The sequence below is a fragment of the Diadema antillarum genome, unplaced genomic scaffold, assembly GCF_040938485.1.
Source record: "Diadema antillarum isolate AM-2024a unplaced genomic scaffold, OU_Dant_1.0 scf00000005, whole genome shotgun sequence".
Lineage (NCBI taxonomy): Eukaryota > Metazoa > Echinodermata > Echinoidea > Diadematoida > Diadematidae > Diadema > Diadema antillarum.
The window spans coordinates 1,204,771-1,276,859 of NW_027270894.1; positions in this window are offsets into that span (position 1 = coordinate 1,204,771).

Sequence of the window (72,089 nt, forward strand, 5' to 3'; positions counted from 1 at the left end):
GCAGAACGTGATGTGTGGGGTTACAATTTTATTAGGTTGGATACTTTATTGGCTGGGACGTGATGGTTTATGTAACATGGGTTACAGAGGATAACGCATAAAGTCAAGCTAGTTACGCCAGATAAGAACCAATGATCCTGGAATCATTGTGGAGCGTAGTTTGTCGGTTTAAGAGCATGAACAATTACATCGACCCAATACAACTCTACGGAGTATAAATGTAGTTTTTATTGATAGGGAAATATCTAGTATTATTATTTCAGGTGGGAATAAAATGACTAAAGTATAGAAAGTGTAGGGAAGATTTAACTTATAACAGATAGGGTTATTATAGAGATTATAAGGTATCCTGTAGTTATTATAAGGTGTACACTGACATGGCTCTTAAGTCTCATATTCTTGACATGGCTCTTATATTCTCGACATGGCTCTATCTCAAAATGTATATTGTGTAAAATGAATTCATTATTGATGATTGTTTATTGGAGGATGTTGAGATTGCCTCCAGAATTAAAGTTCCGTTGAACTTTACCCAAATTCTCAGACAATGATTTATTTCCCTTGTCCGATACACACGTGAATGTGAAGTTGTTGAGTTTGTGATGTGATGTGAAGTGCTTGTAAAGTCAAGTTTTAATAGATATGATATCTGTGTGTCTACAGTAGTAAGGAGTTGTTGGCAGAATGAATGGTGATGTAGAATGGTGCAGATTAGTATGGTACAGGAAATTAGTTGTTGGTTATAAACATGCAAGAAACCAAACCACCCTCGTAGACTTCGAGAAAACGAACAGTCATCGATTGAACAACTCGTGCTACATCTACATAACAATTCAACATCTACAGTTGATAGTTACCTAATTATGTAGAAACGCTACTAGGAGACCTATCGTTTGTAGGAAGATGTATGGATGTACAGTGATAAGAGAGTGAGGTCGTGTTTGTCATGTGTGCATTGAAATGTGGATTCCGTGTTAGTACACTGTTCTAGATCTTGAGCCTGCGTCAAAGGACAACTTGTATGACGTGAGTGCAATGTATGATGTAGACTCTACGTGCAGTGCAGTGTCAGTGAGTGATTGACGATAGCTACAAGAACACCAGTATCAGTACGTAAATTCCTTAATTTATAGAGAATGAATTGAATCCATAGCTTACCATAGTCTAGAAATGATCATTCACAAATAGGCATACAAATATCACAGTCTACTTACCATACTGAGGAAATAACACGATTCTTTGACATTCACAGTCAGTGGTGATCCACACTCCACAGTTCTGCACATATGCGTAGCTAGCTCACATGTGATGTACGAATCAGGTAGTTCGCGCGTTTTGAGATCACGTGATCATGGTGTTGTAGCAGGTACTCAAAACACTCGGTTCCAACGAACATGCTCAGTGACAATGACATTACCAACGACACGATCAGATAACGGCCAAACTCTCGTTAGTGTAACAGTGTTGTGATAACATTGAGAACTGGAGTAGTATAACACTCCTGAATAAGGTTTGTTAATTCCTTTCAAAGATTAACTGGTGGCAGCAATTTAGTATGATTACAGGTCTCCGACTCCCCATGTCACATTTTTATTAGTGGCAGCCAGAAGGATTCATTTCTTTCTTTCTTCTTCCCCCCCCCCCCCTCTCGCGTGACAGTACATTTATGTCCTTTGAAAAGCAAAAGGGTGTTGTAGTAAATGTGAAGTTCGACCATTACAGATATTCAATGCATGGAACTATGATATCCTTGATAAACGTTATGAAAGCGAGTACATTACTGTATATGAAGTAGTAGCTGCACTTCCAGCCAATACTCAACAGGGGGCATGTCTTAATTGCCGCTGAAGGTATGTTTGTACATCACCAATGAAGCACTATAAGAGGTTTAGTGAGTATTCATCTTGTATTGTTGATATCTGGGTTCTGACCCATTTCAGAAGAGGTTTCAAAGATGTAAGAATTCTGTTTTTTAACAGGTAAATACACAAGGTCTGTCACCAAAAGGAATTGAACGGTCAAGAAGGGATAAGGAAAATGAAGATTCTGACACAGCAGTTAGACAGATGATAATACATTACATGTGCAAATGTGTACAAAAAGTTTCCACCAAATCTGCCTGTATGTTCGCATGAACGAACTTGTTCTTATCAGTTATGTAGGCCAATTAATACTCCACAAGTCGAGTGTTGTTACTGGTAACGGGGTCAAATATCATTCACTTATTCATAAGGTCCATGAAAAAATGACACACATTCATTGTGTACATGTATACATGTATTTTAAATGTGTCTGATACTGCTTGTCCACATGTACTGATACTGTAAAAGTGGATATATATTTTTTAGCGACATATTGTTCGCATTTGGCCGGATAAGAAGAGCTTCACGTGTTTTTAAATCTGTGGAATCAGGACATCAGGCACAGAAACATATGGCAAGCAAAAATATTTGCATGCTTTTATTTTCGCGCTAGTTTCTGGTTGCGCGGAAAGCGTGTACATTTCGAACCACAAAATTTTCACTTTAACAGTACATGTGTATTCAGTTAATACAGATGTTTGGACGATTAGATTGCCTATGGACATTTCAGATAAGATTGTGTACAGTATAATGGTAAAGTTGGGATGAAAGATCTCTTCACATAAATATTTTGCCAGGTGCTACACGTATAAGGGTCACTTGTACTGAAATTTTTCTCCTTTGATTTCTAGTAATTATCGATGTTTTGAAGTGTATTCAAAGTTATATCCGTTTTGTTTCCAATAAGCATGCTTCATATTACAGACAACACCTTCAAAAATTCTTTGCTGTTTGGACTGTTGATGAAGTTCATATTTTTTGAACATGTTTTATTTTTTTTACAGTAAATACACTTCATATGTAGTCATGCACATCTTCAAATTTCTTTTGCAGCTGTTGGTTTATGTGACCCTCTATTTGATGTATATGTGTAACCTTGGGGGTGTGAATACACTGTACTAGTAGATACACATACCTGCCTTCAGAGTACTCAAGGGCATTTTTACCCCCTCAAACCTTTATGCAGTTTGGACTGTTATTGAAGTTATCTCTGTCTCAATTAAGTAAAACCTTGCCAAAAGTGCAGATGGCATGTACAATGTTGTAATTTACATGGTATTGCCTCAAAAGCATTTGTGATATTCTAGCTTTATTTTTCACTTACAAATATTCAAGCAATATTCAGAATCCTGTTTGTGTAACATGATATAGTGTAGTTTATTGCCAGTGTGAAAACTTGATGGCAAATTATTTGCATAGATCTGCTTGACACAGTGTAGCTCTGCAATTGTTCAAACTAGCTGGTACATGCCTTTGCCTTTTACATGAGCTGCACCAGACGAATATATACACGGTGTATATATATATATAAATATATATATATATATATATATATATATTTTTTTTTTTTTTTTTTTTTTATGTTCACTGTACATCACTGTCGTAGTCGAGACAGACTGTTCCTACTCGCATTCCTACTCACAAGATCGCCGACAGTTGTACCTTAATTGCATAAGGGTCTTACATGTGACTTAGCTGGAGACTGAGACCAAGGCCACCACCAAAAAATTAATCAACAAAAATAAATGAATGAATAAATACATAGATGAGTAAATCAATTAATGAATAAAATAGTATAAACCACATTTGACTATGCTGCTAAAGAGTAAGAAAAACTGCTTATACAGCTCTTACTTTTGGTAACATACTATACATATTTTTGTTATGTGTACTGGTATGATACATTGCCATGAAGATTGATGGATACCTTGAAACTTTACTACAATGTACAATGGTGTAGTTCTTTCAACACCTACATGTAATAAATATATGGATACACGTGTATGTATATACATTTATAAAGGAAAACAACTCGTCGATTGTGCTCCTTTCTCTGTTATTAATAATAATAATGAAAAAGAATGTACTGGTATTTTACTAAATAATGATAAAGGTATGTGTAATGATGTATCAAAGGTTCTTTGCCTAGTTTCATATGTAGGCCTACTAATGTAGTGAGAATAGATACAATGGCCTCCCATAGTACCAGTCCTTGGGATCAGCAGTTTTCTTTTGCTACGTCAAAATGTTGTTTTCACCGAGAAAAAACAAACAAAACAAAAAACAATAACAGAGTGGATAATGTAAGCGGAATTTCGATATACGGGTAATGTAACTGTGTTCACGGAAGTGAACGGTATAACTAGTAGTTATAGTATACTGGTAATTGAGTGTATGCCTAGGATGCTTTGAATTGAGAGAGGGTGGACTGAATGATTGGTGGCATTATTTTCAGTGGGAATTCAATTGGATTTTCACCGTGGAGAAAGAAACTGAGAATCAGACAGCACTTCCAGTCGAAGAAATCATCAGGATTGACAAAAACAAACCAAATAAACATACAATGTATTATGAATTACAAGATCAAGGGAAGACAAACAATCGAAGAAAGAGAGAGAGAGAGAAAGAGAGAGAGAGAGGCCAAGAAAGAGGCAGTAGGCTACTTGTACATAATGCCCAACCACAGACACAAGTACAGTATATCACAGCTAGTAGACGCTTATAACTGACCATGTCAGTTACGCTGGGGTCGCTCATAACACACAAACAAGGGCATCCAGAAAACGTCAATTTCTATATGTGGGACAGTACGATATTTTCGCGATTTCGTGCAGAGTAAAGGCATGATATCCCGATATCCCTATGATTTCAGCTGGCTGTTGACCCATCTAATCATCACGCACGTCACACCTTGTAGGTATCATCTTACATAATCTTCCGTTTACATGTTACTATATACGTTCGTTGGTGCCCTACGATGAAAAAGAAGACTTGTGGGAGAATTTTAGACGAGTACGAGAACCCATAATTTCCGGTGCCGTACATCGGTAATGAATACAATGTAATTGCCATGCTCGAAGTTGATGGTCTTTCATGTCGTTCGTGGAAAATTTGAACAGTATTGCATTCAGGTTCTAACCGTAACCTGTCAAATCAAAAAAAAAAAAAAAAAAATCATGTGAAAACGTAATTCACTGATCATCTTCTGCGGGGTCAACTCGTGGTCACGCGTGCGAGAACTTGGATATTCTAGACGGGGTTTTCGGCTTGCCAACTGACTGGCAATGCGCAAATAACAACCCTTGTACGCACATATTGTCGGGAATCGTCTCATTTCATAATTATGCCGACCGAGGGGAATGGCGCATGGACTCGCACGCGGTACACGCCTGATAACACACACGTACTGTACATGTACCATGTAAGCACTGCGCGGGAACCAGGGAGGTTGGGATGGGATCATGCGGGAACCAAGCACTGGCGGCACGGGGCCGTGCGAAATCGCACCCCAAAGCCGCACGGGTCCGTGCGGCAGAGCTGCACGGGTCCGTGCGCCACACTCGCACGGGCCCGTGCGAGGGAGTATGGATCCGCACGCGGGCGTACAGATTCGCACGCAGGCGTGCGGATCTGCACGGGGGCGTGCAGATCCGCACGGAGGTGCACGACTACGCACGGGCGCGTACAGGGGCGCACGGAGCCATACGCTCCCGTGCGAGATCGCACGAACCTGCACGCAGCCGCACGAAGCAGCCCCGTGCGCACTGCGTGCGGGAGTAACATAACATAATGGTCTGACTGTATGATTGAGCGGAAATTGGTAATGAATTGAAAATTTTACTGGTGGAGTATGAGAAAGAAAGATCTTCGTTATCTGTTTTGGGCTTGGGAAAGTGTCGTTTTAGGATATGATATTGATGTCACGTCGAAATACGAGTCTACAAAGGTTAGGTGCTGCTATAATATAGGCCTAACATTTATTGCTTTACAGGCCAATATACGGTTCTGACGTTATAACGCTCTGTAAACGAAAGAACTGCCATAAGAAACTTTTCAATAGCAAATTGAAAAGTTGTTTGTATCATTTGAGACATTATTATGACCAATCCCGAATTGGCTTTTAATACTTTGTAAATCTCCTGCTACTCGATGTTCTAAAGTGTTGATGTCCTTTGACGCATAGCGCCCTCTCTAGCGAGAGCTGCATTTACTGAGGTCAATTGCTGCAATTAAGTTCTGCGCCTTGGTCGGCTGCCACTTGCCTGAAAATGGCGGACCATTCAGAGAAACATTGGTGAAATCAACGTTCCCTTTAACATATTAATGTACGAAACATAAAAAGGGGCACTCCTATAAATATGCCAAAACGTCTACTTCTTAACTTTATTACTAAACTATTCAGCAGCTATCGAACATTTATTAAGTAATCACCAGATGACGAAGACCTCCCTTCTTCGTAACCACACCTCGTGCATTTTACACCTGAAAAGATGGTGAGGAAGGAAAAGGACGACAAGACATATGTACTTGGTCGACAAAAAATGCAGGATTGGTTATCTGCCCTTCTTTTGAAGTGGTGATAGGAAATCATAGCGTGCGCTCTTACACACACACAAAAAAAGAAACACTTAATTTCATGTTGATTCGACGTAGTTATTGATATGTAGTTACTGGAGCTTAATAATGAAGCGAACAGACTTGAGTTCAACATTTAAGTACGTTGTTGTTCTGATAGTAGTATACGAAGTGGGGGAGGTTGGAGGAGAGGTTCTCTGCCCTCAGACAATGATTTTATTTTCTTGCATTTTTGTGTTGTTTATGGTGCGATTTGGTGCATGTTTTGGCATTTCATTTTTCAAATTGAAATAATCCCTCCATAAGATAACTGTTAAGGTTATGGTAGAAGATTGGTTTAGACTACACTTTAACAATATGCCTACAAGGATATCATTACATATGAAGAGCTTGCTACCAAAAGGCGCTAAATCCATTGAAAAAGGATGAATTTAGCGCCTTTTGGAAACAGACTCTTCATTTATTTTAAGTATTTATTCTTATCATGAATATCAGGCCCCAGGCCAGTTAGACAATCATAGAGAAGAAAACAAAACAAAACAAAACAAGAACACGACTTCCCACTGGTGGCGGTCTTGTGTAAAAGGGGGGCTGTAAGGCGAAATAATTAAACCCAAGCCCTCATTATCCATCTGTTTGTTTTGCCTGACGTCGTAATATCAACATTTCAATACATGGACTCCTTGACGGATCTTGAGTTGCCTCAACTTTTCGAGAAATTTTCAAAATTTACAAACTGTTCTTCTCTTGTGAATCTCTCTTTTCCATAGAGTTACAAAATAAAGTTGTATTGCTTACTTGTTTATTTGTCTGAAACCAAAATTACTAACATTATAATCGTATTCATGTTTTGTTGAAAATTAAGTTATTCAAAGTTCCTTAAAACATAATGTACTAACATAAGCGTTATGTGTATTGCTTTGTTATACTTGTACGGAAATGAAATCACTTGAATTGAAGGAAAACATTAACCGAAGAAGTATAATACTCCCTGGCAGCGAGCTAGGACTGTGTGTGTGTGTGGGGGGGGGGGGGGGGGGGGGGGGGGCACAAGGGTGAAAAAGCACGTTTCGTTAGAAACTGATAGCAAATCTGTTGTCAAACTTTTCTTTTTAGCCTAAGTTACTTTGAATGCAGGAAGGAACGGTCTGAAAGGCAGAGAAAAGGAAAAGATTCATGGAAGGACATGATAGTAAGTATACATTGTATGCCCATCCATATGTGCATGCATTTATCAATTTTTTTCCTTCTCCCCTTAAAAACATGAAAGCAATTGATACATAGGGTCCACTGAATCTGTGTTCAGATAATTGCAATCGTCTGCCGTGCGTCGATCCGTTTTAATGACGTGGGAGAGAGGGAAGGGGGTGGGATGTATTGTGCGAGGGAACGGAGAGACTGAGCCGGGGGATATTGTAGGAGGAGCGTGTTCCTTCTCCCACACGATTATGATTTTTCATTTTCAGACCTGAAATTCAGTGATATGGTGCAGACCCCCCCCCCCACCAATTAACTCAATTTAAATCAAATGTTATTGTCAATATCTTTTTTTTTTTGTCGATACAAGTTGAAGGAAAACAAAACGTACGATTAATTATTACAACAACGGAATTATTGTGTAAACATACAAACCGCCATAGCTTCTGATCATTCGAGCATTTACAATTAAGACGAGCACTGTACTGGGGCTTTCTATACCTCAGTCGGTAGAGCGGTCTCGTTTGCTCTTCGTTCACTTTCCCACCAATACATGATAAAAATTCCTACATGCCACTGTTGATGAAACACTTTGAATATTTTGTTGTTCATAGAAAGAAAGGAAATAAATAGGGCCTACTCAGGGAAATGTTAATAGATAAATCGCGGAATCTCAATACTTATTGCGGCTGTTGTAATTGGGTATAAGGTCTATTGAGGCTGGGTCGGAGCGTGTGGGAGCATAATAACCCCTTCTAAACGAGGGCAACTTGTGTATTTTGAAAATTGAATTACCTCGTATGAGTCGGATAAAATTTTATCAGACCCTGAAAAATACAATGTTGTTTTGTTGTTTATGCTGTTGTTGATTCGCATTCTATAATAAAAGTGTATGCCAGTAAATTCGCATTAGTTGCCACCAAGGCAACCTTGGGTATTCTTGTTTCTATGTAGAATGGTTCAGTATACAAATTTAAAGGTTCGGGGTTTTTTTTCAAGGAAAATGATCATCCATTTGATATAAAACTTCCTCGTTGTTGTTGTTGTTGATGTTGTTGTGGAGGCGGTGATGGTGACAAAAGTGAGATTGAATGAAACGAGGCGGAACCACAAAGAGACACGTGGGACAAGTAGGCCTAAATGAGTGATGCCTTTCCGGATACGTGCTGTTGTTCAGTTGGTCTGACAAAGGATTCCATTTATTTGGATTCAGTTAATGAGAAAATCAGCCATCTGCGAATGAATCGTGTCCTTAATATGGCAAGCCAAAGGGGAATATATTCGTCATTTGTATTTATATTCATCTCTGAGAAAATATATTCATCTCCATGGGCGTCACCAGGGGGGGGGTGCGTTGGGTGCGAACGCACCCCCCTTCAGATCAAAAAAAAAAAAAAAAAATTAGTCTGCGAGTGACCTCAACGGCGGACGCTAAATAATTACTCTTCTAATTTTGTTTATATTTTGCACCAGGGACACACACACACACACACACACACACACACACACACAAAATCAATTCGCACCCCTGTTTCTGGCAGCACTGATTTTGTACATATCTATTACTATCCTACAGTGTTTACTATTTATCGACCGTACTATAAATCCGTACGATACGGAGCACTTATACACGTTTGCCCCATCCCACATAATCATAATATCCGCGATGAAAAGATTTTCTTGCTTTTTTTTAGAATTCAAGAAATCTGTCCAATTCTTTCACCCAAAAGCAGTGGCGTAACTACGGAGCGGGAGGGGGGGGGGGGGGGGAGGTGGGTGCGCCCCCTCCCAGTCCGCTGGTTTAAAAAAAAAAAAAAAAAGACTTACCGAAATAGTATTCTTCAAGTGTTAGTAAACTGCTTTTGAATGAAAGGGTGATCAAGAAATAAGATATTTTTCTATGATTTCTTTTAACCATAATTAGATAGGTATATAGTGTGAAACATTGTTCAAAAAGCCCGGACCCGACAAAAGATTGTGATTCAGCGTGATTCCTGGTTGGCATTCTGCATATAAGCAGGATGTGTGCAGTGTACTCAGTACATCCGAACGAAGAGTCGCTACAATGTTGCGCAATGTGATGTAGAATGTACACTTTTGTACCTTACGCTTCGTTATATCAAAGCTAGATCATTGATTTTGCAGTGTTGCTTTACATACTAGTCTATGTAAAAATGTCTTGCATTGCCAATAAAAAGACTTGACCTGGGCTAATTCCTAACTTTTCCATGTACATTACAAGACACACACACAAACAAACACGCACAATTAGTTTAGGGGATGCTCTAAAGTGCAGATTTTGGACATCCTTTCCCCGCTTGGTCACTTCGACGCCACCTCGCTGGTCATACCTCCCCCAGTCATGAACATAAACCCACACCCTTGACTACCAGTGGCGGATCCAGGGAGATGGGCGCACCGGGCGCACCGGGCGTCTCCCCCCCCCCCCCTCCCCCCTCCCCCTTTAATTTCCAAAGCGAAATATATATATATATAGCTTCAAACGGCAGTTTTTAGACAGTAAAATGTCAAAATTTTCAAGCTCGCTGGCTCCTCTCGCTCGCATTTAGTCGTAATGTCATTCTCCTGAAGTTGCTGCCAGTAATTGCCGGCAGTTGCGCCTGGTGCGCCCCCCCCCCTTAATTTCCAAAGCAAAAAAAATAAATAAATAAAAAAAATAGCTACAAACGGCAATTTGAGGACTGTAAAATGTCAAAATTTTCAAGCTCGCTCGCTCCGTTCGCTCGCATTTAATCTTTATGCCATTCTTCTGATGTTGCTGCCAGTAATTGCCTGCAGTTGCGCCCGGTGCGCCCCCCTTAATTTCCAAAGCGAAAAAATATGGCTAAGAACGGCAGTTTTTGGACTGTAAAATGTAAAATTTTCAAGCTCGCTCTCTTCGCCGCTCGCTCGCATTTAATCGTTATGCAATTCACCTGATGTTGCTGCCAGTAATTGCCAGCAGTTCCGCCCGGTGCCCCTCCCCCCTTAATTTCCAAAGCGAAAAACATATGGCTAAGAAAAGAACGGCAGTTTTTGGACTGTAAAATGTGATATTTTCAAGTTCGCTCGTTCCGCTCGCTCGAATGTAATCATTATGCTCTCCTGATATTGCTGTCAGTATTTGCCAGCAGTTGCGCCCGATGAGCCCCCTTAAATTCTAAAGCAAAGAAATATAGCTACAAACGGCAGTTTGTTTGTTTTTTACCGTAAAATGTCAAAATTTTCAAGCTCGCTCGCTCGCTCGCTCGCATTTAATTGTTATACGCAATTCTCCTGATGTTCCTGCCAGTAATTGCCGGCAGTTGCGCCCGGTGCGCCCCCCCCCCCCACCTCCTTTATTTCCAAAGCGAAAAAGTATGGCTCCAAATTGCAGTTTTGGGACTGTAAGATGTCACAATTTTCAAGCTCGCTCTCTTCGCTCGCTCGCATTTAATTGTTATGCCATTCACCTGATGTTGCTGCCAGTAATTGCCAGCAGTAAGATGCGCCCGGTGCGCCCCCCTTAATTTCCAAAGCAAAAAAAAATACGGCTACAAAAGGCAGTTTTGGGACTGTAAAATGTCAAAATTTTCAAGCTCGCTCGCTCGCTCGCTCGCATTTAATTGTTATGCAATTCTCCTGATGTTGCTGCCAGTAATTACCGGCAGTTGCACCCGTTGCGCCCCACCCCTCCTTTATTTCCAAAGCGAAAATATATGGCTACAAACGGCAGTTTGTGGACTGTAAAATGTCAAAATTTCCAAGCTCGCTCTCTTTGCTCGCTCGCATTTGATTATTATGCCATTCACCTGATGTTGCTGCCAGTAATTGCCAGCAGTTGCGCCCGGTGCGCCCCCCTTAATTTACAAAGCAAAAAAATATGGCTACAAACGGCAGTTTTGGACTGTAAAATGTCGAAATTTTCAAGCTCGCTCGTTCGCTCGCTCGCATTTAATTGTTATGCAATTCTCCTGATGTTGCTGCCAGTAATTACCGGCAGTTGCGCCCGTTGCGCCCCACCCCTCCTTTATTTCCAAAGCGAAAAAATATGGCTACAAACGGCAGTTTTTGGACTGTATAATGTCAAAATTTCCAAGCTCGCTCTCTTTGCTCGCTCGCATTTGATTATTATGCCATTCACCTGATGTTGCTGCCAGTAATTTCCAGTAGTTGCGCCCGATGCGCCCCCCTTAATCTAAAAAGCAAAAAAAAAAAAAAAAAAAAAATGGCTACAAACGGCAGCTTTTTGGACTGTAACATGTCACAATTTTCAAGCTCGCTCGCTCCGCTCGCTCGCATGTAGTCGTGATGCCCCTGATATCGCTGCGAGCAATTTGTCGTTTCACACCGTCATTCCATAATCCATTTATAAGGGGTACAACCCTCTCCGGCACTTCCACACCGTCCCCCCACCCTTGCTCGCTCCCTCGCATACTACCCCCCCACCCCCCCCCCCCCCCCCAAGATGAAATCCTAGCTACCGGCGCGCCGGTGCCCTTTCCCCGCTTGGTTTCCCTCAAAAAACAGTAAAAGTCTAGGGATTGAGAGCTTCCTATATTCCAAATGTCTGTCCAAAAAATCTCGTAAACATTTAGTGTCAAAACGCACCCCCCTTGAAAAAAAGCTGGTGACGCCCCTGATCTCTGAAGAAATATATTCATCTTCGGAATGCAGTCTACATCTTCAACACATATATTTATCTTCTAATAACGTTTGTCATTCTAAGATATCCAACTTTTCTATATTATGTTCGTCTTTGAATTTATTCATCATTGTTTATGTTCATCTTATCACTATATTCATCTCTTTAATTTATTCATCTTTCTAATGTAGTCATCTATGGAATATATTCATCTTTTTAATATTTTGTCCTTTAATTCATTTATCTTTCAATATTTTTTAATTTTTATTTATATTCATCTTTTTTATTTATTCATCTTTTCATAACTGAAGACCTGAATATAAGAACGACCCAAGTCGAATGTTTGGCCAAATTCAGTTTGACATGGGAAATTGTAGCTTATGCATGGACTCATCTTGTGTATAAAGTATAGATCCTAATTACCACCGGAAGTGCCTGAAATGAATGAGTTAAATCTTATATCAATGTAAGAATGAAGGACTTGGTTCATTCTTACATTCATATTATAGCGCCCTATCTCGTCCTTCTCTCATCTCTATAGCAGAATATTATGTATATGAATCAAAGGATGACCCAAGTCCATATGATTAAAAGAACAACCCAAGTTCATCACACAAAATAGCCTCTCCACAATTAATGTAAAAGTTTCCCTGAATTTCCTTGTCATAGTTTGTGTTTCAGGTTAAAGTACCTTTCATATAACTAACACTGTGAGACTTACTCGCCCCAAAGTGCTCTCATGTCTTAGTAATCATGCAATAAAGGTTTCGTATTGTACGAAACCATTATTGCATGATAACTGCGACCAGCAGCGTGCAGCCCCACACGCATACTGAGTAGCTAACTGCGACCAGCAGCCCCATACGCATAGCAAAATGGGGCTTCGCATTGTAGCTTACAGGATCATGACAGATTTAGTATCGCGGGTAAATATCAACTTAAAATCCAAAAAATTCTTCAATTTGAAGACTTACCAGTTAAGTTGAAGTATTGAAAACAGGCTTCGGGCAACGTTTGGTTTTGCCAATAGTCCCTTTCTGTTCGAATTGATGACGGAATGTGACTCGGTCGAGAGGACCTTGGGAGAGCTACACTGAATTGACGGCCAGCGCATGCGCGCACACAAACATCTTATCCGTTCATGGATTTGAAATTTGTTCGCAGGTGATGTGTGCGTATGCGCTGGCCGTAGTAATCAGTGTATGTAGCTCTCCCAAGGTCCTCTCGACAGAGTCACATTCAGTCATCAATTCGAACAGTAAGGGACTATTGACAGAACCAAACGTTGCCCGAAGCCTGTTTTCAAGACTTCAACTTAATTGGTAAGTCTTCAATTGAAGAATTTTATGGATTTTAAGTTGATATTTACCCGCGATACTAAATCTGTCATGATCCTAAATGCTACAATGCGAAGCCCCATTACGCTATTCGTATGGGGCTGCTGGTTGCTTCAAAGGCTCTTTTTTTTTCAGTTCACACTTTTCCTGAGTTTGTGCTTTCTTTCCAATATTTAGATAGGTTAGGCGAGTCCATTTGATTTGAGTTATACATCATTTTAAAGCTTAAGGTCTGCTCTTTCAGAATGGTCTCAACTAAAAATTCATGTCTGGCGACTTTTTGTTTGTTTTGTGGTGTAGGGTCACATATTGTCTACAGAACATCACATGCTCTTCATCAACAGTACAATCAAAACAGTTTAAAACATACAAAGCGACTCCACCACCAGAGCGAACAGGTCTATTATTCGCAAAAACATTATACCCTTCAAGCGCAAAAGATTGTTTTGGACATGAGGATAACCACGTTTCAGTGAGTCCTATCACTGAAAATAAAGATTTGTTTGGATTGTCTTACAATAACTGTAATTCTTCAAAATGCTTATTAATACTTCTTATATTTTACCAAGAAAAAAAGATGTATCTTTCATTAACTCTTTATGTGCCACGTTCGCACGTCCGGCTCAGTCGACGACGTGCCAACTTCGCATATTCTGCTCAACAAACAAAGCCGCCAAAACCGATCGATAAATCGCTAATCCCGCGGTACAATCAAAGCGTTTATCGCGCTTTTGTTCCTCTCACATACAGCTTGCATTCTAAGTGGTGATTGACTATCAAGCGGTGTTCCAAACTAGATTTGCGTTTACATTCTAAGTTTCTGTCACTATTTTATGTGCAAAAATCATGCCTTTATAGTGATGTAGCAACTGGTAATTCAAAAGAAAAATTGAAAATAGAATTGTTATACATTGTACATGGAAGCAAAGTTTGGCATTCCTCTTTAACTTTGCTCACTATAAAGAGTTAAACCCTTATTAATATCTTGAAATTGATTCAAAGTGACATAATTACACAATGGATCTTGAGTCAAATCATTAAAATCATACTGTATTTCTTCCGCTGCTGAATTAATGTTGTCAGCGACTAAGTCCTCATAAAAAAATGCACGTTTGTTAGAAACTTCTCTTTCTAAGGGATCAGATTGAGGCGTAGTTGGTCTAAAAAAAAATCAAAGAACTCATCGTCCAACATAGAGTAAAAAGGTACATCTATTCCGTCATTCATTCTGGATTGAGACATTACTGACTAGGTATATTATCCGCGCAATTAATGGTAAAAGGCAATCGTGATCAACATTGGCACAACAGAGAAATTGGCACGACCGAAACCAAACGGGATACTGCGGAATAGAAGCAAATGAAGAGTTTGTTCGCAAAAACCGATAAGTCCATATTTGCCAAATGGAGATATTTGCAATTAAATTAAAGGTCAAGAAAAATAAAGAGAATAATAAGAAAAGTTTTGCTTCTTTTGACCATAACTTCAAAAATGTACCTTTACATGTAGCGACCAATATATCATTTAAAAGGTATCATTTTGTACTTTATGATAGAGACCGTACTTATCTTCAAAAATGGACTTATCGGTTTTTGCAAACAAACTCTTCAAATGCAAAGTAAAATAGAGGGCAGCGATCATGCGTGACTGTGAAAGGTACGGGCTCTTTGTATGCATACGAACTATATAACAAGGCTATTTGGTTGTTAACGAGAAATGAAGTGCTGATAGTGTCAGAGAAAATGAAAAGATATAAGAAAAAATGAATAGACAACGTGTAGAACGTGGCTAATGTCTCAGTAGGCTCTCCCCCCTATAGAATGCACAATGAGAGACCTTGCTGAGCCCAAGTGGTCGGAGTTCACAAAGGCAGGTGAAATCAAAGTCATGTCCTAACAAATCAGTTATATTTACCTAAACCAAAAACAGACAATCAAAAAAAAAAAAAAGACGTTCCTTCTGATACTCCGCCTGTAAAATGTTCAATTCATTATCCATTTCCGTTCAATCATACCCTTCATTTCAAAATTTTCAAGAAACGCCTCCGGCTTCACCAGTCTATCTTTTGATTTTGTTATTATTTCGTATGACCACCACTTGTATTGTATCGTATTATATTTTCATATGTTTTTGTTGTATTTTCCATTTGCCCTGATTATGTTACTCGATATTATTTGTAATTCGTATTTGATTTTGTAACGTTTGTATTTGACGCAGGGCTCCCTTGCAAAGCACGCCATTGGGGCCTGAACGGGACAACTCTGCTTTTAAAGAAATCATGAATGAATGAATGAATGAATGAATAATTCATAAATAAATACATAAATACATAACTAGATAAATGAATAGATAAATACATAAATAGTGAAGATTTCATGCAACAAGCTCGAATCGGACCACGTTACGCATGCGCATGTCAGACTGCACTCATTATTGAATGCCAGTTTTCTTGGTCTGTATACACAATTACACTCGTATAACTGATGGGCAAGATTCGATATGAATTTGTGTGTGCGTTCGTGTGTGTGTGTGTGTGCGTGTGTGTGTGTGTGTGTGTGTGTGTGTGTAAATTCTATAAGATACTGAACCCTTTGAAAACACAGACAAACTGCCTCATGATTGTTGTGCGTAAAACAGCCGCCTCTGTAGTTATTAGGGAGTTTTTGCTACACGACGGGAAGACCGACAATCAATGACGGCACAGTCGAACTCGGACTCCCGTCCCCTTGATCTAAGCAGTTTCGCTTTCCTGTGAGGACGGAGGCATGGAGACAAGATTGCTGATTGGCTGGCTGGCTGGCCAGCTTAATCCTTACAGCATCGGGACCGAACGTTATTTTGGCCGAGTACCGTACTCGTTTTCCCCGAGACGGGACGTTTCACGCAATTGATCATGCGCAGAAGCAAATTTTCCACACGGCACGCTCAACTGCCGGCCGTGTCGTGCTTGCAAAAGCTCGCTAATGTAATCGAAGGACGAGTTGTGTGAACACGAACAACAACGACAACGAAAGTCATTATTTCTAGACGCGCATTAAAACATTAATATCTACCTTACAATGCATGATGGAGGTAACAGCCAAAAAGTGCATGACACTTTTGTGGAAGAATGGTCTATTTTGAGTATTAGTCTATAAATCTATTATAGACCTTGCTGTTATAACTTCAAAACCGTTTAAGTCGGCTTGTGTCAATGACCCGAATTCACGAAGGTGGTACAAAAGAAACCATGGTTTAAACCATGGACAAAAAGCATGGAGCGCCAAGCGTCGCATGGAATATTTCGCTACGACATCAGTCATTTTGTTGATGAAATGATTATTTTGTAACGAAATGACAACATTTTGTAACTAAATGAACATTTCGTCCACGAAATGATAATTTCGTTAACGAAACGGTCATTTTGTCGACGAACTGACCAATTTCGTAACGAAATATTCCGTGCGACACTTGGCGCTCCATGGTTTTTGTCCATGGTTTAAACCATGGTTTCATATATACCACCTTCGTGAATTCGGGCCAATGAGTCTCAATGTGCTTAAATTTCCCACACCCCTTGATTATGGTGAGAAAATACATGTGGCACACAAAGGGTTAATAGACGTTATCGTAATAACAATGCATATCGTCAACACATGCAGCTCAATGAAAGCGTTTTTTTTTTTTTTTTTGCGATTCCATCCCTCTCGTATTAAAATAACTTGCATTTTATGTGGTGATTGACTAGCAAGCGGTGGTCTCCACTCTATTTCCCGTACAAATTACAAGTTCCTGTAAATGTTTTGTGTGCAAAAGTCATGCCTTTACAGTAATGTAGCTACTGGTGATTTGAAAGAAAAAGACTCATATATTTGGCATACAATTTACATCAAAGCGACGTTTCGCATTTTCTCTACAACTTCGGTCACTATTTGATGTCCAATGTAACAAAAATCTGCTAAGTTACATAGACTTGAAAAACACAATGTTTTCTCAAAGCACGGCTACGTTGGTGTCTCAGAATAATGTGGCACACAGGAGGTTCCACCATGGCACATAAAGAGTTAAAGTTTTGGTGTTAGAACCGTTATTTCATCCTCACGCACAGACTTACACACACCACCGTTCACGCTAGCGCACAAACATTTTGAAACACATAGATATTCGCTTTCATTCAATTTAAACAATAATGTATTTGCCTCTGTGCAGCATTATCAGTCCATGTGCATTGATAGTCATTTTATTGTAATCAGAACATGTATGCCATTATTTTGTAAACGTAGGCTTTTACGGCGTCTTCCCTTTTCCTGAAGGTATCTAAGTTTAGGTTTTTATACCAGTGGACATACGGCATTGTTATACGCAATATCACTTGAACTTATCTCTGAAAAGACAGTATATGAGTGACATTTGAATCATCTCACGCGTATAATAACAGTCTGGACATTAAATTTCATACTCTTCGCACTGTTATGAACAACTAATTCCATTACTCTAAGCATTGCATTTTTGCATTTGCATTTTTTTCACACTATAATATGATATGTCGATTACATTGTGCACTTAATGTTATGCCCCAGCTATCGCATTGTCTCCATTTATTATCCACATACTATAGTGTACTTATTATAATATGCACGTTACATCTCTAAATTGCATTGCTGAGGATGAAAATAATTTGTTTGCAATCAGTAGACCCTGTATGTAATTTATATCCAAAATATATCCCCCCCCCAAAAAAAAAAAGAAAAAAGAAAAGAAGAAATGATCCTAATGAATAGAAGGATCCATCTTTTATTTGGGATCGCTTTGTTTTCCTGTATTTCTAATATCTCAGCCATTTTAAAACCAATTTTCATCAAAAGACAAACAAACAAAATTCGACTTCCTCTTCAAATATGCTCTTTAACATTATTCATAGATGGGTTTTAAAGTATCTCGAAATAAGTTAAAAGCTTAATCCTCACTTCATCCAATACTGTACGATCCTTTTAAGCTCTATTACATTAAAAAAAAAACAAATGCAATGATGTCCAATATGGTCCGAAATTATTTTGTCAAAAAACAGTGATATATGAGTAACAATAAGACAACCCCGCACAATAGAATATAAGCGCAAGTTACATATAATTATGTACAATATGGCTGTACTATATAATATACATCGTTCGCATTAAACACAACGTTCAGCACAATTTTGTGCACATCGCTTTACGTCCATTGCATTATTCACACAACATTACGCACATTGCAACACACACATTATAATTATTATAGATCTGTGTTTTCTATTTTACGCATTACGAATAGGATGACATATATAGTATCGGTCTTACCTGCCATTCGTTAGCTAAAACAACAACAGCAACAACAACAGCAACACAACACAACAACAGCCGTATTATCATGTTCGATATCATAAAGCGTCAACGTTTCCAATAGCAGTACATATATTTGATTTGATGGAAATTTGATGAAATATTAACGAAAATAATAAGACATGTGAATTCAAACTATTGAACGCGGCCGTGGTTAAGATTTGTTTGAAGGTTTGTGGATGGAGTCTGAGGAGGAGGCAAGACAGTCACGTGTACATTTAAATGAATATATTTATTTTGAGAGGAACTATCATATGTGACCGTGCATCACAAAACGAAACACAAAGTCGCCCCCCTTGATTTTACGTGAGGACTCAAAACAGGTGAAATGGGTCAGCTAAGTTAATCTTGAGTTTTTCATGTTTTCAGTAAGAGCTATCTTTCTTCTACAGTTTTCTGTAGTCTGGGATCATAACACAAATGGAAAAGTGTGTTTTTTGCAGTTTTTCTACAACCCCTTTCCGGGGGAGAGTAGAATTATCAGATATGTAAAAGAGGCCCCTTCTCATTTCTTGAGATCCTTTGTACACTCCTCATTTTCAAGTCTAATAACTTTTGAAAGGATAATGCTACTGCTTTGAAAGTTGGCATTAATCATGGACAGAATGTGCTTATAGAAGATGCGCAATTTCAGCTAAATTTGATAATCCCTTCATTGTTGCTGCTCTGGTGATTGCCGTCCTGTGTTTTGTCCCTTCAATCGCACAGCTAGCGCGGCTTGGTGAAAGCGCTTGAATAGACCTTGTACTTCACAGCCTCTTTTTTCTCAGTTCACACTATTCCAGAGTTTGTTCTTCTTTTTTTCCAGTATTTATAGGTTAGGGGAGTCCATTTGAATTTAGTTTTACATTATCTTAAAGCTTAGAGTCTGCTCTATCAGAATCTGCCCTTAACTAAAAATCCATGTACGGCGACTTTTTGTTGGTTTTGTGAAGCATCGTCACATAATATACACACCAACGTTTCGAATTTTACTTGGTAAAACGTTCACTGTTTAATCACGCAGTAAAATATATATTATGGCACTCTATAACATGACAGGAACTTTCAGTAGTTGTTTCCTCTCTCTCTCTCTCTCTCCGAATGCTTTTCTAGTTGTTTTAACTCATTTGCTGATAAGCAAGCTTCAGGAATCTCTGAAAAGACGAACACACTTTCATATTGAAATTGTTTTTGCTTAAAAAGATGGAGAAAACAAAGATATGATATTGACTTAGTTCAGAATTTTTCAAGTAATAAAGTAATTTTGGAGAATGTGTTCTAAATTATCATCAGAAAAATATGAAATATTAATAATTTCACATGTCTTTTCTTCTTTTTTTGCTATCGTTTTTTTTTAAATCAATTTGTCTATTCTCATGTGCTTCTTATCATCTGAAAGAGTCTAAAACATGTTCAAAAATTCTGCTATATCTATTCCGGGCATTTACGAAGTCATATGAGATTTATGGACATGTAGTGTGCCCATGCAAAGGGAAAAGTGTATATGGCTATACCCGACGAGTAAAGAGCTCGCGGACAATTAGTCAAAGGGGACTGAATCTGACTTGACATCACCGGGGATCCTGGGGGTTCCCCGACATGGAGAGCGCCATCAGTCCTCGTCGACACATACAAATCCTCTTTCCTCACTACCAGAAGCAATGAATTCCACATCTTCGCCAGAGGCAGCGCTGCTCTTCACAGCTAGGATGCTCCTCTTTGTAACCTTTTTGAGATGATCTGCGAGAGCACAACACGATGAAAAATGAAATAGGGATTTGTGTCAACTTTGTAGACTTCGGAGAAATTAACAAAAATCTTTAGAGATGGGAGACACAGTCAAACTTCAACCAAAATTGGAATATTCATATAGATGAGCTTTAGTTCGATTCGACTTTTCAACGATCACATCAACGAAATGCGATTTGATAAGTCGTGGAAATGCAAATGGTTCGCGATCAGCAAATTTGATATAAGATCCTGATAATAATGACATTTATTTATTTATTCATTTATTTTTTTATAGAATGCCTTAAGCAAAGGCAATGTATATTAATCTACAAATTTCCGTGAATGTTGAGCTTTATAGTCAAGAGAGTATTATGTTATTTAATGATAACCTGGAATTTCGTCCTTGTAGACTGAAGTTAGAAGACTACTTTTTGACGCGTCAGATTTAGAGCACACCCAGTCCCCAGTGGTAGTCCGATTATTCCAGTCCCACGATGTCCCATTCGTTTGCCAGCAGCAGTGACAATCCAGCCATAATTCGTCCAAACCACAAGTGCAGTTGATATAGGCGAGCAGATCGAGAAGGTAGGTTTTGTTTCGAGGCAATGGTATACTTCCTCCAGGGAGAGACCTGCAGTATTTACCGGCTTCGTTTCGGATCTTGTTTTTGCAGGGACTAAAAGGGAATGCTACGAAGGGGGTGGAATTAGGGATGATAAAAACACCGTGTAGAAAGTCGGGAATTACAAAATGCAAAACTCCTGTTTAATTTGAAGAAGGCTTCTGGAAATTGCTCCATTATCATCATCACACTAGAAATTCTAAACACACACACACACACACACACACATACATACATATTGCTTTGTTCAAACTTACAACATAGCCTTTTTTACGGAGCAATAACAATTTTTATAAACTAGCTGTGACTTGTAGCGAACTCCTACACTTATGTTGTGGTCACCGCTGTGAAGATCAATCTAATCTCTTTTTCTCGTTTTTTTTTTTTCTTTCTATCTGATTATTTGAAATTAATGAGCATAAGCTACTACACCATTATACTCACCTTCACTCAACATACTGATTTGGAATTTCTCTTTTTAAGTGTACTTTCTTTAAAGGCCATCAACATTTCAAGCTTCTGCTTACGTTGGCGGCCTTCTGCATCGTTCTTTCCTTTATCCCTCTGCAAATAGGGAAACATAAGTTCCTCCTTACAGCTGATTTGTTTTAATGCCTTTGACCAGGTAAATCTTCATGATATTGCTTGATCGATAAAAAGAAATACAGAAATGAAATGAATCGAATCATAATCATTGAACCGATTAACAAAATGTTGAAACTTTACTTTATTTAGCATTCCAGATGTCATAGCACCGAATAATTTTCATTACTGACCAACTGAAAGACGGCAATTCGAGGAACAACTATCTTACATTTGCAATACGTAAGTCTACTTTATCAGTGAAGTCCCATGTACACAATTCTATGACAGCAGCTAGCGTATCAGCCTCGGCGTCAGCTTCAATTTGAAAACATCGGGAAATTAATTTTGAGCAAAAACACGGTGATTTGATTGTTTGTTTGTCTGTTTCCGGGGTTTTTTTCTGTATAGATCGAAAGGAATTAGCATGGGTTAAGAGGTTCTTAGATTTCTATGTATGAGGGAGAAATTACTGCGCAGCTTCTTTTTTTTTTTAACCACTGGATAAATGCAAGCGGAAAGCTGATATAAAGAAATGATATGGTCATCTTAGGCCGTAAAATATACTTAATTTGGTTTTGCACACTATCTTGCAAGGCAGCTGGTCGCGGGACCTATAGCTGAAATACATGCAATAATAAAAAAAAAAAATGTACACACTCCCAATTTCTTTGCTCATATCATTTCTGGCCAAAAAAAAAGAGGAAAAGAACAAAAATAGTTTCCCTCAACTAACGCGATTAGTTAAATGTCAAGTTTTTTTTTAGATGTAAAACATTCGTATACTTATGTAGGCCTACACGTGTTGCCCGTAACGGCCGGTGAAGCGCAGAGACATTGGTACCCGTCCAGAGTTTCTCTACACGTCTGTCCGTAACGACAAGGGTTGGACTTGCAAGCTGTTGGAGAGAGAATAATGGGACGGACATAAATGACTATTTGACCCCCGCCCCCACCACCACCACACCCACACGCACACACATCAATCACACGTTCAAAGCACACGCTCAATCTCTCCAGCGATTCCAACACCATAACCTCAAAAATTCATAAATATGCATCGATTGTCCGATTTCCTCAAACTTTCACTGATGTGTTCTACTATTAATGTTGCTGCTTTCTCTTAATTCACATTTGGTCTGTGGGTTTTGGTTTTCCTTTAAACCTTTGCTGTCTAAATTTCAGTATTGCCAGAAGTAAGCATCGCGTGTTAGTGAATCTCCGTCTCCTGATCAACAGGTGAAGATTGCAAATGAGAAATAGAAAGTCATCATCACATGCCAATATGGTATACCGACTAAGAACAAAAACAACAATACCCGGGTAAGCGCAATAGAAGTTCTCTGTTCCTCTGACTTTCTGTGGAACCGATACGTCATAGAGGAGATGATCACGTGACACGTATTTAGGAGTGAGTTTGACATATTCGCCGTTCGCTCCAACGGTGATGTTAGGGCACATGTTTTCTAACTGTTGCTTGATGTTTGGACACATGTGACCTTTTGCACAATAGGTATCTAAGGAATCAAAAGAAAAAAAATGAACAATCAAACCAACTGTAAGATAAGAATGTGTCAAGAGACTCAACAGCTATCCTTAAAAATGTCTTTGAAGCTAAACAGAAAAGCACAAAGTATTCATATCAATAGAGGTTTTCCTCTTCCTAAACCAAAATTAGGCCAGCCCCTAAAATGATTGTTCTTATTTGCTTGGAGACTTCGGGGGCAACCTGTTGGCAACTAGAGTATTGCTGGTTACGTCACGTGGTGGTCGTAGAGACGTCTCCACGATGTCCTTTGCAGGGTAATGTACTTGATCCTGCTGAATGAACGTAGCAATCAATGCCTTTCATCTCTTATTTTTATTCAATGAAATGAATGCAGGAAAGAATGTGCTCAACAGAGATTGCAGCGATGTGAAAAAGAAACCTTACAAATCAAGAAGCTGGAAAAAAGTAGGTTTCGTACAATTCACCTCAGATGGACAATAACTCAGCGATCTGCAAGAATAGTGACATAGGCAAGGTGTTAACGCTAAGCTACTTTGTTTTTGAATAAACATTTCATGGAATAAACCATGTATTCTTGACCTAGCCGACCTTTGAACACCATGTACACTTCAGTCCCTCAAATACAGTATAAAATTATCGTAATTCAGTCATATCGCCATGTAATCTTTTCTTCTGTATGGTTCAATATTATGATAATATGAAGGGTTTGTTTGCAAAAAGCGATAAGTCCATTTTTGAAGATTTTGAAGTACGATCTCTGTCATAAAGTACAAAATAATATCGTTTAAATGATATATTGGTCACTACATACATAAAGGTATATTTTTGAAGTTATGGTCAAAAGAAGCCAAATTTTCTTATTATTCTCTTTATTTTTCTTGACCTTTAATCGCAAACATGAGGCAAATCTCTCGTTTGAAGAAGCTACACCCCCGTAGACAATGCCAGTGTATATCTTGGTAATCAAGGACTTAAAAACCAAAGATATAAAACACCTGTTTCTTGACCCTGGCCTAATCTAAGCATCAGTCACCGCCAGGGGGGGGGGGGGGGGGCACCCGCGAGAGGAGGAGATTGTTTTGGTTTTGGCATGGGCTATGTAGCTCCATGGTGCGTGTGTGTGTCGACAAATTTCTACAATGCTCTCCTTCTTATTCCTGTATTTTCGTTATTTATCGGTCAATTTTTTTCGTTCGAAATTAAAAACGGATGACTATAGAATTTCTCAATAGAATATCAAATCTAAAACTTGAGAAAGAATAGAGACTAGAAATGTCGCTATGGCGACTGATGCCTCCGCCATAATGCATGATTCTCCCAATAGGTGTATAGTACAATGTCTTCACAATGTGTGATGACAGTTTCACATAACTGTCAAAATATCGAAATGACAGGTTTGCCAGAAATATCTTTATTTTTCTTCTTTTTTTTCTTTGACATTTCTGTGTTCTTAGAACAGTTTATTAACATGTCTTGCTTGTGATAAAAACATATCATAACATGTTGTTTAATATGTGAACAAAGTAGTACGAACACCAGTTATTCATAATAGCGTCTCTGTCTTTTTACAATTACAATCTTACATTATCTGACATGTTTTCACTTGACTGGACAGTTAAATCAAGGGTGAACACCTTGAGGAAACAAAAAGGGAAAGAAACCATGACAACAAATATATAGGTAGTACAAAACTTATTCACAAAGTCTCATCGCAACTGTGAGATTTTGTTACTTCAAATAATATTTTTGTGTTCTCATTATGATTACACATCAATACAATGTATCAGTTCAAATGGACACTGACATCATTAAATAAAATAAAATGTTTACATGTGACATGAAGAAGGTAAAGATATATGTTACATTATCTTTCACTAAATGCAAACTACACTGGTCAATTAATATCCCACGTTTAATTTGCACCACTAGCTACTGTGTAATGCATTACAAAGCAGAGTTATTATGTACAAACTTGTACATTTTTCATGTATGAATTAATTTGTTGTTACTTCTATGAGCTTAAAAGACACAATTACAGTACATGCGACTGGTCATTGATTTCTTTACTTCTGTATAATTATCTAACCTGTTTTGTTGTTTTCATCTTATTTAGCCACGATTGCAGTGGCGAGTAACAAAATGATAATGTTCTTTCTTGTTTACTTTGGAAGCAGAAGGGGCACCCCTTTTCTGGGGTATTACTATTAATATCACTACAAATTGTTCCCACCCACCTCCCTGGTACCAGCGCTCTGTCACAGTCTTTAAAGGCAGTCTCAACAAAATTTGAAATGTGACACGAAATCTATAAGTGATTGGATACACCCAACTCTGTTCCTCTCAAAATTTCATGAAGCTGTCCTAAAGGCAACTAGACAATAAGACAACAAAACCTAGATAAAGGTAAGATCCAAGTTCAAAAGGCCTCTCATTTAATGATAAATCAAAACTTTGGCAGAAGAACAGGAAGATTGACATCACATTGTACTTGGTTGGACACAAGGAAACATCATTTCTGGACTTTGAACTTCTTAAACCCGCTAGGAGCCAAGGACAGGTACTGTATGCCCAGTACATTGTGCCCCCCCCCCCCGCCCCCATTACACACATACATTGTTCATATACATTGTAGTATGCAATACAATTTGGACACTTTTTTTCTGACAAATTTTGGAGTGGACCTACAATGTACATGTACATGTAATTGTGAGGAAGTCGGAAAATTTTTTTAGTAGAGTAACTCTTTTTTTTTTAATCAAAAGCGTATATGCATTAAAAAAATCACATGCAAAACTTTCAGAACGCAAAACAAAATTCTGTTATGCACTTGAATGCTATTACCATAAGTACAATAAATGTTGTAACACATATCAGAATGTACCTCACTTTGCATATGACCAATAATAACTTAACTACAAGCATGTGTTTGCAAAACCTAATGCTATAAATCGAACCCTTCAGAGTCTTTCCACACAAAACAGGCATGATGGAGGACATGCAGAAAGGGGGAGAAAAAAAATCAACAGTACACGTGTCAACAGTGAGCGTGCCTTTCGGGCGTAATGCTTGGACAACGTACATGCTGAGAATGACTCACATCAATCTAGTTTGCGTATGTGATACATCACTTTCCTCAACTCGGTGTGCTTACCCCTCCCCCCCCCCCCCCCTTCCTACACGTATAGTCATTGCTTTCACAGAAAGCAATCTTAAATACATGTATTTGAGTGCTTGGTATCAACTTGCATAGTGAGGATGAGGAACTTGCACAAATGTAATATTCCCAAACATTCCCCACTCCCCTCATCAACCCCCCCCCCCAACAAAAATATTGAAGTTATTCAAAGTTGCTTTTTTTATTGACATGTGTGTCTTAGTTTTTACCAGCACATACCATCCGAGGTATCAGCAGAGTCCCATACAAGTGCGTATTCATTGTTTGAGCATGTGATCAGTAGACAAGCTGCATTGTATTTTTTCCCCATTTACTCCCATTAAACTACAATGAACAATGTGTGGGAATTGTGGCGTTTTTAAAAATGGGTAATCGGAAGAAGTGGTGGTGGGGGGGGGGGGGGGGACTGCTCAGGAAGATCATTATTGTTAAAGGTGCTGTCGTACACCTGTGAATGTATAACAAGTAACATGGATCAATGGGAAATCACATAGGCAATTAGTTAATTTTTGAACGCCCTTTTTTTCCCCAATATGTCAGAAATATCTTTAAAGTTCACTTTCCATGATCTGGGTTTGCTATAATTGTCTATTAAAGAGTGCAGGTACACATATTTGGGGAACTGAAAATTTTTACTTGACTTCTGACCGACCTTATTATAAGTTTATGCATTGAGTATAATTTCCAAGGTATGAAGAAAGAGTGTAATTACAGTACAAAATATATCTTTTTTTTTCATTTAAACCTGACCTTTGACCCTTAACCTTTGACCTTTGACCTTCTGGCAGGAAATTTCCAAGAGAATCTCCATTAAGTACATGTACATATATTGAATTTTAAAACTAATAATGCAATCATTGCATAAACTAGTATATGAGGGAAATAGTAACATTTTGAGGAGTTGACCTTGACCTTTGACCCCCCTGACTATTGACCCATGACCCCTAAATTCCCGAGATAATCCCTGCCAGTCAGTACATGCATATTTACCAAGTTCCATGAAGATACATTGAACCACTTGCGAGAAAAGTGATATTGCAACATTTTCACCTAACCTTTGACCTTTTGACCTTTGACCTTATGACATGAAACTCTCTCTGGAGAATCTTTACGCAGTAGTACATGTCTACACTAAGTTTCAAGAAAATAACTGCGGGCATTGCATAGATATGGGGGAAATAGCAACGTCTTTAGCATTTGACCTTGACCATATGACCTTTGACCTCTTGCCAATGTCACTAAAATCTACTCAACTAATTGTCCCATCATACATCATCCTTGGACCAAGTTTGGTGAAAGCTGCTTCATCCAGTTTTGAGTTATCACGCAAACAGATAAATTTTAGGATTTGACCTTGATCTTTGACCTTTGACCTCTGTCCGATTTCACTGAAAAACTAATCAAGTAATTGTCCTATCATACATCATCCTCCAACAAAGTTTGGTGAAATTTGCTCCATCCAGTCTTGAGTTATCGCGTAAACGGATGCAATTTCATGATTTGATCGTGACCTTTCACCTTTGACCTTTAGCCGATTTCACCCAAAATCTAATCAAATCATTGCCCCATCATACTTCATACTTGGACCAAGTTTGGTAAAATTCCAGTAAATATTACTCAAGTTATCGCGTAAACGAAAGCGGACGGACGTACGGACGTACGGACGAACGTACGGACGTACGTACGGACATACGTAGACACGTACGGACGGACGGACAACCCGAAAACATACCCCGCGTTCACATTGGTCCCCGCGACGCGGGGAAAGTCCCGAGCTGTGGGACTTTCTCCTCCAAAACCATAATGTGAACGCTCACTGGGACTTGTCCCCCCGTCCCCGCCAAGCAAGTCGGGTACGGGGACAAGATTTGGAGGGGAGAGTGACCTTGGGGCGAAATTGATAGCGTCCAGCTGTGGTCATCAAATGTGCGCATGCGCTATGCCTGGCAGAGCTCGCCCCAAGTCCCAATTGCCCCCACAGCTCGGGGACAGATGAGATACCAATGTGAACGGTCAGTCGTAAAAAAGATAAGATCTCTTGTGGCTGTCCCCGCGTCGCGGGGACCAATGTGAACGCGGGGATAATGCCTCCGGCACCACTTCGTGGCGGAGGCATAAAAATTGAGTGCACTTTGAATGGTCTGCCACAGGCAGATATCCTTATCATGCTCTTACGTAATATGACAGCTGTTGCAGTCATTAAACCCTGGGTTGGCCTCCAGGTTTGCCACGCCTGAGTAGAAAGTTATTTTTCAGTGGGCAAATACATCTACTCCAACTTCTCAAACTAGGAATCGTTAGAGTGGTATAGCACCCCATCAGCTTCGTTTGGCGATGGTGTCTCGCCTCAAACGGGGGTTTGACGGCATGAATATCTCCATTTGGCAAATATGGACTTATCGGTTTTTGCAAACAAACTCTTCATATGGATCCATTGTGTTTGTTGTACATGTAACAGTATTTATCTTTGTGTAAAGCCGATTGGACCTTTTATTGCTTTTAAAAAATTATAACAGAATTGAGGTGGTTTATTTCTTTTGAAATATGTCCCAATTCTAATTTGAATTCAATTCAAAATCCAATTTGAAATTCCTTAAATCTTTTCTATCCTTCTCTACGACATTCATATGACGAGTTTAATTGCAAAATAAGATTTAATAGAATAAGCTTTAATATTTAAAAAATAACCATTTATAAATATTTCGAAGTCTTTAATTCCATCATCAGATAGAGCAAAATCAAACCTTTGCAGTAATACCTCACTTGTGACAAAACACGGAATATTTTCGAATGTGTTATTAAAAACATCTGGTATTTCTGAATATTTTTTTTGATATTTTATCAGCTTTAATCACAAATATCTCAACTAAACAGTAATGGAGTTATCTCGTTTTGCGATAAAACTCGTCAAATCTTAGTTCCAGGAAGGCCTATACAGCGGGCCTACAGCAAATTACAGCTGACCAAAATAAAGTCAACGCACCTATATGTTGGTTGATTTCCCTTTATTTCATAGAAAGAGTTGCTCGCGTAGTACTTAAGGAGCATCCAGTTGAAACTAGAAACATTATCGAGTAGACCTGTCTCTATAATGCGTATGTAATATATCTATCAAGGCTCTATACTACCTAGTGTTGTAATGGAAAATCAAGTTTATGCGTCTACTTTAAATGAGCCGGTTTGACTGAATCTGTTAATAAGCTATAGTGTATATTGAAGCCCGCTATCAAACCTGAAATGTTCATATAAATGCCATAGTTTATAACAGTTTTGATATTTTATGAATATACTTATTGTCCATGGTTTTGGTTTTTTGTGTGTTTTTGTTTTGCTTTGATTTGCTGTCTGTTGGTTTTTTTTTTTTGTATTCTTGTTTGTTTTTGATTTAGGGAGGAAGAATTAGGGTTGAGCGTTGTATGTGACCGTGCACCACAAAACGAACAAAAAGTCGACAGATCTGTATTTTTACTTAAGACCATATTCTGAAAGAGCAGACATTAAGCTTTAAAATGATGTAAACTGTATAACTCAAATCAAATGGACCTAAATATTGGAAAGAAAGCGCAAAATCGGGAAAAGTGTGAACTGAGAAAAGAGGCTCTGAAGTACAGTGTCTATTCAAGCGCTTAATCTTTACCAAACCGTGCTGGCTGTGCAATGAATGGGACAAAAAACAGGAAGTGCATCACCAGAGTAACAACAATGAAGAGATTATCAAATTAAACTGAAAGTAAGCATGCCTCATTAGCACATTCTGTCCATAATTAATGCCAACTTTCAAAGCAGTAGCACAATCCTTTCAAAGGTTATTAGAGTTGGAAGTGAGAGTGTGTACAAGGTTTTAAACTGCTATCATGCCGTCAATCCCTCGTTTGAGGCGAGACCCCAAATTCCACCTCAGAAAGTGGGGTGCTGTACCGCTTTCATTATTTTTCGTTTGGGAGTTGGGAGTCAAAGTATTTGTCCATTGCAAATAAACTTTCTGCTCAGGCGTGACAAACCTGGAGGCCAAGCCAGGGTTTGATGACTCCAGCAGCTGTCGTATTACGTAAGAGCATGATAAGGATATCTGCCTGTGGCAGACCATTCAAAGTGAACTCAATTTTCTCTACCCTTTCTAAAGTTTTCAATTTTATGTTCTATTGAGAAATTCTATGGTCATCCATTTTACATTTCGAACGGAAAAAAATGACCCGTAAATAACGAAAATACAGGAATAAGAAGGAGAGCATTGCCAGTTTGCCGGTGCTGACAATGTGCTATTTGGCAGTGAGTTACAACAGGAAGGTGAGACTACCTCCCTGGTTACAATCAGCCTGCTGACTGGATCATTGAGAAAGAGAGAGAGAGAGAGAGAGAGAGAGAGAGAGAGAGAGAGAGAGAGGGGGGGGGGGGGAGAGATGGGGGAGGGAGAAGGGGAGAGACAAAATGGAATGACAATAGTTCCGGTCACTGCAGTACAGGCATGCTCTGTCTGCATACGCTGAATGTCTACACTCACACACACACACACGTACACACACACACGCACCATGGAGCTACATAGCCCATGCCAAAACCAAAACAATCTCCTCCTCTCGCGGTGCCCCCCCCCCCCTCCTGTGGTGCTGTGGCGATGACTGATGCTTAGATTAGGCCAGGGTCAAGAAACAGGTGTTTTATATCTTTGATTTTAAGTCATTGATTGCCAAGATATACACTGGCATTATTTACGGGGGTGTAGCCTCTTCAAACGAGAGATTTGCGTCATGTAAAACACACTTTCCCGCCCGTTTTATGATACCAAATTTTAGCATAATGAAAAAAGAAGACCATTGATTTTGCGTGAGGACTGAAAATAAGTGAAATGGGTCAAACTAGCCGAACTGGAATTTTTCATAATTTCTGAAAAAGTGGGTCTCCTTTTACGTCATGCTGAAATTTGGTATCATAAAACGGGCAGGAAAGTGTGTTTCTTAAGCAGATTATCTCGAACATTTTTGGTAGAATAGTCTGATTAGATGTGTCTTTAGAATCCCTTTTTCATTTCTGAAAAAACCTTGTCCACACTATTCACTTTCAACTCTAATAACTTTTGAAAGGATAGTGCTACTGCTTTGAAAGTTGGCATTAATTATGGACAAAATGTGTTAAAGAGGCACCTTTAATTTCAGTTTAATCTAATAATCCCTTCATTGTTGTTACTCTGGTGGTTTCCTTCCTTTTTTTTTTTGTCCCATTCATCGCACAGCCAGCACGGTTTGGTAAAGATTAAGCGCTTGAATAGACACTGTACTTCAGAGCCTCTTTTCTCAGTTCACACTTTTCCTGAGTCTGTGCTTTCTTTCCAATATTTAGATATGTTAGAAGAGTCCATTTGATTTGAGTTATACATTATTTTAAAGCTTAAAGTCTTAACTAACTAGAAATGTCGCTATGGCGACTGGTATGCCTCCGCCATAATGCATGATTCTCCTAATAGGTCTAGATAGTACATGTGGACAATGTGTGATTACATTTTCACAAAACTGGCAAAATACTGAAATGACAAGTTTGTCACAAATGTGTTGAATGTTCTCCTTCCTTGACCTTGGTTTAATTTGATGAATAGGAGAGCATGTATTTGGGGATTTAAGGACTTTAACTTGACTTTGACCCATTCATACATTTATGCATTGAGTAATTTTCATGGTACCGGTATGGAAAAAAAGTGCAATTTCTGTACTGAATAGTAAATTGTTACCATGTTCATCTGGCCTTTGACCCTAAAATTCATAAGATAATCACTTTCAGGTAGAACATGCATAAATATGCAGTAAGTTCCACGATAAATTGAGCCACTTCCGAGATATGGAGGAAAAAGTTAGTTCAGCACTTTCACTTGATCTTTGACCTTTTGACCTTTGAGGCAAAAAAAAAAGAAAAGAAAAACTCTCCAGAGAATTTCTATTAGGTTACACATGCATACACCAAGTGTAAAAAAAAATAAAAATAATAATCCTGCTGGCATTGCATGAACATGAGGGAAATAGTAAAATTTTGAAGTGTTGCACTTGACCTTTGACCCCTGACCTTTGACCCCATGAACCCTACATTCTCTAGATAATCACTGCCAGTCAGTACATGTATATACTATGTTCCATGAAGATACCTTGAACAATTCTCCAATTTACAGAAAAAAAAGAAGTTTTAATACTTTTACTCGACCTTTTGACCTTTGACCTTTGACCTCATGACCCAAACTTTCACCAGAGAATCTAAATTGGGTAATACATGTATGCACTAAGTTCCAAGAAAATATCTTCAGGCATTGCACAGATATGGTGGAAATAGTGAAATTTTATGTATTTGACCTTGACCTTTTGACCTTTGACCTTGAGCACGTGCACCCAAAAGTTGATAGGCACAACTTCACCCCCTAATACACATACATGCCAAGTTTCATAAGGATACCTCAACAGCTTTTGATAGTTACCTTGTCCACAAAATTCATTACGGACGGACGGAAAGACGGACGGACGGACGGAAGGACGGACGGACAGACGGACGGACGGAAGGACGGACGGACGGACAACCCGAAAACATAATGCCTCCGGCACCACTTCGTGGTGGAGGCATAAAAATTCATGTCTTGCGACTTTTTGTTTGTTTTGAGGTGCAGGGTCATACTATATTATATCCATTGTGCACGCACATAGACATTAACATAAATAAGCATGATGTATTTATATTTGTTGCACAAAATTAATGTCCAACGAAACACGTGTTATTATGACTGGAAGTAGTATTTTTAGTCATTACATTCAGACATCCCACTGCATGCAACACATATGATGTTCGTGGAAATCATCACTGTTGTCTGAATTGTAGTCAATGTCAAATACCAATGTTAAACTTCAATTTATGTCTGTCAAAATCTTCAAAAATGGACTTATCGGTTTTTGCGAACAAACTCTTCAATTGCAATCTTTGTGTGTGTATGCGTGTGTATGCGTGTGTGCGTGCGTGTGTGTGTGTGTGTGTGTGTGTGTGTGTGTGTAACTAATAGCCGAATTGTAATCAATATGGAATATCAATACCATTGTTTGCCATCACCAATAATACCCATACCAATTTGTGTTCATATCTTACATTATTATTATCATGTTTATAATTGTTTTTACCTTTACGGTCAATCAATAATAGAAGTAACAGCCAGTAACCTTGGAAAGCCTGCATGTACAAAAATATTAGAACCGTGAAAAAATAACGAGTAGTATGTACAAATCTATTCAGTAAATAGTAATATCAGCTAAAATAGCCGCATTTGTTCTAATGCACTGTTAAATTATGTTACCAGTTTAACTCTTTATGTGCCACGTTCGCACGTCCTACTCAGTCGACGGCGTGCCAACTTCGCATATTCTGCTCAAACGCACTAATCCGCTTAAACCGATCGATAAATCGCCTAATCCCGCGGTACAATCAAAGCTTTTCTCGCGCTTTTGTTCCGTTCATATACAGCTTGCATTCTATGTGGTAATTGACTAGCAAACGGTGTTTCCAACTAAATTTACATGTAAATTCTAAGTTTCTCTCATGGTTTCATATGCAAAAGTCATGTCTTTTCAGTAGTGTAGCAACTGGTCATTAAGAAAATTAAAAGAAATAGATTTGTCATACAATATTTATACCAAAGCAAAGCTTGGCATTCCTCTTCAACCTTGCTCACTATTATGTCCAGCTTAACAGAAATTTGTAGAAGTTATATAGATGGGAAAAACATATTCTTTCTCAAAGCATGACTACCTTCGTGTCGCAGAATAACGTGGCACACAGGGGGTTTCCATCATGGCACATAAAGAGTTAACGGTCTCTATTGCTACAGTCACACAGGGCCGGATTTCGAATCGGGTCCTTGAGGAATTAAAACCGTATCAACCCGGAGCGAGCCGTAGAGACCCGCATTGACCCGCATCGCAACCCGTGTCAATTCCTGATGGATTCCAGGGGCTACGATACGGCGGTGAAAAAAAAAAAAAAATTGGTCATGTTCAAAATTTTCTCACGGATTTAAATTCCGTATTGATATCCGAATTGACCCGGTTCGAACCGCATTGACTGGCATCGCCCCGCTGCAACCCGCAGCGTAAAACCGTATGGACCCTTGCCGTATACGCATTGCCTTCATGCAACGGATGATGACAAGATTTACATCCGGGTCGGTAGGGTACCTACGGGTCGAAGCGGGTTGACATGCCCGGTCGATAGGGGTCGAAAAATATTTAAAGCGGATTTTTATACGGTTCGATACGGGCCAATATGGATTTCTACGGCTCGAGCCGGGTCGATAAGGTTTTGATGCCTTATGGACCCGGTTCGAAATCCGGCCGTGTGTGACTGTCCAGTAGCATAAACCCTCCATTCCGGGTTTAATCCGCCTCATTTTCACCCGGACCAATTTCATTTTGTGACCCGGCCGTGTGTGACTGTAGCATTTAGACAATGTATCGTGGCTGATGAGGTTTATTATTAAACACCTGGATGATTTTCACATTTGTACATTTGAACAAATATAAAATAGTAATACTTAGGAGGCCTACAGAGTTTCAGAATTTGTAGTGATTTGGATGGGGAATAAACAATAAACAATAAACTTATTACAAATTGCAATTAACAAGTACTTAGGATGATGAAATGGCAGCCTAGCCATAAGAATGCGTGAGTTGGGGCTTGTCTAAATAATGAACAGTTCAGCTAATACCACTTAGTGGAATGTTTTTTTCATTCTGTGAATACAACCACACGCGTGTGGCTGTATTCAATGAAAAACAAAGCAGATCTTTACATGACCGTGTATCACAAAACTAACAATAAGTCGCACCACTTAATTTTACGTGAGAACTCAAAAAAAAAAATTCCAGGTTAACCAAGTCAATCCTTAGTCGTCCATACTATCTGAAAGAGATCTTCTTACTCAGCATTTTGTATTCTTTAAGTTTGGATAATAAAATAAAGGGGAAAAATTTGTGTAAACCCTCTTTTTGTAGAATAGTGTGATACTATGCCTTTTACATGACAGATTCCCCTTTTATTCCTGGAAAGTTAAATTCTTCGCTTTCAACTCTAAGAACTTTGAAAAGACGATGCTACTGCGTAAAAGTTAGCAGTGATTATTCATATGATTGTTTTAATAAAGCTTGCTCAATTTCAGATTAATCTGATAATTCTTTTTTTCTTATTGCTAAGGTGGTTTCCATCCTGTTATTTGTCCCGATTCGTCACACAACTTGCACGACGTGGTACTAAAGTGCTTGAATAGACTCTATATTTCAGGGCCTCTTTTTTCAGACCACATTTTTCAAGAGTGTGACCGTTCTTTCCGTTATTAAGGAGAGGAAAGTCCATTTTAGTTGAGTTACAGCTTAGAGTCTGCTCTTTCGGAATCGGTACTTTACTGAGAATTCAAGTGTGGCGACTTTTTATTGGTTTAGTAATGCAAGGTCCCATATAATCACAATGCACAAACGATGTAGGAAAATATCTCACCTACCTTAAACATTTTGTACTTCCGCCAGACGTTTTCTAGTCTCCACAGCCTCAAATGACGCGTCAACTAAGTTTATTACCTGAGAGATCTTCACACATCCAAAACTTACAGAGAAAGCGAGTGAACGCAAGGCTCTCAACAGACCCAAGAATCTCAGCTGATGTGTCAACCAAGTGGTCAAAGAGATACCTACAGCACTACAGTGGACTCCCGTTATAACGAAATCCTCGGGACCGACAGTATTCTTTCGTGATATCGAAAGTTTGTTATAACCAAACAAAATCAACAATAGAAATACATAGATGATGCGGCCTGAATTTTTACTTCGTTGTAACCGAATTTCGAAATTATAACCATGGTCGTTATAATGGGAGTGCATACACATCAAAGGCACTCTTCTTCTTCGCTAGGTCAACGTTTGTTAATGTTTGTTCCTTTCTCAGATCGTTCCTGAGAGATTTTCACACACAACAAAATTGGAGAACGCTAGTGAACATCCAGCTAAAACTAGTATCATGTCCTATGATCGCTATAAAGAGCAAAAAACGAATGGTCACGGATGGGACCGTACAAGATTTTTAGAAGACACGAAAGATGACACGCTCTATCCAACGAGGTCAGCAGGTGACTGAATGGAAGGGAGCGTTCTGAGCTTCGCTCTAGGCAAAGCTGTTACACGGGCTTACGCCGCAAATGGTAAAACTTGCTATGGTACTTTTCAGCTACAGTCATGTGATGCGCATGTCACACATACACACACACACACACACACACACACACACACACACACACACACACACACAGACACAAACAAAAATAATGTTGCCATGGCAACACCATAAACGACCTTCACGCTTGCAACAGAATACTACTACAACCTACATTATTGTATCGTGTCAGATCACTGTACTTTTCCATTTTTCCAGGTGTATGCCGAAAAAAAAAAATTAATCAGAGGAAAATATCCCCCTGGCAAATTCACACTTACATGATTGTATTTGTAACATTCCCATACTTTGCGAGATTAAGTTCGTTCCGAGGGACAGAGAATCCAGCAAAACCTGTCATCATCGAACACATCAAAAATTCATGCCTCCAAACTCTACCTCCGCCTAATTGACAGGGAGTAAAAGACAACTACTGAAAGATTACTGACTCCCTTAATACTATACTATAAATAACGAAAACCAACCCATCAAACAAAACAAAACAAAACAAAAAAACGTTCAACCTGTTTAAACAATTATGTCGACATAACGTTTTTCCTCGAAATCTCTCTCTCTCTCTCTCTCTCTCTCTCTCTCTCTCACTAAAAAAAGAAAGGAATATAAACAAAACATAAAGACCCAGAGAAATGACTCTACACCCTTTACAACTTTTGCGTAGGTACCTACACTACTCTGAAGCACGGAGAAAATACAAAGAGAGAGAGAGAGAGGGAGAGAGAGAGAGAGAGACTGTTGTCAGTGCACTCAAGATTGCAAAGAAAGTTAAGCATCTTTTTTATTCAAAATCGCAGTTTCAATGTTTTGCTTTTCACTTCTTTTAGCTTGCGACGTGGCCATCAATAAAAACCGACAATTTCAACTGCTGGTTGTGTGTGTTGCGTTGTGTTGGCTTTTTGTGGATGGCTGCATCACGGGTTCTCAATCCCTACTGGTATGAGTCCCCTTTGCCGCAGTGGATGTGCCCCGAGGCAAGGCACTATAATTTATCATAGCTATCTCATTATCCACAGCTGATTAACTTTAGTCGTTGGTCCAATACATGTATGATAGCTGTTTGATGTCTGCTTGCAGGCGTTCAGTGCTTCGTTAAAGGAACCGTACATAGTTTTAGTTGAGAAGGGGAGTAATATTACTGTGAGGTAGGCCCCTATAAATACAAATTATTAGAAATCATTTTAATTGTAAGAGGAGTTGGTGTGTGTGTGTGTGTGTGTGTGTGTGTGTGTGTGTGTGTGTGTATGTATGTTTATGACATTCGGCTTTGAAATGACTGAGATATGAAAAACCATAAATTGGTTTGAATAAAAGGTGGGTCATACCTTTTATTAAAAACCACATGTGACCGTGCATCACAAAACAAACCAAGTCGCACCCCTTGTTTTTACGTGAGAACTCAAGAAAGGTAAAATGGGTCAACCAAGTCAATTTTAAATTTTCCATATTTTCTGAAAGAGCCATTTTTCTTATATATTATTCTCGAGTTTGGGATCATAAATTCAATGGGAAAGTGGATTTTTAGTTGTTTTTATACAACCCATTTTTGGTAGAGTATTGTGATCAGATTTTTCTTAGAGGCGCCTTTAATTTCGTGAAAATCCTTTACACACTCTTCATTTTCATGTCTCATAACTTTTTAAGGAATGACGCTACTACTTTTTAAAACAGGTATTTATCATGGACAGAATGTGTTAATAGAGCATGCTCAATTTAAGATTAATCTGATAATCTCTTCATTGTTGTTGCTACATTGGTTTACATCATTTTGGGGGGTCATTCATGGCATAGGTAGCAAGGCTTAGTAAAGATTAAGCGATTGAATAGACACTGTATTTCAGAGCCTCTTTTCTCAGTTCAAACTTTTCCAGAGTGTGGGCCTTCTTTCCATATTTACGTAGGTTAGGAGAATCCATTTGAATTGAGGTATACATCATTTTAAAGATTAGAGTCTGTTCTTTCAGAATCTGCCCTTAACTAAAAAAAAACATGTCTGGCGACTTTTTGTTGATTTTGTGGTGCAGGATCACACATTGTTTTACCCGTATTTTTTTTTTTTTTTTTCATCTCAGCCATGTCGAAACCGATTTTCATCAAATGGCTTTGAAATGATTGAGATATAAAAAAATACAAATTGGTTTAATAAAAGGTGGCACATACCTTTTATTTCAGACCACTTTGTTTTTCACCTTTTTTGGTATCTCAGCCATGTCGAAACCGATTTTCATCAAATGATTTTTAATTCCTTTCAAAATTGTATGCTCTTTAACTATCTCGTGAAAGTAGCTTCTGTATTTATCTCACAAAAAGTCGGAATCTGAATCCCCTTCTCAACCAAAACTAGCCCATCCCTTTTAGGTCTACGTAAAGCAAATAATTCAGTATAATAGTCATATTTTCTGAAGCTTCATGTCCGACACCAAGTAACACCTTCTTGAGCTGGAGGGTGAGGACTCTCTCTCTAACATCGCTTCATTTGACAATAGCCACGATTAACAAGTTAGCACGAGAGTTGATGGAAGAAGTATTGGTGATTGCAGCTCTCTCTTGAAAAAAAAAAGAAAGACATCTACATAATCAGTTTCACGAGCAAAGAAAGCCAGCTTATTAAAGTAAAGTCAGACTGATGGGAGAAAAGGTTTATTGCCTTATGAAAGATGTGTGCTGTGCGGGGCCCGTGGGGAGGGGGGGGGGGGGGAATTGGCAGTGCATTATCAGATCAATGTATCGGGTGTGTTTAGTGGAATATTTCATGAAGGCAGCTCGGTGTTGTGCAGTGTAGGAACGTTAAAGGCCAGGAGATCAATGTTCTTCATGTTTTCATGTTATCATTTATGACTGTTCTTTAAAGGGGATGGCTAGTACCTGATCAGTGGGAATCAGTGGGAATGCTCGGGGATGATTGTTCCAATTCTTGTGGGATTCATTTAAGAGTACATTATATATCTATTGTTGTGTGAAAATTATTTGCTTCAGAATGGTTTCATACTCACGTAATGAGCAGTCTAATGTTTCCAGGTTAGCGTGCCTGGTCAGTGACGGGGCATTAATCTGCACATTACTTGAAAATGAGACCGTTCTGAAGCAAATAATTCTCACACAACAATAGATACATAATGTACTATTAAATGCATCCCACAAAGATTGGAACAATCATCTCCCAGCATTCCCACTAATTCCCACTGATCAGTTACTAGCCATCCCCTTTAAAACAACAACAACAACAACAACAACAGCAGCAGCAAAAAAGACCCACCCTTTGATTTTACGTGAGGACAAAAAACAACAACAATACACAAAATTGTGAAAAGTCTCGCTCCTTGATTTTAGTTATATTCATCGTGCACTATAAAAAAAAAAAATTACTCACGTCACGTGGTATGAACCTGGTCAATCACAAATCTTGACTTTGATAGCACTATTTACCATAATATAGGTTTTCCCGGCCAATTTCGCAGTCCAATTCATTATTACTGCATTTAATTGAGCAAATTTTAGCGTAGATGACATGTTCGGTATTTCAATTTGATGATCTTTTCATTCAAATTCATTCTGAAGCATTCAAATTACCTTTAACATTATTTCATTTAACACTTTTTTTTTAATTTCAATTCGTAAAACAAGCACCATTTCGTTATTTCTCCATTTAATTTCGAACGATGTGGTTACGTGATCACGTATATGCTGGGCTCGTTCATTCGATTTCATTTTTGAGCATCCAATTTAACAACTTTTGTGATCAATTTAGCACATATGTTTATGCTTTGATTCTTTCTTTATTTTTTCCACATAGTTATTGTTTTGTACTCTCTAAAAAAAATCGAGTGAAAATATTCACTCTTAAAGGAGTGAATACAAAAAAGAGTGGATATAGAGTGAATTTGGTGTGAAATTTGGGTGAAAATGTTCATTTTCACTCATTTTAGAGTGACCTCAGGGATCACTCCAAAGTCTTCGAGTGATCCCTAAGGTCACTCCAAAATGAGTGAAAATGAACATTTTCACTCAAAATTCACTCTTTTCCATATTCACTCCTTTAAGAGTGAATATTTTCACTCGATTTTTTTAGAGAGTAAGACATTACACTTCATTGGCAACAGTTGGCAACAGTTTTTGTTTGGTTTTGTTTTGTTGTTTTTAAGTGTGCTTATTGAGTCTCCCAGTCCGACGTTAGCGCATGTGGCTACAACTTATCTTGCAGTTGAGCGCTTTATTCCGAGTGTGTCGGCCAGTTCCAGTAAGTCAGGGTTATGATCATCAAATGTTCCCATAATTCTTTCTTTGTCTTTTTGAGATATACGGCTGTATCTAACTTGTGCTGTCGTGACTGTAAGAAGATGAAGTTAATCTGTAGTATGATGGATACATGTAGGTCTATAATGTATGAAAGAAAAGGGGCGTCGCAGAACAACAAACTCGAGTCATATCGGGTCAAAAAAGGACACTTTTCTGCTTAACGGTGTGTGGATGAATCGAAAAGTCACATAGAAATGCACACGTTTGAATCTTCTCACCTTCTCAAAAAAAAAATAACATGACTTTAATTTTAATGATTTTTTTTTTTTATAATTTGACTGCTATTCGCGAAATTGAATGACTCGAATACCCTTTTTCGGCGAGTGGTGGCGAATTTGAATGAACGTAGAGTGCCAACAAATTTGAACGCTCTTTGATCGAAATGCTAAATTGCACGCACAAGTTCTAATTTTGAACAACCGACTGTGCAATAACGAGGGGTTTTGCTAAATTGAATAAACCTTCTAACAAATGGACTGACAGAAGTGCGAAATTGACCGGGAAAACCTATAATGATAATAATACCGTGTAAGCAAGCTTATGTGAAATTTTACGTGATATATTTAATAAAAAAATAAAATAATCTTTAACATTTTGATATTTAAAACATGCACAATCATTAGATTATAAATTATTTCTTACAAAAAAAAATGTGTTATACACCCAGTGATTATAACAAACGAATACAATATATTTCCACATCCATTCAATATCTTAATTTAACTATCAATTAAAGATTATACTTTAGCAGCATCATCATTATTTGCTTATGATGTTGATCGTCGGATCATCGAATGATGGTGAATAACAAAAATCCATATTCAACAAAATTGTTATACACTGACAAATTTTATATTGAAACGTTTTGCAAGGTGAATAACCTCGAAAGAAGCAGCCTATGTAGTAGAGGCTATACAGAAGTGATGTTTATCGGAGTGTAATATATACCAAAATTTAACATTTTGATGGGCATACCATACAACCTGATTGAATTAAAACATTAAGTGAAGGTTACGTTGCATATAAACTACACTTGAGAGACAGACCTCCTGACTTGTGCATTGAACAGATGGATAGAATTGGGAACGAAAGATTGCCTGGGGCGAGTTTTCTGCGTGCGTGGTGCACATTGGCGTGTACCTGAGCGGTTCATATTGAAGGGCTCCCACTTAGCCGAGTTACAGTGCCGAGCTTTGGCAAGTTGTGGCGAGTTGCCTCAAAGGGGCACTCGCGATATCTCGCGTGAAGCTCTTCATGTAACTCGGGATATCTCGCGACAACTCGTGTAACTCGTAGTGAATCTGCAAAACTCCCCGTGAACTCGCGAGTGGTTCCAAAATTTTTGAACATGTTCAAAATTTTCCCTAACTCGAAGTAACTCGTGCTGAACTCTTTTAAACTCGTAATATACTCGTACTGCTCGTAACAAACTCTCAATACTAGTACAAAGCTCGAGATGAACACTTCGTAACTCGCCACCTTCAAGTATATACGCGAGTTCTGCTCGAGTTTTGAAGAGTGCGACACGAGCACTACGACCCTACTACCATGCAGTATGTGTCAGGACATTGCCCTCGAGCTAAGCGCGAGTTTCGATCGACCTCTTCGACCATCGAGAGATGGTTTTAAGTCTGTCCCTAACATGCGTTGGTTCTGAAATCCAAAAGGCGACAACTTGCATGGTGGGACAACAATGTAATTGATGAGGGAGGATATCTAATCACGTTTTCAGATGAGCAATAATTGTGTGCGATCGGAGCTTAGCTTACCCGCTTTCATACATGATCAATGTATCAATCACGTTTTTATTTTGTTCACTATTTTTATCATTACCTGCACTTTCTACACTCACAACAGCACCATAATCTTTGTTTTTCTATGTGCCAATGTTTCATACATTTTCTTTTAGAGACAGTAATGCATAGTAAAGCAATTAATCAGGTGTATTGTTCATTCCATATGTTACAGGAGGATGATGACGCAGCGGAAATATGAAAACAAAAATGATCTGGAGTTTTGTTTGTTTGTTTGTTTTTAAGAGGTAGGACTTAAAAGGGTGTAGAAAGATATGTTTTAGAATATGATATAACACATACTTATTTAGCAGCTAGGCATACTCTCGATTTCCCAGGAGAGGCTATTATCTCGTGAAGTCGAGATAAAGCGTGGCATTACGCAATCGCCGAGGATTCCCACGCTTAGAGAGACTGTGCAAAGTGAATGGCGATGACTTTTCGGTCTCTGACATGACCTCAGAAAAGAGTTTATATAAATTAGCCAAAATGGAAGCTCATTTTTTCACGCGCACATACATGAAAGAAATTAAATTTCTCATCTATACTCGAAGTAAGAAAATGCGCTGCCATGTTGGCTTCACGCTTTTCAAGAAAGAAGACACTTAGGTAAAAAAAAAAAAAGATAGCAAAGTTAGCCTTCCTCTCAGTCGCGGCCGCTGTCTTTGATTCCCCCTGCGGGATCTTTAAAGATCTGTAAAGCACAGTTTTCACAAAACACGGACACATCAATACCACATGCCAGTTATTCATTAATGTGGTAGTGGTACCAAATTAATCAACATTCAAGTCATCCATCCCATTAATCAATCAGTTTATTGATCAATTGATCAATCAACCCATCAATAAATATGTAAAGGGGCTGGTGGTGGAAACAAAAAGGGAAGAGAGCAGTGGAAATTTTGGATGAACAAAATACAAAAAAAAACCTATACAAAATAAAAAAAAACACACGATGGGGGGGGGGAGGTGATATGCCCTATGTCGATCTGCCAATTTAAACATGCATACAATTGTGACTGACTGACTGATTGATAGATTGATTGATTAAATGTATGATTAATTGATTGATTGATACTATATTATTGATTGCTTGCTTGGTTGATTGCTTGCTAGCTTGATTGATTGATTAGATTGATTGATTGGATTGATCGATTGATTGAATTGATTGATTGATTGAAGGATCTGGGGATGCATTAATTTTGTACTTTTTTTCTTGACTGAGTGACTGGCATGTGGGTTCGATAGTATGTCTGTGCATGATTTGTGATAACTCTGCTTAAAAGATCTTGATGTTGTTAATCAACCTTCCATAACAGAATGGAATCATTTAAAACGTGACAGAAAATCGCCAGAGAATTCCTAAACTATCATAACATAATCAAAATTGTGAGCAAAAGAGCAATTTGTTTGATTGAGAACACTTATTTGGACTGCTGGCTGAAAATTCCATCTTCTTTCAATTTGGCGCAAGCCATTTTTCATACTCTGGACAAAGAGCTTCAGTGTTCAGCCAAGCGAGAACAAAAATTTGTTTTGTTGATTGCATTTGATAGATGAGACTATTGGGTATCCATAATTATGAAAAAAAAAATCTTCCAAATATTTTGAAATGTAATTTAGACAAATTTTTCAATGGTGTAACGGGTTTTTTTTTACCACCCTGTATACCCATGTCGTTCTTTCATTATTCGATACATTACAACGAGAATGCAGATCTCAAGGTCTGGAGCATTCCAGTTGATTTCTATAATTTCACATCATGATATGGTTTATACATCGATGTTGCCATATTTTAATTTGTAGAATTTGCTGTAGTCCTTGAGGCTCCAGCAAGATAACCCAAACGCGAAAAACAAATAACTGAAGAATGATGCCACAGAATATCAAATCCAGCAATGTAGCAGCGCAGTTTCATTAGAATGCCATTTGCTTAACCACTTCACCTGTGTAGAATTCATGCATTGTTTCTTCTTTTGTTCTGCTTCATTGTGCACCAAATCATATTGCGTTATAAGAAGTTATGTTGTACGGTTGTATGTCATCATTGTTTACTATCACTATGATTTCTGAAATTCTGAACATAGTATTAAAACTGTTTTATAGGTGTGGAGATGAAGAATTCACAAATTATCCAGTAGTGTCCTTTAAATACTTATACGAACGCAAACTAATGACCATTATTTCTACCTGTTACAGGAAATACTACTAGGAAATTGAAATTGCACTATGCATTTTGTAACTGTCACTTTTTTTTATGCGCAGTAATATTTGTAATCATTATAGCCGCTAGGCAATACGGATGGATGTTACAATCATTTTCACTATCAAAGCGTAAACGACTAGTGTGTAGAATTTAAGCGATAGGGCATTGTGTATTGCTTTTATTTTGACTTGAAACTGCGATTTTTTTTTCATCTGTTTTGTCTGGGGGTTCATTACAACAACAAAAACAGCAACAACAAAAGCAATGATACATTTCCGAAGTTTAATTTGTAATGAAGAGAATGCATGATAATCACCAAGATTGCACAGCACACTCAGATGGGCAGCATGATTTGCACACAAAGGATTCGAATTACCGGTACTGTATTATTCACCGGCTAATACGGCAATGACTATCATGGCACTCATTTATACCATCATGATAAGATTTTTAGGAAGTAAAAATGAGACTATCATATATTACCAATTTCGCTCAATATCCTAAGCTACATTTCTTGATAACTACTCTTAACAATTTTGAATGTCATATTGTTGCTTAAAATTATAATCACTCGTTGATGACAATCATGTTATTTTATAATGTCAAAAAGTTGTGTCACACTTGCTGTTACGTTGCAGTTTGCCGTAACACAGGTATAGATCACATAGTCATTCAAAATGAGCATTTTCAGTATTTTTGTATGTTGCATTGTGTGTATATATGCGTCATCGTGCAAGCTATAATGTCAGGAAATTCGCCAGACATTAAGATTTATATTGATAAAATACAAATGATTTGTATATCTCAAGAGTATCCTCATTACAAGGAAAGACAAACATCAAAAGAAGTTAGAAAGCTGAAATGGTTATAAGTCGGCCTTATGGGCATTAATTTGTCTTCTTCTTATCACTGCTCAAGACTTCTGACTACACAGGGTAACAGGATGATGCACCACATATCGTAAGTTCTTAATTTAACAGAAGTTCTACATCGAAAATGTTCTCTGCAAGGTCAATCTATAATATTTATGATCTGATGTATATTCTGTTCTAATTTTTTGTCTGTTTATGTGCTCTGCAAGAACAATAATTATATCTATTCTGATGCATTGCTGCTGTAAAGTTTGAGGAATGATGCTCTGCGTATACTTTCCATTGTATGTTTAATCTCAACTTCACTGATTCAGTTGAATTAAGTATATGATCAACGAATCCTTCAAAAGATGATCTATATTTCGTGTTGAATTCAATTTCGATCAAAACAGGAGAAATAAGTTCAGATGTTGTTGTTTTTTTTCAGTTATGAGGTAATTTTGAAGAAAAATAGTTGTGTCGTTGATGATTACAGATGGGTATTTCATTACGCAATGAAACTATATCACAACTGTTTTCATTCCTTTATAAGAGGGCCATACAATTATGTGACCCTGCATCACAAAACCAACAAACAGTCGCCAGATATGGATTTTTGGTTTAGGGGTTGATTCTGAAAGAGCAGATAAAGCTTTAACCCTATAAAGCCCAAGGGGATTGTGCCCCCCCCCCCCCAACCATATTTTCATTTGCCACTCCTACACCCTTTAACCGATTTCAACGAAATTTGTGACTTTTCCTAGAATCTTATTGCGAACATTTTCATATATGATTTAGCTATGTCCAATATTGCTTGTTGCCATGGCAACTGTAAACTCAAATCATCAGATTTTGCTTGATTTTCTGTTCCAAAATAGCTTGGGCTTTAAAGGGTTAAGATGATGTATAACTCAATTCTAATTGACTCTCCTAACCTAAATAATGGGAAAGAATGCACCCACTATGGAAAAGTGTAAACTGAGAAAAGAGGGTCTGAAGTACAGGGCCCTTTCAAGTGCTTAATCTATAACAAACCGCGCTAGGTGTGCGATGAATGGGACAAACAACAGGACGTAATCCATTGGGTGAGCAACAATGAAATGATTATCAAATTAATCTGAAGCTCTATTAACAAAAAACTGACCATGGTTACTGCTAACTTTCAAAGCAGTAGCATCATTCTTTTAAAAGTTATTAGACTTGAAAAAGAAGAGTGTGCAAAGGATTTTCGTGAATTGAAAAGGGGCCTCCAAGACATGCCTTCTCAACAAAAAGGTTGCGGAAACACTGCTGAAAACACACTCTCCAATTCATTTTATGATCCCAAACTTTTAAGTAATGTAGAAGAAGAATCGTTCTTTCAGAAAATATGAAAAACTTAACCCGTTCCAATCTGAATTCTTAATCCCCATAGACTTAACACACAGGTGTCCAAGTTCCCGTAGGGAACGGGTTAAGATTGACTTTGTTGACCCGTTTCACCTGTTTTTAGTCCTGACTTAAAATCAAAGGGTGCAATCATTTGTTTGTTTTTGATGCACGGTCACATATTTCATAACGACATACATTTATCATTGTATATTTCTAAGCTACATTAACTAGTTAGAAATCATTACTGCATATCATTTTAGACCTCAGAATGATATCATGGGATCGCTACAACTTCTTTTTTTTTTTCTCCGCGAGAAAAAGAAAACATCGCGAAGATTAATTTGTGCGATAGGTACTGTATGTATTGCAAAACTTGTTTAACAATGTTTTGATGGTACAGCCTACTAAACCAAATCGTGACCATATTACTGCTTTTTATATTAATCATTTAATTTCGTTTTAGCGTTTTTTTTTCATTATTATCGTGTCCTTTCTTATAGACTTTCCTAAATTTATAAGTGTTCATGTGAAATAAAGCCTGTAAAGCAATATTACTAAAAACTAGAAATGTCGCTATGGCGACTGGTATGCCTCCGCCATAATGCATGATTCTCCTAATAGGTCTAGATAGTACATGTGGACAATGTGTGATTACATTTTCACAAAATTGGCAAAATATTAAAATGACAAGTTTGTCACAAATGTGTTGAATGTTCACCTTCCTTGACCTAGGTTTAATTGGATGAATAGAGAGCATGTATTTGGGATTTAAGGACTTTAACTTGACTTTGACAAATTCATAGGTTTATGCATTTAGTAATTTTCAAGGTATGGAGAAAAAGTGCAATTTCTGTATTGAATAGTAAATTGTTACCAGTTTCATCTGGCCTTTGACCCTAAAATTCATAAGATAATCACTGCCAGGCAGAACATGCATAAATACAATAGATGTAGGACGTTTCAAGATAACTTGAGCCACTTCCGAGATACGGAGGAAAAAATCAGTTCAGCACTTTCACTTGATCTTTGACCTTTTGATCTTTGAGGCAGAAACAAAAGAAAAAAAAAAACTTTCCAGAGAATCTCTATTAGGTTATACATGCATACACCAAGTGTTGCATGAACATGAAGGAAATAATAAAATTTTGAAGTGTTGCCCTTGACCTTTGACCCCTGACCTTTGACCCCATGAATCCTAAATTCTCTAGATAATCACTGTCAGTCAGTACATGTATATATATACTATGTTCCATGAAGATACCTTGAACAATTTCCAAGGTACTTTTATTATTATTATTTATTTTATTATTATTTTATTTGGCTTTCAATCACAAATACATTTTTCGAAATCAGAAAATTGTACATTGGAGTGGTAAGGGGGCACCAGGTTGGGTAGCCCGGGTCTGGAAAGAGCCAACTAAATGACTTAGGCCCTCAGGCCATCCTCCCCAACCCACCTGGTGCACTCAAAACAGTCAGTTTACAATATAAAAAATACAAATTTCATTAACAGGCATACATAAAAAACAAAAACAAAACAACTGTTTCTTTGTAAGTGTCAATTTGAGATATGTGAACCTACCAATCTTTCTTATTCCATTCAGATATCAGAGATCATTTTCTAAATAAAATACTACTAAGAAAAAAAAATTATACATTGCATATATGTATGTCAGCTCTTAAATGACTACCGACATCAAAACCTATACTGCGTGTGAAAATGCATACAGTTAATGAACAATGTATGAATTTGAAATTTCCATGTAAACTATATTCCCTTACAACATTTCATTTTAACTTCATTATATTTGGACAGATATCAAAACAGAACTGCGAGAGAGAGAGAGAGAGAGAGAGAGAGAAAGAGCGAAAGATAGAGAGAAAAATAATAAATTCATAGATAACTAAAACTATCTCTCAACGTGAGTAACACCCCTACCCAACACCCATGGAGACAGCTCAACCAGTAATGATCATCTGCATGTTTTCTATTGGAGAAAAAAAAAAGAATACCATGGCAATGTATCGCTCAACATTGAACAAAATGTACACTCTGCTCACTAATAAAGCATGTAGTCACGTGTGCCATGTATTATCTCAATTCAAGTGCTCATAACCCGAGTAAGGTATTGAAATAAACAATGATTTTCATTAAGGAATGTTGTTACCATGGCAACACAATGTTTGATATGAAGATAAAAGATATGGGGGAAAATGAAATTTGCACAACTACACAATATATTTCATAGCTGTCACATGTGCCAAAATTTAAATGAAATTGCTCAAATGCTGAGGGAGTTAAATAAATTCACAATAACATTATGATTTTCATTCAAAATATGCTGTTAACATGGCTACACATTTTGTAACAATGACGAAAGATCAATTTTGTACAGGCAAATAGTATAGTCACGATGTGGTAACATGAGCCATATTTGATACCTTACAAACAAACAAAAAATACATACTTTAGATATACAAATATCATAGTCTAATCAAAGGAAGAGACATGTGATTTCAGTCTTTGTTGCCAGTTTGTAAAGTTCACAAGCACAAAATCTGTGCGCAAGTCCGTGGGCAGCTGATCCCATAAAATGGGAAAAAGGTGCATGGCTGTCTTTGAAAGTCTTTGTGTGCGAGCTTTCAGATGCTGGAAACGTACATCATATGGGCGTCGAGTAACAACTTTAATGGTAGACACGATGTCGTCACACAATATGAAACGATACAAGGCTTTGGCGATTGGCCCAGTGCCAGAGCTTTCCGGTGATATTGTACTGAGTGGAGAGCTTATGTAAGAGAATATCGTGAGGCATTTTGTCAAAAGCACGGGAAAAATCGAGGAACAGAACATCTACAGGTGAGGCATGTGGGCCCTCCAAAGAGTGAAGCCAGTCGTTCGTCAAGTGCAGTAATTGGGTAACACACGATTTCCCCCTCCTGAATCCGTGTTGGACAGTTGTAATCGGACAGTTTAAAGCGAGATGGTCCTCTATAGCTCTGGCCACCAAGGACTCCATGATCTTACTAGCTATTGAGGTAAGAGCAACCGGTCGATAGTTGGACGGGTCAGATTTGTTGCCTGTCTTAAACACTGGTATGATATTTGATCGCTTCCAGGATGTTGGAACAGAACCAGTCGAAAGAGAAATGGAGAAGATCCGCTGCAAAATATGAGCTGATACTGGAGCTGTTTCCTTGAGTAGGACTGGCGAGAGCCTATCAGGCCCTGGAACTTTTTTGGCTTTGAGAGTGAGCAGTTTCCGGTAGACATCCGCTACAGATATGTCAAGTGATTCCATGGAACTTATGGGAAACTGGCACTTTGGAGGTTCAGCGGGTACCTCTTGGCCTCCAGTAAAGTATCTTTGAAAAGTGGCAAGATACCCATTTGCAATATCAGCTGGGTTCCTGATCACATGGTCGTCAACTACAAGAACCGGAGGAGGAGAGTGTCTTTTCCTTTCCCTGACAAATGCAAAGAACCGTTTACGGTTGTCAGGGAAAAAGGAGAAGTTTTAATATTTTTACTTGACCTTTTGACTTTTGACCTTTGACCTCATGACCCAAACTTTCACAAGAGAATCTTAAATGGGTAATACATGTATACAATAAGTTTCATGAAAATATCTTCAGGCATTGCATAGATATGGTGGAAATAGTAAAATTTTATGTATTTGACCTTGACCTTTGACCTTTGACCTTGAGCATGTGCACCCAAAAGTTGATAGGCACAACTTCACCCCCTAATACACATTCGTGCCAAGTTTCATTAGGATACCTCAAAAGGTTTTGATAGATACCTTGTCCACAAAATTCATTACGGATGGACGGAAGGACGGACGGACAACCCGAAAACATAATGCCTCCGGCACCACTTCGTGGTGGAGGCATAAAAAAAAAAAAATCTGCTGTCACTAAGGCACTTGTAGCGGCCATTTTTTTCATTTAATTCTCATTTGTTTCTTTACGGTACGAAATTATCTAAGTGGAATTTGTTGATAATAGTTATTATCTAAGTGTGTCCATACAAAGGGGAAAAAATAGGCCCACAAGATATGCATGCGAGGTCGGAAACGATAAACTAAGCCGGCAGAATCTGACATGGCATCATCGGGAGCGGAGGGGGAGGGAGACAAAAACCGAGTGCGCTATCAGTCGATCTCCACACACACAAATCCTCTGTCGATTCTTTGAACAGAAGCAATGAATTCCACATCTTCGCTGGAGTCAGCGCTTATTCTCACCGCTAGGATGCTCTTCTTTGTAACGTTTTGGACATCATCTGCGAAAAAAAAATCGACACATCACAAAGAATAAGGATTTTTTTGTTATGTTTGGAGAGCTTTAATGTATTGCCATTAGAACGGAGCTACAGTAAAAGTTGAAGACGAGTTGATTTCATATTGGTAGCGACCGGATTTAGTTTGATTTGACTTTTTTCAATTGATCATTTAAAACGATTTGATGCATGGTTAAAAACAAAAATGTTACATGAAATCTTGACAATTCTGAATCTGACATACGACGATTTTGAAACTTCAGTAGGAAGGTATTTGGCCTTACCTCAAAATCGGCAAATAAAACAAAAAGAAGTAAACCTCTTATTTCGATAAAGGGGAATGAAATCCAAATAGAAAATCATGCGGATTGAGTAAAAGCAGCAATATAGTAGAACGCAACAGTGTAATTTTAGGAAAAATCAGACAAAATAAGAAAGAAAATCATCTCTTTAAAAAGACAAGGACAAAATCTATTTGTGACTCGTTTCAACAAAAGGATCCTAAAGTCACTGACGGCTGAGCCAAGAAAACCGAGTTTAAAGTCACATCATCAAAATTGGTCAAAACATGAGGATTTCTGTTTTTGCAAGAATTTTGTAGTCCAATGTTTTGTCTATCATCTGCCGAAATTTCAAAGCTAAATGATAAAAGGAAAGGCAATAAATCAGCATTTTCTGGGCCATGATTTTCCGACTTTCAGCATAACAGAAACGTGTCCGAAGATTTGGATTTAGCGCCGCAGCTAGACTCCGTCCCTAGCAACGAGGGAGGGATCTTATTGGTCAGTACGTGCCATTTTGAATACTGATTGGTCCTGTATAGACTGCTGGCGCTAAGCTTGAATAAACATGGTGGAGGTCGCTAGGAGCATGCCTTCTATTGTCAAGCGGTGAAAACTGTCCCGCCTCCCCTTGATCATGATAGCGTCGGAAGGAAAACTTTGAAGGCATTTTTCTCGAAACTCTGATTTCCTCAACTACTTGACACGCGGTAATAAAATCATCGATATCTCCGCAACCAAATACTTTTACGAGTTGTGCTATACATGTAATTAAAGTAGAAGAGTAAGGGATATGTCATGCCAATTTCAGAAAATTGTCCTTCCCCGACTTTCGATTCCTTTTGTTGTAGCGGGTCACATGTGATTTGTAACTGAAACTGAAATTTGTAAGATTTGGAAGATTTGTAAGATTTTATTAACTCTATTCACCCCCTATCGGGGTATGACAGTACAAACATATTTACAATGCGAATCCAAAAATACAATTGATAATGTACGTTTTCATGTGAAAATGACAGATATAAATAAACATGTTTACAAAACAAGGCGTAAAGGACGTGTGTACACTACGTGTACACACATTCACATCTACTTTACTTTTTAAAAAACTACTGTCTTTCTTCTTTGGTTTTGAAGAAAACTGAATAATAATATTTATTATTATTCTGAAAAATTTGGCTATTTTTTTTTTCAAATGGCAAGCATTAGCTGAATTGAATAGTTTGGTCATATGTAATGCACCTGGTCTACTGGCCATCAAGCTACTTGGTAAATACAATAGTCTCTCTTTGTGGAAAAAGGGACAAACAAAAATATAATGAAATTCATCCCCTTTATCTGCAGATGAACACATAGTACAATGCATTTCAGCTGTCAGGCTTGCATCAAACCTGCCCTTATTAACGGGCAATCCATTATATCAACATCTGAAGTTACTTAATGAAATATAATTTGTCTTACACAAGACCTGTAAATACTTTTCAAACATTATGCTTAAACATTCTATAATTTGTACAAATTTTATTTGACCATGTGGCTGCTCTCCACGTTTGACTAAACATAAAAGTCTAACTTTTGAAGTGTGTGAAACCCATGCAGCACTCTAGCATTCTCTAGCCCTGCATAATAATACCAAAAAAAAAAAAATGTTTGCGATAAATAATAACCATTCTGATTTTGATGGGGAGTGTATGTCTCCTTGTAAAAGGAGAAGAAATTTGAAAAGTGTACATGAGTGTTTGGTTTCTTTTCCTTAATCTCAACCAGAATAAAATCATTCGACATTTAATATCATTTTTATATTCCCACTGCTGTCGGAAGAGGGGACAATTAATACCATTTCATAATATGCGAGAAATTGATATATTCTGGACAATTATGACATCTTTCTGCACTTTTACATTATTCATTTTGTCATAGTTGTGAATTTAACTTTGTCATAGGTACACTTTATTTTCCATACCAAATGCTACATGCACTTCCATGCACCATGTTATCCAAAAGCCCTATAACCATCTTAATTTACAGTTCAACGCAATTAAAATATAATTCAGCAAACTGCTTTTAAGTTGAATATTAACGATTTTTTCGTGGGGGGAATTGTTCTGAACTTTTTAAAGAAGTATAATCAATAGTTCACTCGAAAACTATTATCTCTCTGTAAATCAGTGCATCAGCTACTCAGTCCACATGCATATTTAAATATACACACGCACTCATGCCTACACAAAGTTTAGGCTCCCGTGGATACTCCCTATTATTATACACTCTCTACTCATATAAATATCTGCATCCCCAGCCTAAAGTGACACCACACGACATAGCTTTGCATTTCCCCATTTTTTCCCCGTTTTACTGATTGGCCTTTACAATACTGGAAACTTAACTCACCAAAGCCCGCATAGGCATTTACATACTATTGTGTGTAAATTGTTTGTGGCATGCTTTGGTGAGTTTATATTATGGATATTCCGTGTCCAGTCATTTTCCCCTTATTTGCATGTAGGCCTATACCGGAATCTTTTATTAGGATAATATCTTCACTAATATGAATTTGTGTGAAAGCCCATGCAAATGCAGATTTCAGCAAAGCAACTTGTATGCAGCTGTCCTGTCTGCCTATTTAAGTTTACTACAGAGAACCTAAACATTTGACACTGTTTGTAATCCATATAATCCATTATCGTGCATTCATAATTATCATATATATTTATATAATTTTTCTTTTGCCAATCATTTTCATCAGATTTGCAATCGAATTAATGAATAGGCGTTCAAAAAGAAGTGATTTCGTCAACACTCTGCTTTCCTGGTTCATTTAAATTATTTAATCATTCAAATTTGTTTCATGTCATTCCTTTTAGATTCTGTTTCATTTTGTTTAGATAGAAATTCATTGAACTTGACGACGCAAAGTCGGCAATTTTGCGCCAACTCGACAGCCGCTCAAGTTCGTCCCAAGTACCAATATCATTTTTCCTTATAGGCACACAATTTCGAATATCAAACATTCGTTTTCAATCAACATATTAAGCAAGGTCTGCTTTTTAAATGATTCATATCGCATTTGTAGGCGTCAGATTGTCAAATTTTCTCTTTTTTCACTCTTAAAGAATAATTATTTGATTGACTTAATGTTTATTCCCAAGTCTCATTTAATCGGTTAATTTCTATCCTATTTTATATTTCTGCTTGTCTTGTTCTTTCCAGGTGCACTTTATTTATTACCAACAAATATGGTAAAACAGTTAAAGGCACCCAATCGTGGCGAGTGGTTTGTGCGGCACGGAGACGAACGCAACACGCTGCCTCCCCCATTCTGTATCAAATGTAGTGACAACGAATGAGAATATCGCCGGTTCAATGGGTCAGTGAACAACACGCTAACCTACAAGAGCTCTATGCAGCTACAAATCTCCTAACCCAAAATGGCTGTCCGAGCGAGCCACAAGAGCTTCCGAATGGACGCACACTCTCAGTGAGCATGCGCATGAAGAGAGGCCAAAAGAGCCACGCGTCTTCTGGCCTCTCTCCTCCAATCACCGCAGCTCGCGGTGACAAAGTTTGTGTATGATGCGTACACACACACGCACACACACACACGTGTCTCAGTGGCAGCATTGTCCAACACGTTTATGGATATAGCACCGAGTCTGGCATTGCGCAATTGCATGCCCAAACTTCGGTCGTTCGGAGTTTACGTGCCATAAAGGATGGCGATCGGCTGCCTTTAAGGAATTTTTATTTCAATATCGCTCATTTTCCAAAGGTCCTGATCCATGTTTACATAATAATATTATTTGAACTCATCCCCATTGTCGATTGCTTACCTTCCTCGTATATATTATATTAAACGTTGCTCGACCCAGCCGTAGACCTATTTGTTTTCCCTGAGACTGTAGATAATAATTATCTTGACAGTCACATAATAATCTCGCAGTTGTCAAAATGTTTCAGCTCCCACTTTTCTGTCCATATTCAAAATATTCATGTAATCTGATATTCTAGTATCGACCAAATATGTGCATTAAAATATGAACGTATATACAGACATGTATGCGTGTTAAAGTTGTTGCTTGAGATGAAAACTTGTCGAGGGACTGAGAAATTGCAGTAAATCTCAAAGGTCAAAGTATACTCGAACAATTTTCGCGCAACAAAAAACATTATGTTCACTGGGCCTAAATATTTAATCTATAACATGTTGCACAACGGAATCTGAGGCAACATCTTTTGATTAGTTCTGTACCTTTTAATGATATATTTTTTTCATATTCTTCCATCATTTGACTTTTCTGTGTTGTAATTAGTATCATTTATCTTACTTCCTATGTTTTAATCGGTTCCCCGCAATTGCAGCATGGTCAATAGACAGCCGTATCAAAATTTTCCCCTTATCTGTTTAATCCTGGGACCTGTGACTAAAGAAGCCTGCTTTACGTAGACGTATCATTATTTCTCTTACTTATGATTATGATCACAGCTCAACTTAACGTAAACAGACCTTTGTGTGTATTGATTTTATAATGAGATACATCGTTGTATATTACGGTAAATGTTCATCGAATTTAGGCTTTATAATTGTTGTTATGTATAATTGTATTTTCCCTGCTATGATTTTGAGAAATATGAAAATACCGGCATTGAAATTGAAGTTGAAATTAATAACGTAAACATTGCCTCAATATGAACGCTGGCCTTATTGATGAATTTGATTTCCTTAATGTTATGAAGGTGATGCTGATGCAAATCTGAATGCATTTCTCGCGCAATTTTAAATTGAACGCGCGTTTTACGCGTTTATGTGAGAAAACCACGCAAGAGAATCATAACGAAATGGAACTGGATGAACTACTTATCATATAGAATGTTGATCTCGGCGATCATTCAAATCCGCTCGAACTTAAATGATCGCATCATAAATCGAGTGCAAATCTAATGAAATTGCATATACGGGAAAATAAATCCTATCCTGATATTACCCGGAATTCGGTCAGAGTAAAACGAAGTAAGAAGACGACGTCCTTGTTTGTTACAGCATGTCCAGCCCCCAGTGTCCACCCGATTACCCCATTCCAACGCCGTCTGATTCGTCGACCAGCAGCAGGTACGATCAAGCCATAGTTCGTCAAAGCCACACGTACGGTTGGCAAAGGCGAGCAGATCGAGAAGGTAGGTTTTGTTTCTTGGAAAGGGTAGAGTTCCTCCGGTAGAAAACCCGCAGTAGCTGTATGCTTCCCAGAATGTCCTGGAATCGCAGGGAGCATAAGGGAACGCTGCAGAAGGATCGGAAGTGGGATTGTAGATAAAATATGTTAAGAAAGTGTAGTTAACTATTCTTGTGACAAGGTGGAAACCCCCAATGTGTGCCGCATTATTTCAGACACCAATGTATTCATGCTTGTCTTGACGTGGCAGGTAAAAAAGTTAAATCGCATCGGAATTACTGCAGTTCGTATCATTAGAAGGTTTGGGGGAGGGCACTTCCGCTACGAGACACATTTTGCATATTTAGAACTCAATTTATCGATCTGTTGCATAATATATATATATATATATATATATATATATATATACATATTAGTATTTGGAGAAAAAAAAATAATCCAGGAGTAAGGCCCATGAAGATCAAGGCCGATATCAATGACTTATGTAGTATAATATGTCACCTGTTTTTCCTTTTGTGCGTGTTCCCTGTGCGGTATTAAAATGAATGGAGATGGGCAGATGTTAGCTTTCATTTTTAGAGCTGGAGATCAAGGATGAAATATCGACTTTATTGACAAATTATCAGTCGAAAAGCACCCTGCGTATCATGGCTGTTTGCGTATAGAACGAAAAGGTACGCGCGGGATTAAGTGTCATTAGCTATAAAGACAATAAAAACGAAGAAGCGAAAATCAAACTCAAACAAACCAAGCTAAAAGTTACACATCCGCTCAGTAACGACGCATGGCTGTGAAATTCACGTGTATTACCTATGGCCTGTGAAATTCACGTGTATTACCTATGCTGTGAAATTCACGTGTATACCTATGGATGGGAGGGGGTGCCGATCGCAAGGTTCCCTTTTTAGCTGCGCGAAGAAAACGGAACGCACGCACTAAAACTGCGCTATTTTAAAACGGAGATTCATAATCAACGAGACGGTCACGACATTCAAAACTGCAGTATTTATGGCATATTTGAGGTAAGAATTAGGCGGATTTGTGTTATATTTTTAGAATAAACAAGCTACAGATCCTTAGGGTGACGATACGTGGTACCCCCAACCCTACATATATTCAAATTGGTTTTCAGGGGATTGTGAATCGTTAACGTGGTAGCAGTCACCTCTTCTTCGTGTCTGCCTCTTCACTGGTGGACACTTTCGGAGGGGTGTCAAGAAAAAATTCAATGAAAAATAAAAGTGAGAATCAATTAAACAGGACGATGTGTAGGGGCATATCTCCGTATTTCCACAGCACGTGGTTTCACTGCGCAATAGATTTATAGAGGTGAAAGTAAAAAATAAACACTGAGACTTTACTAAGAGTTCTGTTTTTTTCTTTCTGAAATGGCTTAAAAGCAACATTTCCATGTAGTTTTAAATTCAGACCATACGCATCACTGATTCACATGTCCACATAAATACTAAAACCATTTCACTTGATTGTTTGTATCCAATTCATGTATGTCATACCCTTTTCCTCTCCTCTACGCCCCTTCTAAATATTTTGCTTCCGTTCTTTTTGTAAGAAAAAAAAATGCCCCAAAAAGTCATGTGTGTTGTGTATGCCAGCCAAGTTTTCGATGTCTGGAGTAAGCTTTTTAGTCAAGCAGTGAGGAGAGAGGTCTCTATAATATAAATGTGAGACTGACTTAAGTCCGTTATGAGGGTCGTATTATATACATTCATATTAGATTTCACTCGTTCATTTCATACGCATAGGCAAATTGTGAAAAGTCGACTCAATTTAGCAATATATTGGATTTGGGATTTTTCTTCTTTTTTAATAAACAGCTTTTCCTGTGAATTTGCATCTTATATACTAATGTTATGCATAATTATTCACACACTTGCAGACTTACTTAGATATGTAAAGATACATTAATGTGACCGTGCATCAAAAAATGAACAAAAAGTCGCACCCTTAGATTTTAGGTAATAACTCAAAACAAGGTCAACATGGGTAGCTAAGTAAATCTTGATTTTTTTCTTATATTTTCTTTAAGAGCATCTTTCCTCTACATTATTCTTTAGTTTGGGATCATAACACTTTGGGGAAGTGTGTTTTCAGCAGATTTTCTACAGCCCCCTTTGGGGGGAGAGTTAGAATCATCAGGTATTTTCTAGAGGCCCCTTTTCATTTCTTGAAATCCTTAATTGTACACTCTTCATTTTCAAGTCTAGTTACTTTTGAAAGGATAATGCTAGTGCCTTGAAAGTAATTATGGAGAGAATGTTTTGGTAAGTCATGCTAAATGTCAGCTAATTCTTTTGACCTCTTCATTGTTGTTACTCCGGTGGTTGACGTCTCGTTTTAGTCCCTTTATCGCACAGCTAGCGCGGCTTGGTGAAAGATTAAGCGCTTGAATAATCCCTGTAGTTCACAGCCTCTTTTCTCAGTTCACACTTTTTTAGAGTGCGTGCTTACTTTCCAGTATTTAGGTAGATTAGGGGAGACCATTTGAATTGAGTTATACACCATTTTAAAGCTTGGAGTCTGCTCATTCAGAACCTGCTCTTAAATAAAAATCCATGTATGACGCCTTTTTGTTGGTTTTGTGATGCAGGTTTAGATATATTTTCATATACTTCTTTGACATTCGTCTCCAGTTACGGCGAAAGAAGTGCAGTGACACTGGTACCCGTCTAAAGTTTCATTACACGTCTTTCCGAAAGGACAGGGGTTGGACAGGCAAGCTGTGGACGAGGCAGCGATCGTGAAATCGGTAAAGTTATAAAAGCAATGGTCATGCACTCACAACCGACTTATGGACAATGCTTAAATCAATTTCTTCAAAAATATATTAATAGTGACATTTGTATTCTTTACTGTTCTACAAGCATGACTTAATTTGATCAAAGACTTCTACTCTAACCCTATTGAGTTTGGTCTTCAAATTTGTTTTTCTTTTTTGACAGCTTTTCCCTCTGCCTGAACAACATATTATTGTTTACTATGCTCCTTTTCTTTGTTTTGTCGAAATTCCGAGCAGCAGCATAATGTTACTGTGGTTGCATTTTGCGAGCACGTGAGAGAAGATTGAATCCAGTCAAGAATGATCTCCAGCACCCGGGACAAAATATGAAGAGTTTGTTCGCAAAAAAAAAAGTCAATTTTTGAAGATTCTGAAGTACGGTATCTGTCATAAAGTACAAAAGTACCTTTCAAATGATATATTGGTCATTACCTGTAAAGGTACATTTTAGAAGTTATGGTCAAAAGAAGCAAAACTTTTCTTATTATTCTCTTTATTTTTCTTGACCTTTAATCGTAAATATCTCCATTTGGCAAATATTTATGGACTTATTGTTTTTTGCGAACAAACTCTTCACATGTTCCAACGTATAGTGTGAACTCCTGACCTAAACTTATGAACGTTAAAGGCGAAATCCAGTCCACAAGTAAGTACATCTACGAATTCAACGGTAAAATTTGCCTGAAATCAGATGAAAAATAAGGAAATCATGAAATGTTGATGTTTTGCTAATTTCTGCAAAACACTTATTTTACAGTGGATATGACTATGAAAATGAATGAGCTGACTATGTCATATAACTTCACAATTTTTCATTGATCGTGTACAAAAAAAATGTCGAAAATTCAATGTTTCTGTCATTGAAGTCTAAAACATGATGTTATTCCTGGTTGAATAACGTCCGAATAGTGATAAGTTAGATGTATCAGGATTTGAGCCTCGGGCATATTACGTTTGAATGGAAAACTGGAAATTTCACAATTTCATGTACAAAGTATATGACAAGTTTTGAGGGAATGACATGCTCGCTGTGCCATTGGAATATTCATATTGAGCGTTTAAGAACTGTTTCCTGAAAAATTAGCAAAACTTCAAAATATCATAACTTCCTTATTTTTCAACCGATTTCGATCAGAATTTTGCCGTTGAATTTGTAATATTTTACTCTTTCTTATCAGGCTAATTTATATTTGGACTGGATTTCCCCCTTTTAGTACTGTGTAATGTTACGTTATCATTACATAACGGTAGGCAGCGAAGGATTTATAAATTGTCTTCGACGAATAATAATCCGCAAACACAAAGGGAGACTGCGGGCATTATACACACAAATTGCATGGGGGAAATAAAAGATCATCATAAGCCATGAATGGTTTATAGGAAGAAGTTAGGCAACAAAAATACCTGGGTAGGCGCAATAGAAATTCCTCTTTCCTCTCCCTTCATGCGGAAATGGTACGTCATTAACCGGATGATCACTTGGGACGTATTTAGGGGTAAGTTTGACAAATTCACCACGTGTTTCCAATGTGATGTATGGACACATGTTTTCTAACTGTTGGGTGACGTTTGAGCACACGTGACCGTTTGCATAATGCATTTCTGCGGAAATAGAAAAAATATATATATATACAATTAGTTGAATAAGAATGTTACGAGTTGCAATATAGGAAACGTTAATTTGCTGTGACGGGGACGTTCAGAAGATAAAAAACAAACAAAAATAAAAACAAAAATTGTTGTGAGCATGTGCAAGACTGTTTATCAAAACTGATTTAATTTATTTATAGAAGGTGTGGTCTGAATTGTCACGACGGGTTCTGGGCCCTGTTTTATGCAGAGTAATATTGAGTATAAGATGTTTTAGTAGGCCAATATAATCGTATCAGGGCAATTAACCCCAGAGGACTATTAACTCCCGGCTAAATTCTGGATAATGATAAGGCACGTATACAGATTATGGTTACGGTTATAGGTTTAGGGCTGTATTTTTGGTTAGGGTTAGGATTAGGTTCAGGATTAGCATTAGGGTTAGGGTCAGGGGAAGGGTCCGTGGTAATTATCCAGCGAGTAATTGCCCTTGTACCTTATGCATGAATTATCATAACATATGCATACACATGAACATACACAAATATGTTTATATAATCATATCATAAAACATGCACTAATCTAAAAACATTGTGACGAAAAGTAGTTTAACGGTAAGTCACGACATTCAGCAGTGCAACTCCATATAATGCAGTTCATGTAGTAATCTTACTTGTGAATGTGTGTGTGTGTGTGCGCGCGCGTGCGCGTGTAAATCATTGCTGAATGGCTATCAAACAGACAAGCAAACAAACACATAGCATTTGCTTTTACCTTGACGGTCAATCAATAGCAGTAGTATTAGCCAGTAGACTTGGAAAACCTGCATATGCAATAAAAGATATAACCAGGAAAATAGCAAATGAGTAGGCCTACAAACCTATTCAATGTTATAAAGTTATATCAGTAACAACCCCCCCCCCCCGCATGATTATATTCTAAATGTGACATTTAGCGACGCTTCGAAGTTTAACGGCCTTTGTGAAAAGGAATCGTGGCTGAGAGATGAGACTGAAACCACTACGCCTAAAACATTAATGTTATTTCCCTGAATTTTAAAAAGCTTTACTGGGGAATTCCTCCAGTGTATTAAGAGGGGGCTGAACGGGTGAAAGCTAGAGCGAGACCGTTTTCACACCTGTCGAGAAACACCAGTTATCATCCTGAATTACTATCACGATTGGGCCTAAAATTACATAAGAAATAAAACTACGATGACTCATTGTGATTAATGCCCCCACCTAACACTGACGAAGTTAGCTCAACTAGCAATGATTACGTTGCATGCTTCATATATAAAAAAAGAATACCCTTACAATGTATTGTTCGACATTGAATAAATGTATATTTTGCTCACTGATAGTCACATGTGCCATATCTCAAGTCCAGTGCTCAAAACCTGAGTGAGTAAAGTAAATAAATCATCATTTCTATGATTTTCATTACAAAATGCTGTTACCGTGGCAACACAATTATTGTCATTAAGAAAAAATGAAGTTTGCACTACTGTAATTATAGCTGTAACATGTGCCAATGGGCCAAATTTCAAGCGTGTTTATTGCCGAGCTTTCGAATGAGTTATTTTTGTATCGTTACAGCCCTGATGAAGGTCCTAACGGGACCGAAAGCTCGGCAATAAGCACGCACGTTGACCCTAGCTACGTCCACTATTGCTCTTCTTCTCGCACTGTATGTATATATATATATATATATATATATATATATAGCAAAAACTTCCCTTCCGTGTTTCACACACACAATATATATATATATATATATATATATATATATATATATATATCGGTCAGAATTTTGAACGATGTACAATTGAGCCAAAAGAAGGCAAAATTTAAAAAGTAAGAAATTCTCCAAATCATTCATCTTACCTGAAAGAGTATAACTCAAGCTTTAATATGAACCCAATTATACTAGGATTTTCCCAGAGGAACAAGTTTTTATTCACCGCTGAAGTTGACCATGTCCAGAGCAGCGAACGTCCGTGAGGAATAGTACTGCACATACATTTGAATACCATTTAACATAGTTTGCAAAGATTTGATTCAGTTCAAAATCCTAACGAAATATCTTAAGAGACATGTGTACGTGCTTGCAGAATATTAAGCTTGTACTCTTAACCTGTACGTAATGGTAGGCAACTGATGATTTAACTAAATTCGTCATTTCTGTTGAAATATTGCTCTTTCGCTAAACACTTTCTCCACTTTACGCGCGTTTCACAGAAACTCAATATTTTGACCTTTTATTTCACTATCCCATACTTTAATCCTCACTCCCAAATAATAACACACCTTTTTAAGATGTGTCTCATCTGGGCAGTCTCTATAACCCAACAAACATAGCATAGTTTTCATCACGGAGGTTCGCATGTAGCTCACGGACGTTCGGAACAAACAAGATATTGAACAATGCAGCTCTCTTGAGTTGGAAACGCATTCTACTCACAACAAACAGCAATTTCATGTCGAGAACAAATTCCTCTGCAAAATTCTGAATATATATTACCAGTTCTCAATTATATAAGCGTGTTTATCTTCTCATACTGAGGAATCAAGGAAAACAATTTTTCCATCTGTCGTAAATGAACGTACAAACGTACGTGTAATCTCAGTGACGTAGCCCATCCTTGAGAACGAATATATTTATCAAAATTTCGTTATCACGAAGTAAAGATTCAGGTCCTAAACTTGTTATATAAAGTCTACAATGCAAAATTTGCTTATAACGAACATGGTCACAGCTAAAATTATGACAAAGAATTAACATAGAAAAACAACAGAAATGTACTCCGTTATAGAAATACGAAGTTTACCTGGGGAGGGCAAACGAATACGTTAGGAAGAAATCCCTCTGTGTTTGCTCCTTGTGTTACACACTGTTACCGAAGATAATTTGTGTTAAGTCAGAAATGATAATAGGTTCGATACTTCGAAGTTTCGTCATAACAAGACACAATAAGTCCATATAACTTGGATGGATGTTTGTGACTTCGATATCATACAATATGGTTTGTTATAACAAACATTTTGTAGCGCGTCATTTCGGAGGCTCGTTATTCATACAGTTTGTCAATACGAAAATTGATAGAGTTCGTATAATTATGAAGCTTTTTTATTCGGTAAATGATAGGAATCTCCGAAGGTTAATCGAAAGGTTTATTAATTGGAACATGACAAATCATGTTCGCTTATCCAAATGTGGAGAAACAAGTTACAACTAAAATCCTCCAAAAATCCTCATAATAACCGTTTTCACCTAAACGAATATCAGGCCCATTCCACTTTTAGAAGAACGGACCTAAAAATAATGATCCTTAATATCTATTTTTCGGACTAACAAACATTCGGAATAAGAACATTTTTGATAACAAGCCTCCTGAATTAACTACAAACATTTTTTTTTTTTCATTTTCGGAATAGCAAACCTTTGGACATCGGAGTAACGAATCTTTGGAAGAGCGAACATATCAAAGTGCTACCTTAAACCTATTCTTAATCATTACTTTTTTAACATGTGTTTTCAAAGTAAGCACAAAAGCACAAACAAATTGATGATCTCTCTGTCTCTTAATTGTAAAATGAAAAAAAAATCTTGGAAAAAATTACAAATGAATATTGCTTTTCATTGATGAGTATAAAACAACACCATGTGATGATAAGCGGAGGATTTGTGTGTTTTCATCAGACAATAATTGTATACTGCATTATTTTTGTTCGCTTGTGACGGCATTTCGATGAAAATAAAAACATAAACAAACAAACAAAAACTTCTCCAGAGGAATTTGGTATAACGGGAGTGCACTGGCAATTCTTTTCTCTGTGTGTTAGAGCTCGATCCCTTCTCTGTTCTCAGTCATTTTCATTCAACTGCTTCCACGTCCTTTTGAAACTTTTCCGTTTCTTATTCAACACATGCCCATTACAGACTTCTTCCGTCATTATCCTGAATGTGATTGCGTAGCACTTTTCGGATTTGTTTTGGTTTGTTTTGTTTTGTTTTTGTTTTCTGTTTGGTCGCAGCATGTTCAGGCTATTGAGGGAATGAGAGAAAAATCGTCATGAAGAGAAAAATAAGAATGAATTATGGCATTTAATATCATGACAATTACAGCGAACGTCCGTTATGGAGACCAAAACTGGATGTGTTCTGTTTGAGATGGCAGCTACCATACTCAAAAGATAAACACTTGGAGCACCTGTCACTAAAAAGTGGCACTGATCCTCTTTCTCCTATTATGTAATCCATTGACTTATTCAACCAACGAACATCCGTGACCAAAACGTTTTCCGTTTGTTATTACAGGTAAATTGAGTGGTGAACGTTATTCACTTTCGGGTATGAGCGGCTCAGTGATTTGGTAATATTTTCAACTAACATTAACTTTATGTGCAGTGATATATTTGTAATTATCAGAAATTTCCTTTCTCGGACAGAACGTCCGTGAGCAAAACTTTCAGAACCTGTAACAGTACAAATTGTCTCCAGAACCTCATTAGAAAGAAATTTAAATGCACAGAAATTACAGATTACGCAAAATTCCATTTTCCTATAACTTTGTTTTCAGTGTTTAGCTGTTTTTGTATAATTAGAGGGAAAACAAGCGTAAAATTGTGAGTAAATTTTCAACTGTTTGTTCATCATGATCACATAACGCCCTAAAACTTCTGAAACTACTGCTCTAAACTCATTGTTTACTTTGTAAAACTTTATTTGTCGCTATTGGAGCCAAAAGTTTTAAAGAATACAGGACACTTTCGGGACAAGTTATCCCTATCGGAGGGATTGCATACGTCACGGACGTTCGCTGGAATTGTCACGGACGTTCGTTCTACTACTATCAAAGGGTCATGTTCCAGGACGGATAACTAATCGGCAGAGAGTACCTGGCCTTCCTAACTCTTTCAAAAATTTGAAAAGGTATTGTCAATGCAAATTATAAGAAACTTGACATCCTTACAACATATGTATTGCTCAGAAGGGGATCAGGAGGTGAATTTTCAGAGAAAATATTAATTATTTGCTTCGTTTTGGTGAATTGCATGGTCCAAAAAATGCGGATGAACCTCAGTCCGCTCCAAAAATGACATGCAGCTCCTCGGCTAGAGAGCCAAAGGTAAAATGCACCTTCGCCATCAAAGCAAGATGGTGTCCCACTCGAAAACGTTCTAATCATCACGGACGTTCTTTTTTTCTCGGAGGTTCGTCTAAAAATATAATTTCGGTTCCTATTTGACAAAGGATGGATAGAAACTCGAAACAAACATATTATCGTGTGGCTAGATCTTAGCTGATTACGACTCAGAACAATATCGCCAACTACGTTTAATGGGCTACGATCTTTATTAGAAAATAGCGGAACCACGTCCGTGACGAAAACTGGGTATACTTTTGCATAAAAAAATATTACGTCCCATGTACAGCCAGCAGACGTACAATTTTGGCAGGATATGTTTATTAGGTGGAACAACAAATTTCGTATACGTTACAGTTGGGACAACAAAGTAGAATTTGCAGCAGCGATAGAAATGAAAGCATCACGGACGTTCGTCTGTTTAGGACTTTGATATTTCAATTGTTCTCTGTAATTTTATACGTGCTCATAAAGTTCTTATAATTTTGTGGTACATACCCATGATATGTCAGATTTAGAACATGGTCAGATATTAGATGCCACGCACCATGAAAAATGCACATCATTAGTTTGAAAAACAAAAATTATTGTGAAAATAGCGTTTTTACCGTATTTTTACGCTTTAAGTCCTTGTCAAATGAAAAATATCAGGCAAAAGTCAAGCAAACTATATATTTCCTGAAAGGAAATTTACCAATCTTTGAGATGACATGAAAAAAAAATTGGTTTCGTAGATTATCCTGGCGTGTTCTAAGGGAAAGAATGTCATAAGGTGCGAAAATTGGCAATTGTACATCGTTCAAAATTCTCACCCATATATATATATATATATATATATATAATAATATATAATGAAGAATTTGCTCGCAAAAACCGATAAGTCCATATTTGCTAAATGGAGATATTTGCGATTAAAGATTTAAAAAAATGAGGAGAATAATAAGAGAAATTTTGATTCTTTTGACCATAACTTCAAAAATGAATCTTTATATGAAGAGTTTGTTTGCAAAAACGGATAAGTCTATTTTTGGAGATTTTGAAGTACGGTATCTGTCATAAAATTCAAAATGATGTATTGGTCACTACACATAAAGGTACATTTTTGAAGTTATGGTCCAAACAAGCAAACATTTTCTTATTATTCTCTTTATTTTTCTTGACCTTTAATCGCAAATATCTCCATTTGACAAATATGGACTTATACTCGGTTTTTGCAAATAAACTCTTTATATGTAGTGACCAATATATCATTTCAAAAGGTATTACTTTGTACTTTATGACAGAGACCGTACTTCAAAATCTTCAAAAAAGGACTTATCGGTTTTTGCAAACAAACTCTTCATATATATAATCACTTAAAAAAAGGAACCCCGCAAAAACAAAACAAAACAAAACAAAACAAAGAAAAACGAGTGATGCAGGATAATATTTCACGTACCTTAAACATTCTTTTTTTTTTTCGCCAAGGAGATTCCAGTTTCAAGATCCTCTGCCAAAATGTTAGCCAAGTGGCTAAGGAGATACCTGCGTCCAAAATAATCTTTTTCGTCACACCGTCAGCGTTTGTTAGTGCCGGTTTCTTTCTTCCTTAGTTCGCGAGTGAACGTCCACTTAGAGCGAGTATCGCTTCCTATGATCACTACAGAGCAAGGAGTGAAATCGCCACGGATGCGATCGTACAAAAGTGCTGATGCAATTAAACTTGGGACGGATGATGGGTCGATCTATCCAGCAAGGTCAGACTTGTAGGTAAATAAATGAAAGGGAGCCCCCTTTGTTTCACTAAAGGCGAAGGGGTTTACGTCAGAAATTGTAAAATATGCTATGGTACTTTCAATGGTAGTGATGTGGTGCACATGCCACAAACACACACACAAAGACACCCACACACACAAACACACGCACACATACACACAAAAAGAAAATGAGAGAAAAAAAAGCCTTGAATCTGTTTTGCGCATCTAACATCGCCATAATACATATTGCAACACCATCAACGAGCTTCTCGCTTGCAATTAATAGAGTACTACTGCAACGTAACGATTACATTGCAAAGGATCACTCTCCTTTTCCGGTAGCAAGCCAAAAAAAAAAAGGTATCAAACTGAAAAAAAAACACCTCTTGCAATCCTATTCTCATTTACACATTTAACTCACATTCTCATATTTTGAGAGATTAAGTTTGTTCCGAGAGACAGAGAATCCAGCAAAATCTCTCACCATCGAACACAATATGAAACATTCAAGCCTCCACTCCCTACCTCCGCCTAATGGAGAGGGAGTAAAAAATTGATACTAAAACGTAGCTGAATCCGGTTTTACAAGAAAGATTAGGAAATATCACTAGGGCGACTGGTATGCCTCCGCCGTAATGCATTATGGTTCTCCTAATAGCTTATTAGTACGTCTTAGCAATGTGTGATGACAGTTTTCACATAATTGGCAAAATATCAGCATGACATGTTTCTCGAAAATGTGTTACATGTTCACTTTTCTTGAACTTCATTGGATGAATTTGCTATATTTTCCAAGAGAGCATGAATTCAATGATTTCAGTATTCTTTCTTGACTTTTGATAGTATTTTTAGTCTATGCATTGAGAAATTTTAAAGGTATGGATAAAAAAAAAAGGTGTAATGTGACCGCATGACATACATATTCATAAGAGAAATGAAAGAAATTCTGCACAACTCTCAGAAAAAGCTACCTTGATATACCTAATCAAGCCAATCCATATCCACCTTATTACACACACACACACACACACACACATCACAAATGTGCTGCAAAATCACTTAAAAAGCAGACAAAAATAGCTTTCTTTTTCTGGCAAGGCACACGCTATATACAAATATATATATATATATATATATATATATATATATATATATATAAGTTATCATTATTCTTAAAGAAGAAAAAAAAACGTATTGACTAACTTGATCAAATTAATCAATATCCGCTTCATTCCATAAACTCTCTTACGCTCCTTTGAGAAGATAGCATTTCCCAAAACTTGCCATAAACTTAATAAAAAGCTAAAAAAATGAATATGATAAAATCATACTCACACACAAACACACTCATACACGCCCACACACACAAACAGTAGAACAACAGTTGAAAAATGAAATTATGTGGGTTCCGAAATCCTAATAGGTACTATCAGAAATGGCATTTGTACGTTTAAAAGTTCGATGGCGTCAAATCACTACATCTATACGATTGGTATAATCATAATGATAACAATGATAACAATAACAACAATAATAATAATAATAATAAAAATAATGATAATAATAATGATAATAACTTTAATAATAATCGCACTAATTAATATTCAATCGCAACTGATACAACTGGTATATCAAATATAGGGTAAATATAATACGTACCTTTAACATTTTGTATCTCAACCTGAAGATTTCTGGTCACAAGTGTCCAGGACGATGTGTCAGTCAATTGGTTTTATAGGGCTACCCAAGTCCAAGGCACTTTTTTTTTCCTTTCACCGCAAAGGTGTTTTTTTTTTCTTTGTTTCTTTCTTTCTTAGTTCGTTTCGGAGAGGACTAAACACATGAAAAAAATCATGAAAAGAACGCGAGAAAACATTCAGCTGTAAAACTGACACGCCTACTGGCAATTTCTAAACATTGATATACATTTTTAACCTTAACATACGTCCGTTCCTAGGGACAGGGAATCCAGAAAACCTCTAACCATCGAACACATTCAACATTCATGTCTCCAGTCTCTACCTCCGCTTAATGGACAGGAGTACAAGATAATTACGCCTTCTAAAAGATTACTAATCCCCTTCGTATTAAAAAACAACAACAATCAATCAAGCAAAATTAAAGACCTTAAAACAAATCAAAACAATTGTGAGAATTTTTTTTCTCTCTTCTCTCTCTGTCTGTCTGTCTGTCTGATTGTCTGTCTCTCTCTCTCTCCCTCTCTCTCTCATTAGAAAAGAAAAAGACAAAATTATCTCAGAGAAAATGATCCTAGATACCTCTGAAGCACGCAGAAAAATAAAAACAACCTGCTGTGCGTGAAGGCATGATTGCAAAAGGTCGTAAGAGCCCTTTTCTCTCCAATCGCAGTTTCAATGTTTTGCTTTGCATATTTCTTATCATGGATTGTGACTTGGGCATCCAAAATCTGCAGACCCTTTCCTCCGCCGGCGGTGTAGTGCTGTCATAGTTGCCGCGAAGTGGACGAGATCTTGAGTGCAAGATCAATGATGAGGTTTGTGGCTCGAGTTCTCGATCTTGCCCGCAGTGGACATGCCTCAAGACAGGACACTGTATCACCACTCAGCTGAGTGATTCAGCATAATTTTCAGATTTGTACATTTGAAAAACTATGAATATTTAGTCGTATTGAGTACAGACTTTCAAAATTTATAGTGATTGGGATGAGGAATGCGAATGTTTTCGAAACTTATAACGACTTGCAATAATATGGACAAGGAAGACGACATAACAGCCTCTCCATGAGCATGGATGAAGTGGGGCTCAAGGAGGCAGAACAAAATAAGAAGACATTCATAGATTCTACACAGGTGAACTGGAAGCGAGCGGTATTGTAATAGAATTCCACTGCTACATGTCTGTGAAGCTTTTATGTCATCAACACTGTTCAGAGTAATTTGTCTAAGATTTCCATAGTCATGGTTTCTCCGCTCAAGGGCCATAATAAATTCTACGAAAGTAATAGATACATGCAGCTGTTTATGTGAAAGTATAAAAATCGTCTGGTGTAACCCTTTAAGTTGTTGGTCCAAGTATGGTAACTGTCCGATGTCTGATTAAAGGCATCCAAGGATAATTCCTAAATGGCTGACTATGAAATATTAAAGAGCGCGCAATTCTGAGAGGAATTAAAGTTTACTTGATGAAAAAAGGCTAAACACTTACCCAAGCCCTAAAAAGATATAAAAAAAGAGCAACAGCAAAGAGTATAATTGAGCGGAAATTGGTAATGAATTGAAAATTTTACTGGTAGAGTATGAGAAAGAAAGATCTTTGTTATCTGTTTTGGGCTTGGGAAAGTGTCGTAACTGATTCGTTAAGATATGCCTTTTAGGATATGATATTGACGTCACGTCGAAATACGAGTCTACAAAGGTAAGGTGCTGCTATAATATAACATTTATTGCTTTACAGGCCAATATACGGTTCTGACGTTATAACGCTCTGTAAACGAAAGAATTGCCATAAGAAACTTTTCAATAGCAAATTGAAAAGTTGTTTGTATCATTTGGCACATTATTATGACCAATCCCGAATTGGCTTTTAATACTTTCTCAATCTCCTGCTACTCGATGTTGTAAAGTGTTGATGTCCTTTGACACATAGCGCCCTCTCTAGCGAGAGCTGCATTTACTGAGACCAGTTGCTTCAATTCAGTTCTGCGCCTTGGTCGGCTGCCACTTGCCTGAAAATGGCAGACTATTCAGAGAAACATTGGTGAAATCAACGTTCCCTTTTACATATTAATGTACGAAACATAAAAA